This window comes from Rattus norvegicus, chromosome 2 (genome assembly GCF_036323735.1).
Source record: "Rattus norvegicus strain BN/NHsdMcwi chromosome 2, GRCr8, whole genome shotgun sequence".
NCBI classification, from domain to species: domain Eukaryota; kingdom Metazoa; phylum Chordata; class Mammalia; order Rodentia; family Muridae; genus Rattus; species Rattus norvegicus.
Window position 1 is genome coordinate 107,571,744 of NC_086020.1, and position 72,089 is coordinate 107,643,832.

Sequence of the window (72,089 nt, forward strand, 5' to 3'; positions counted from 1 at the left end):
AGAATAAACTCTCTTTAACTTTGAAATAGAATTTAATTTTTCTTTGATATTAATAATTTGTCCCCTTTAGATAGAGGGCATTTTCAAGAGAAGTTCTTATCCTACTAATAGATTGTTCTGATCTGTATTATTAATTTCCTATTATTAGGTGTGATTAACTCTTTGGAACCAATGGATCATACCTTTTCTGATTGTGATGTACTGCCTATCAAGATATGGTATATTCTTGGTTATAATTAATTGGCTAAAGATAAATTAGAAATTGTATAACTTACAAGTAATGGCACAAGGGGGAGAGCGAGAGAGAGAGAGAGAGAGAGAGAGAGAGAGAGAGAGAGAGAGAGAGAGAGAGAAACAGAGAGACAGACAGAGAGAAAAAGGAAGAGAGGATTATAATGGGTTACATCATGAAGTACCGATTCTCCACAGAACAAAGATGGAAATGAGTGAATAACTGTTCTTCATTTGTATTTGGTGCTGCTATCTGTAACTTATTTATGTTTCTGGTCAAAGGTTAGGAAGTATTTCAATGAAGCTTAATTTGTCAAGGTTATATACACTTTACCATATTTTTTCTAACTACATCTTCCTGTATGGTACCACACATAAATATTTTCATTGTGTTATTCATTTATTTGCAATATTGATGTCACTGTAAAATGCAGGGCGTTTGCCCTCTTTAACCAATGTCAGACAAAGAATTAAGACTGGAAATACCAGTGTCTTCTTTGCAGAAATATGGACGGTAACTTTGATTATTATTCAGCTTTTGAGGCTGATGAGCCAGCTATAAGTCATACTGTGGAAAATTTATTGTATAGAAATCACAGCAGTGAATATTTTATCTTGCTGGAAATGTGCTGTAAAGAGGAATGCATCTTTAATCAAATACATGATGATGTTGCAGTCTCTTGGTCAGACTGTCAGATTAAAAAGTTGAGGTTAAGCAAAACTAAATGCATAGTTCTGGAGAAAAAAAATGGTTGGGTAGACTGATTTGGATAGTTCTCAAGGAAAAAGTTTGACTTTGTCTTTTATTTAAGACCATTATTTAGATCATACTTAAACACCATTTTTATTTTTTTCCTGCTGCACTTACAGGAGTGCATCATTGTGCTCAGCCTTTTCTTAAGGGGTAGGGATCTGTATTCATGTCCTCATATTTGGAGCAGCAAGGACTTTACATGTACAGAACCATTCTCCCAGTCCCCAGCCAAGAAGTAAGGAACTCTTAAGAGCTGCTATCCGGTGTTCTAGGTGTGTACCTATCTAAATATTTGGTCACATGGAGTTCACACACCTCCTCCCCTTTACCAACCATGGACAGATCGCCCTGGAATTTTGTCCTATTTTGCTTAGGCATTGGATAAGGAAAATGAGTAATCAGTGCTCTATTTGATTTTTAATTTAACTCCCTTACAATATTGAGTGTTCGGTCCTGATGCCATTACATTTTTTTTCAGTGAAGATGCTATAGCTTTAAGTATCCCGTTTTATTATTTTAAGAAGCTAAAATTAAAAGTTTTCTGGCTAAGAGAAAGCCTCATTTATGACATGAGTCCTACAATATGATTGAAACTGAAGTGTCCTTTTCTCAACCATGTTTGGCTGCTGTTAATACCAGTCTCAATGCTTTCTTACAGCTTTTCTCCATGACTTTATTGTCCTTAGACAATATAGAAAACTATTTCTAGGGCTGGATTGGAGATTCATAACTGGATATGAGTACTCACTCTGTAAGCATGAGAATTTTAATTTGATTTTGGAGTACCTACAAAATGCTGGACATGACTACAATTTCTTCTAACTTCAACAATGGGATGTAGAGACTACAGGATCAAGTGATATCTCTTTAGTCAGGCAGTCTAGCTGAAATGATTAATTCCTTGTTCAGTGAGAAACCCTGTAGAGATAGTAAAGGCAGTAAAGACATAGATACCAAACAAAAACATACAATGTTCTCTATATGGATTTATGTGTTGGTGCATGCACCTGAACTCTCGTGTGTAAATCACACACACACACACACACTCACACACACACACACACACACACACACACACTCACACACCATGTCTGTATCTCTAATAGCCTCAGAAACTAGTTGCTTATTCTATAAGTCTTAAAGCTATTTCTCTAAGCCCTGTATTTGCTTTAACGTTATAAATAATGGAAGTGCCAAGCAATATTCAAGGAAACACTTTGATAATGGAAAGTCTCTCCATTTGTATCATACAGTACTTTAGAGTAAGGATTAGTCATGTGGTGAAACTGCTAATCATGCATTGAAATATACTTACTACTGCATTTTTTACCTCGTATTGAAGACATACCCACATACACACACACACACACACACACACACACACACACACACACACATCATGTGTGTGTGTAATGGTTACTATTGATACCAAACTTGGCAGGATTTAGAACAGTCTATGAGATAAGCTCTATGACTACCTATGAGGGATTGTTCTCACTACTTTAATGAAGATAAAAACACCTACCCTAAAGGCAGCTGGAACCATTCCTTGGGTATTAAAATGCAGCAGAAGGAGAAAATAAGCCAAGAATGAGCATTTAGTCACCCTCTTCTTCCTGATTGAATGCAAACCTTGACATTTTGCTCTCTTGACTTCCTCTCTGTGACGGAGCACACTCTGGACAGGTAAGCCAAAGAAAGCTCTTTTCTAAAAATTACTTTTGTCAGGAAAAGTCATCATAATGTAGCCAAATATATGTGAAAAACGAAAATATTATTTTACCCTTAATAACTAACTACATGTCACTAGTAGATTTCATATTGAAAGACCATAACATGTATACTTTGTAGGTAATATTGCCCTCTGGTATTGAAATAAGATCTGGCATGGGATGCATAGTTCCTTGAAAGATCCCTTGCCCTGAATAAGCCCCAATAAAATAATGTTAATGTTTTTAATTTGTTTAAAGTTAATATAAGTACATTCATTTATATGTGTTTGGATTTTTTTTTGAGCTTTTTTTTTTTTATTAACTTGAGTATTTCTTATATACATTTCAAGTGTTATTCCCTTTCCCGGTTTCCGGGCAAAATCCCCCTCCCCCCTCCCCTTCCTTATGGGTGTTCCCCTCCCAACCCTCCCCCCATTGCCGCCCTCCCCCCATAGTCTAGTTCACTGGGGGTTCAGTCTTAGCAGGACCCAGGGCTTCCCCTTCCACTGGTGCTCTTACTGTTTGGATTTTTTTAAGGTCAAGAGAAATTGGGTTCTGGAAAAGGAAATCTAGCAAATGTCTGTATGTTTGTGTATTATAAGTAATAAAATTTAAGACAAGTTTGTTGGAGAATATCTTTTACCCGTAAGATGTATTGCAAAAAATAAACAATAAAAAAACAGGTAGTATGTGATTTCAGGACCAACAGAAACTACCAAGTAGTCAGTGCACTGTTAACTTTGCTCATAGATATAGAAACGAGGAAGGCTGGATATAGGTGGTTAGGATGACACAAGCCAGACAGCACTGAGTAGTTACTGAGAACTGCCTGCCCCAGGTACTTCTGATCACCTTTAGTTTCTTACTCCCTTGTGTGGTGTTGGCCTTGCTCACACAGGACCTATTCTCCCTGCAACAGAGGACAGAGTTTTCCGTTATGCCATTTGACAATATTGGGTTCTTTTGTGTCTTCTGCTGGAATTTCATCTACCCTTGAAGATCATGACAAAGTCTTTGTACCCAGAAGAGACCTTGAGCTTTACGTCAGTACTGTGCCTGAGAAATCTCTTGCTGAAGTTAGCAAAGTAATGAAATGTGACTAGATACCAATAAGAGGGTTAAGGACAGTTTTGACGTATACTAAAATGTTCACTCAGGTTGGAATTTGAGTTTTAATGGCAGCATCATATTCTCTGACAGATAGGGTATATATGAAGGAGGCACTTGGAGATGCAGATCCATCAAGTTTCCCAAAATCTCTGAGCATTTCATCTTTAGGCCATGACAAAGTATTCTTTCTCTGTTCTCCATAAAAACATTATTTGACCCTACTTTATCCCTTTTCTCTCTTAGTGAGAGTTCTATGCTTCATTGCATGACATAACCAATATGTTTCAGTCTCCTTTTTTGAGTCCTTGTCTTCAGTTATCTAGAATTTCTGAGCATCTAATCTGCTCCTTAGAGACTACTGGTGCAATTTAGTCAAGTTTGTTGTTTGTCTAACACGGACTGCCATCTGCTCAGTTTGGGATCTTCGATTCCCACTGTTCTGTTTTACCCAAACTCCATCTGTTCTCTCACTTTAATACCTTGTGGTTGTAGAACGTGGGCATGAATTAGGTTTGTTTGGCTTTTAAGTGGCAATATCTTAAATGCAAGTGGTTTAAACCGAACACTACATTTCTTCAAAATACGCTGAACATAGAAGAGCAATAATAAGTTAGAAACAAATCTGTCACCCAATACACAGGACCTTGGGCCTAACTTCCCATTTCAGCTGGAGATAATTCTGTATTGTGGGAAACATGGTTACCACTAACTCAAAGCAGAGTTTTGAGCCACACATGTGACAATATACTAGGAAAGGCTATGATTGGCCCAAATTGGTTTTAGCTCATCCTAATATCAATTTCTTCCTTCATACTATAACTATTGGGACATTGAGTATATTCTTCTCCACATGACCACAGAGGGATCTGATACAAATTGGGACTAGACTGTAGAGCTCTCAGTTCCAACTAGTACAAGAGAGTTTGGGTAGATTAGAAAACTAGATGTTAAGAAAACAAAGTGTTTTAAAAGTAGATAATAGAAAGAAACTACAAATTATATATGACATGTAAAAGGGTCAACTGGAAGCCAGTACATGTCAAGGACTGACTATACCAAACAACCATGTAGCTCAGAGCATAACCAGGAGAATGTTCTGCCTGAGAAGGCAGAACTAGATAAGGAGAAGTTATTCTTATGGTACCAGAAGTCTCTGTGTTGTAACAACTTATTACACGGCTTCTATGTGTCTCTGTGTGTCCTGTACAAAATTCCAGTTTTGTTTGCCAGTCAACTGTTTTTATTCTTAATTCTAGAGCTGTGTACATACTTTTTGTTGTGGCGGTAGTTTGTTTGTTTTTTCTATTTCCCAAATCTCAGCTAAAGAAGCATTTTGAGAGACAAGATAAAGTGACTAAGATAAAGCTGAGGAAATTATGAAGAGAAAGAGAACCAGAAAACTTTTTGCAGTGTCTTCTACTTTCAAGGTAGATTTAGTTAAAAAAAAAAACTCTAAGGAGTTTTCTGGGTTTGAAATCTTAAATTATGCAGTGAGTGCACATTATTAAACCATAGCATAAGTAGTTTTCTCCTTAGGCAGTAAAGCATCTGAAGATCATGATGCTTATTGGGCAATGCACAGACTAATAAAGCACTAATGTACTAAATTTAAACGTAATATAGTTTTGGGTTTACTGATATCTTCATGTTTTATTATCTAAACCAATTTTTAAATTTAAACCTACTCTGATTATATTTTCCTTTTCCCCAAGTCTGTCCAGGTCATCTCCTCATTCCTGCCCATCCATCTTTATGTTTTTTTTTTCTCTAAAAACAACCCCCCAAAAACAAATAATAAGTCCCGAAAATCCAGAAAATAGATCACCTCCCCCCAAAATAACAAAACTACTAAACTGCAATCAAATAAACAAACACGCACAAACACACACACACACACACATACACACACATACACACACACACACGCACACACACACACACACACACACACACACATGCTTTTGGAGTCTGTTATTTGTTGATTAGTTACCCTTGAACATGAGGATCTGTCTGAAGTAGTTCATATTTCTAGTGCCATTTCGTTGAAGAAAATTGATTCCATATCTGTTGGAGATTTAAGAAATAATTATAAGAGGCCAGCTTTTTAAGTCAAGAGCACATGCTATTCCTAACTTTGGAGCTAGTTTAGCATATAAAATTCTTGTTGTGCGTGCATGAGGACCCAAGTTCAAGACCCCCAACAAATAGAAAAAGTGCTGTGTGATATTATATGCTTTTAATTCCAGAGCTAGGGAAGCAGGGACAGGTGAATGCCTGTGGATTGCTGACTATCTAGCCTATTTTTATTAGAAAATTTCGATTTAAAGTGGGAAACCCAGTCTCAAAAACTAAGGAGGACATCACTTTGAGGAACACAAGGATGACCTCTGCTTTTTACATGTGTCCATGTATGGGCATGCTTACATGTACATGTAACTCACAAACACACACACACACACACACACTCACACACACACACACACACACACATAGAGCGAGAGCGAGCGAGAGAGAGAGATGTTTTATTATACTAGCTTAGTGTTCTATGACTTGAGTGGAGAGAAGCAACAACCCAGTAATTTCAGTGATTGGCAGTTTGCTGATACTAATTAAGAGCATATCTGAGAGCAAATTAAATAGAGGCCCCAATTGTAGGGTCAATGGGGTAAATATCATAGTGCATTGGCTCCCTGACTCTGGTATCCAGAGCTGTAGAGTTAGTGAAAATAACTCCTCTACACACAGAAAAAGACAGTAGGATCTCCACTGTGTCTATATCAGAGCATCACATGAGCAGTGAGAAAACAAATGTAAATGGCAGGGCCCTCTGCAAGGCAATATTATCAGAATCTGTAGAGCGACATGGGTGTATAGTTATTTCAAAAACACTCCCCAGTTGATACTAATGTGGAGCTAGTGTTGAGAATCACTGACAGAGAGATGAAAAATAATCATGAATTCTGCCATTTAGCAATCAAGAATCTTGAGTTATTATTTACACCTAGGGTGTTACAATGTGACTATTGAATTTCTCAGTTACTTTAGCTGGGAAATAAAAAATAAAACTAAATGTCCCCATATATTTTTTCTTTTTTCTTTTCTTTCTTCCTTTTTCTTTTTCTTTTCCTCTGAGACTCTTCAAATATGTTCCTAGAAACTAATATATAAATAAAACTTTATGTAAGTAGGTCTTATATAATTAAATTTTATAGCGAATACTTCATGAATAAAGATAGTGTAAATATGATGTAAATAATAATGCTTTCCTACAAATCAAATATAAATTATATTCAGGATCTATTATTTTGATTTGTGTATATGTTGTATGCATATATACATACATATTCCCCCATATGTACATATGGTTTCAGGTTCATATGTGTAAATAGGGGAACCAGAATTATATCAGATACTTTTTGCAATAATTTTCTGCTTATTTTTTATGTGCTTATGTAATGTATTTATATGTATGGGAGGTACATGTGTATATGTACATGAGGTCCATGTCAGCAATCTCCTTGTTTGCTTTTTCTCTGTATTATTTGAAGCAAGGTCTCTTAATAAAGCTCAGAGCTGGTCATTGTGTCTAGGGCTGTTAGCCAGTTGCCTGGAGATCTTTGTTTTAAAGCTGAGATTACAGCTAAGTCTCCACTCACATATCACTTTGACTTGAGTTCTGGTTATCAGAACTTATGTCTTGTACAGCAAATGTTTTAAATATTGAGCCAGTTTCTCAACCTTCTATCTTACTTTTTGAGATAGGGTCATTCATTTTACCTGGAGCTCACTGATTCTACAAGATTAACTGGCAAGTAAGCTCCATGGATGCTTATGTCTCTGCCTGCCCAACATTAGAATTATAGGTGAATGCCATCCTGCCTAACTAATGTGTGATATGGATCTGAGTTCAAGATGACTCCCTATCCCAAGTTCAGGAATTAAATCTTTCAATGTGTTCCTAATAGAAATATTTTAGTACCCAACCTGTGAAAATTTCTCTGGTTGCATCTGTCACTTTAAAGAGTTTTAACCTCTGGTATTCTAGTCTTCCTCTGCCTGTGTAATTGATTCTCTTTTTTTCTTTCTTTTTGTTTAATTTTTTTTATTCACTTTACATTTGATCACAGCCCCTCTTACTCCTCATTTCCCAGCTTCATGCTTACAAATCCTTTCCCTCAATACCATCTCCACTTCTTCTCAGAAAAGTCCAGAAAGATTAGGCACATCCTCTCCCACTCAGGCCCAAATAGGCACTCCAGGTTGGGGGAAGGGGATCCAATAGTAGGGGACAGAGATAAAGACAGCCTCCGCTTCACTTGTTAGGGGACCCACATGAAGACTGGGCTGTACATTTGCTTGAAATGTGTAGGGTTCTAGGTCAAGTTCCTTCATTCTCTTTGATTGGTGTCTCAGGCTCTGTTAGTCCTTTGGTCTTAGGTTACTGGGCTGTATCTACTTTAGAATGTGGACTTATAATAATGTTGGACTGGAATACCTTACTTTCCAAAGATGAAGAGGTCTTTACATTATTTCATAGGTGTAACCAACATATCAACATTTTAAAGCACATCTTTAAAGAGATAATAGAAATATTGTATTACTATTAATATTTCTTTCTCATTCTCTCAGTTCCTCTCTCATAGTTCATTTATGACTTAATCTAACTCTACTACCCATTTTCAGGATGAAGAAATTAAAAAACCAGAGAGTTTTGCTAAGATCAATATTTGTGGGGAAAATGACCCTTTCACATGCGTCAATTAAGAGTATAGGAAACACAACATGAAAATTGATAACAGTAGCAAAATTAGAGTTTAAAGAAACAACAAAAATAATTTTAAGATTGGATGTCAGTACTACATATGGAACTATATTAAATGGTCACGGCATTAGGAAGGTTGAGAACTTGGCTTAGATAAAATGGCAAGTTCTTGTGTAAATTAATGCCAGGATGTTCTGGTTCAAATCTTGTAGTTTGTGGTAGCTACTACATGTTCAATGAACCCAATAAAGGTGTGTATGAAGCTGTGACTGTTTAATTACAAAGCTTGGTCTCATTGAGATTTCTTTTAAGGGACTTGGAAGAACTTAAAATCTGAGGAGTGTAGTAGGCTCAGGTTTAGATAGGTATATTGGGAAAAAGAATTTTCCATGTTGTTCACCCCACTCCCAACACATACACAAAAGACAGGGTAGAGTGAAGAAACAATGATCTTTCAGCATTTAGGTCAAACCCATCACATGCATAATACCTACCAGAAGTGAGGTATTAAAGGGTCTTGGTTCCTACTCTAGAGTTTTCCAGAGATACACATAATGAATATTGAGGCAAAGTGTGAGTAACATAAAATGTAGCTATGGTTTTGTAACATGTTGTTTCTGTCCTGGAAGTGGAGTCATACTCATTTAAAAGGGTATCTGCAGGTCCATGCATGAGTATTAGGGAAGTGAGAAGAGGAGCTTGAACTTATGTGCATTATCCAAACATGACCACATCAGGACCTCCCGTCCTAGGCATAAGCCAAGGGATTGCAAGTAAATTTAGAGACAATGCCAACATGAAAATGATCTTCTTACACTGGTAAGTCACTGCCAGTGGCATCACAGACCAGACTGTTTGCAAATATCAAAGGGATTATTCAAAGGGAAATGTCTAAAGGTACAGTGATTAATCAAGGTAACCTACATTATTTCTCTAGCTCAGCAAAAACAGACTTACAGAGGCAAAGGCTTGCTAGAGAAGGTCAACATTTGTGCATTTGGAAAGATTTGAAATTCAAGGATTTAATTAAGTCATTTCTTTTTCTTCCCCTTAGACATGGAGTTTCATTATGGCAGGCTTATGAGATTGTGGGATTTCTAAAACATTAAATTCATCTAATTCTTTGACTTGGAATTAATTTTCTTTCAGTGTAGAATTGCCTAACATGGTTTTGTTGCATTTGTGGTATTTGAAATAAGGACAGTAGCAGACTTTACTATTTTTAGTGATGAAATGTTACTAAATTCCTCATGACACTCTAAGACAATGATTTGAACAAGTAGGCCATATATTTACAAGAGGTTGCTTTTTGTTTTCCTTTGAAAGTTAGTCTTAAATTATTTTAACAGTTATATGCCTCTGTAATAAGTTAGTCTCCAAAGTTTAATTGTTTACAATGACGATGCCAGGTGCTTGAGGAGATATATTGTTTTCCTATATAAAAATATTAAGCAATCCCCAAAGTACATAAATTCAATTTGGTTTGACTAGTTCATTATATTTTTTCATTTAAGCACAGACAAGAGTCTTTGGAATAGTCATACCAACCCCCAAACATCTTTCTAAATTTAGGTCAGGTAATTAGTGTGGTAATTCAGAAGACACTGGTGAACACAATGGTAAATGTCCATTGGTTTGAATTTTCCTGGAGGAGAAGATGGCTTACTGTGTGTTTACTACCACTGGAATAACTGTTGAAACCAAGATTTTAACTTCCACTCATGTACTTACAAAAGCTGACATTTTCTGCTTGTATAAATATGTCATACCTGTTTCACACATTCCTGCAGAAGTGGCACTTGAGCTAAATGCTACTTGGGTTCTTGGATAAAAATCAGGTATGTGTGTAATCTGGCATCAAAATGTAACACTGTGCTAAATTATACTTCCTTAGGAGAACTGTGGAGGGTGTCTTCAGCCCTGCTCCACAAACTTGTGTTCTGCTGAACCTGCAGTTATCTAAATCTCTGTGGATCTGATTAGCTCTATGAATGTCTTTCTTCATTTATCACCCAACTTAGAGATTCATATGCAAATGAAATTAATATGAGCATACACTGGAAAATGCTATTGTTCCTAGAGGTGTTACCATGAACCCCCACAGAAACAAACTCATAAATTGTTTTTCTTTTTTCTTTACAAGAATATATCCTCCATTTACTTTTCTGAGATGGCTAAGAAAAGTCTAATATGCAATCGCCTTTTTATGATTATTTAAAATAAATTGGTTATAGTAGTAATTTTTCTTAACAAATGAACAACATACAAATTCTCTCTCTCTCTCTCTCTCTCTCTCTCTCTCTCTCTCTCTCGCTCTCTCTCTCTCTCTTAATAGCCTTCTTATATAGCAAGCATCTGAGTTTCTAATCTTATCATCTCAACCTTGGGCATTGGTCAGTTTCCAAAGTAAACATTTTTAGGGAGTAATTTAAGGTCAACAATTTGGTCTCTGCTTATGACATACCTATGTGTCTTTTTTCCCTTGAAATTTCAACATTCTTTGTATTAGCTGACCTTTCTCTGAGTGACTTAAGTGTGAATAGATGTGACCTTCATCAACTATCAGGGACTGCAGCAACCTTGCCTTCTTTCATGAACTTGACTGCATTGTGTTTCCATATTCTGCTAACTTAACATGGCTGGTTAGCAAGCACATATCTATGATTGTAAGGATGCTTCCCATTACTTATACCTTAGATTCAAAGGTGATCACTGGAGCAATACAGGGCACACATTCATTTGTTGTGGAAATATTTCTAATCCCCATTTAAAATAGAAAAATTAAACCTACAAATAAGTTTCTGGCAGATCCAGAGACAGAGTTTTTGTTAAGAGCAGGTTGAAATTTATTCAGGACAAGTGCTATAAAACCCAAGTGTATGATTTAGTTAGGGATATTCTCCAGAAACCCCATACAAAATGACCCCTGTTTCTCTCCTTTCAGTCTGAACCATCTTCAGAGGATGTATTTCCCAGGTCTCTGCTCATGATGGATCCTTGATGAGACACATAAAGAACTGATGTAGGTAGACTGATCAGACAGATGCCATCAATAAATGCCATCACAAAAATACTTGCCTGTCAAACGTTAATTTGATGTAGTATTTTCTGTCATGAGAGTGGATTAATTTTGTCCATTTTCTCCTCTTGTCGTAATTCTTGTCATGTGAATAAGAATGTATTATAAAGAAGAACACACTAGACATTATAATCCTGTGATAACTCATTTTTGTGACAAAGAATATAATGAGACCAGACAATAGTGCAAATTCATCATATTCTTTCTGTGAATTTAATATTGACTTCCTGGCTTCCCTTCATGATTTCAAAGGCATGTCACTTACGGTTTTCTACCTACCAAATGATTGAAAGGACCACCATTGAAAGGCTTGGGCTGATTACAAAGTCTTTTCCACAGGGACATAATAAACCGATTTTGATTTTCCTTCTTTTCCAGATCAAACACATACTTAAATGTATATCCTCAGTTTCATCTTGATGAATAAAGACTCCTAAACTTAGTAAAGTTACCAGAAAGTGTTATAAACTGGAATAATGGACAGAGCATTTGTCATTGGGAAAAAAGTGAATTTTCTCAATAAATTACTGTTCTAAGTCATAAAGAAAACATGGTTTCACAATAAAGAACCAGTACAAAATGATCCCTGCGGTTTGTGCTCATGGCTAGAGCTGGGCAATCACTTTAAAACTGCTTGTGACTGCTGCCAAGCCAGATGTGCCTATGAACATGACTCCCTGTGAAGAGATGGGCTTTTATTTACTCTCATTTATATTGCCTTTACCCTAGCATCTTCAGTTCCCTTTTTTTTTCCAAACGAGAACAAAGAAAGAAACAATAATCTGCAAATGACCACTCCTTTTTTTTTTTTTTATTAACTTGAGTATTTCTTATATACATTTCGAGTGTTATTCCCTTTCCCGGTTTCCAGGCAAACATCCCCCTCCCCCCTCCCCTTCCTTATGGGTGTTCCCCTCCCAACCCTCCCCCCATTGCCGCCCTCCCCCCATAGACTAGTTCACTGGGGGTTCAGTCTTAGCAGGACCCAGGGCTTCCCCTTCCACTGGTGCTCTTACTAGGATATTCATTGCTACCTATGGGGTCAGAGTCCAGGGTCAGTCCATGTATAGTCTTTAGGTAGTGGCTTAGTCCCTGGAAGCTCTGGTTGCTTGGCATTGTTGTACTTTTGGGGTCTCGAGTCCCTTCAAGCTCTTCCAGTTCTTTCTCTGATTCCTTCAATAGTGGACCTATTCTCAGTTCAGTGGTTTGCTGCTGGCATTCGCCTCTGTATTTGCTGTATTCTGGCTGTGTCTCTCAGGAGAGATCTACATCCGGCTCCTGTCGGTCTGCACTTCTTTGCTTCATCCATCTTGTCTAATTGGGTGGCTGTATATGTATGGGCCACATGTGGGGCAGGCTCTGAATGGGTGTTCCTTCAGTCTCTGTTTTAATCTTTGCCTCTCCCTTCCCTGCCAAGGGTATTCTTTTTCCTCATTTAAAGAAGGAGTAAAGCATTCACATTTTGATCATCCGTCTTGAGTTTCGTTTGTTCTAGGGATCTAGGGTAATTCAAGCATTTAGGCTAATAGCCACTTATCAATGAGTGCATACCATGTATGTCTTTCTGTGATTGGGTTAGCTCACTCAGGATGATATTTTCCAGTTCCAACCATTTGCCTACGAATTACATAAACTCGTTGTTTTTGATAGCTGAGTAATATTCCATTGTGTAGATGTACCACATTTTCTGTATCCATTCCTCTGTTGAAGGGCATCTGGGTTCTTTCCAGCTTCTGGCTATTATAAATAAGGCTGCGATGAACATAGTGGAGCACGTGTCTCTTTTATATGTTGAGGCATCTTTTGGGTATATGCCCAAGAGAGGTATAGCTGGATCCTCAGGCAGTTCAATGTCCAATTTTCTGAGGAACCTCCAGACTGATTTCCAGAATGGTTTTACCAGTCTGCAATCCCACCAACAATGGAGGAGTGTTCCTCTTTCTCCACATCCTCGCCAGCATCTGCTGTCACCTGAGTTTTTGATCTTAGCCATTCTCACTGGTGTGAGGTGAAATCTCAGGGTTGTTTTGATTTGCATTTCCCTTATGACTAAAGATGTTGAACATTTCTTTAGGTGTTTCTCAACCATTCGGCATTCCTCAGCTGTGAATTCTTTGTTTAGCTCTGAACCCCATTTTTTAATAGGGTTATTTGTTTCCCTGCGGTCTAACTTCTTGAGTTCTTTGTATATTTTGGATATAAGGCCTCTATCTGTTGTAGGATTGGTAAAGATCTTTTCCCAATCTGTTGGTTGCCGTTTTGTCCTAACCACAGTGTCCTTTGCCTTACAGAAGCTTTGCAGTTTTATGAGATCCCATTTGTCGATTCTTGATCTTAGAGCATAAGCCATTGGTATTTTGTTCAGGAAATTTTTTCCAGTGCCCATGTGTTCCAGATGCTTCCCTAGTTTTTCTTCTATTAGTTTGAGTGTGTCTGGTTTGATGTGGAGGTCCTTGATCCACTTGGACTTAAGCTTTGTACAGGGTGATAAGCATGGATCGATCTGCATTCTTCTACATGTTGCCCTCCAGTTGAACCAGCACCATTTGCTGAAAATGCTATCTTTTTTCCATTGGATGGTTTTGGCTCCTTTGTCAAAAATCAAGTGACCATAGGTGTGTGGGTTCATTTCTGGGTCTTCAATTCTATTCCATTGGTCTATCTGTCTGTCTCTGTATCAATACCATGCAGTTTTTATCACTATTGCTCTGTAATACTGCTTGAGTTCAGGGATTGTGATTCCCCCTGAAGTCCTTTTATTGTTGAGGATAGCTTTAGCTATCCTGGGTTTTTTGTTATTCCAGATGAATTTGCAAATTGTTCTTTCTAACTCTTTGAAGAATTGGATTGGTATTTTGATGGGGATTGCATTGAATCTGTAGATTGCTTTTGGTAAAATGGCCATTTTTACTATATTAATCCTGCCAATCCATGAGCATCGGAGATCTTTCCATCTTCTGAGGTCTTATTCAATTTCTTTCCTCAGTGTCTTGAAGTTCTTATTGTACAGATCTTTTACTTGCTTGGTTAAAGTCACACCGAGGTACTTTATATTATTTGGGTCTATTATGAAGGGTGTCGTTTCCCTAATTTCTTTCTCGGCTTGTTTCTCTTTTGTATAGAGGAAGGCAACTGATTTATTTGAGTTAATTTTATACCCAGCCACTTTGCTGAAGTTGTTTATCAGCTTTAGAAGTTCTCTGGTCGAACTTTTGGGATCACTTAAATATACTATCATGTCATCTGCAAATAGTGATATTTTGACCTCTTCTTTTCCGATCTGTATCCCCTTGATCTCCTTTTGTTGTCTGATTGCTCTGGCTAGAACTTCAAGAACTATATTGAATAAGTAGGGAGAGAGTGGGCAGCCTTGTCTAGTCCCTGATTTTAGTGGGATTGCTTCAAGTTTCTCTCCATTTAGTTTAATGTTAGCAACTGGTTTGCTGTATATGGCTTTTACCATGTTTAGGTATGGGCCTTGAATTCCTATTCTTTCCAGGACTTTTATCATGAAGGGGTGTTGAATTTTGTCAAATGCTTTCTCAGCATCTAATGAAATGATCATGTGGTTCTGTTCTTTCAGTTTGTTTATATAATGGATCACGTTGATGGTTTTCTGTATATTAAACCATCCCTGCATGCCTGGGGTGAAGCCTACTTGATCATGGTGGATGATTGCTTTGATGTGCTCTTGAATTCGGTTTGCCAGAATTTTATTGAGTATTTTTGCGTCGATATTCATAAGGGAAATTGGTCTGAAGTTCTCTTTCTTTGTTGTGTCTTTGTGTGGTTTAGGTATAAGAGTAATTGTGGCTTCGTAGAAGGAATTCGGTAGGGCTCCATCTGTTTCAATTTTGTGGAATAGTTTGGATAATATTGGTATGAGGTCTTCTATGAAGGTTTGATAGAATTCTGCACTAAACCCGTCTGGACCTGGGCTCTTTTTGGTTGGGAGACCTTTAATGACTGCTTCTATTTCCTTAGGAGTTATGGGGTTGTTTAACTGGTTTATCTGTTCCTGATTTAACTTCGATACCTGGTATCTGTCTAGGAAATTGTCCATTTCCTGAAGATTTTCAAATTTTGTTGAATATAGGTTTTTATAGTAAGATCTGATGATTTTTTGAATTTCCTCTGAATCTGTAGTTATGTCTCCCTTTTCATTTCTGATTTTGTTAATTTGGACGCACTCTCTGTGTCCTCTCGTTAGTCTGGCTAAGGGTTTATCTATCTTGTTGATTTTCTCAAAGAACCAACTTTTGGTTCTGTTGATTCTTTCTATGGTCCTTTTTGTTTCTACTTGGTTGATTTCAGCTCTGAGTTTGATTATTTCCTGCCTTCTACTCCTCCTGGGTGTATTTGCTTCTTTTTGTTCTAGAGCTTTTAGGTGTGCTGTCAAGCTGCTGACATATGCTCTTTCCTGTTTCTTTCTGCAGGCACTCAGCGCTATGAGTTTTCCTCTTAGCACAACTTTCATTGTGTCCCATAAGTTTGAGCATGTTGTATCTTCATTTTCATTAAATTCTAAAAAGTTTTTAATTTCTTTCTTTATTTCTTCCTTGACCAGGTTATCATTGAGTAGAGCATTGTTCAATTTCCACGTATATGTGGGCATTCTTCCCTTATTGTTATTGAAGACCAGTTTTAGGCCGTGGTGGTCTGATAGCACGCATGGGATTATTTCTACCTTTCTGTACCTGTTGAGGCCCGTTTTTTGACCAATTATATGGTCAATTTTGGAGAAAGTACCATGAGGAGCTGAGAAGAAGGTATATCCTTTTGCTTTAGGATAGAATGTTCTATAAATATCCGTTAAGTCCATTTGGCTCATGACTTCTCTTAGTCTGTCGACATCACTGTTTAATTTCTGTTTCCATGATCTGTCCATTGATGAGCGTGGGGTGTTGAAATCTCCCACTATTATTGTGTGAGGTGTAATGTGTGTTTTGAGCTTTAGTAAGGTTTCTTTTACGTATGTAGGTGCCCTTGTATTTGGGGCATAGATATTTAGGATTGAGAGTTCATCTTGGTGGATTTTTCCTTTGATGAATATGAAGTGTCCTTCCTTATCTTTTTTGATGACTTTTAGTTGGAAATTGATTTTATTTGATATTAGAATGGCTACTCCAGCTTGCTTCTTCTGACCATTTGCTTGGAAAGTTGTTTTCCAGCCTTTCACTCTGAGGTAGTGTCTGTCTTTGTCTCTGAGGTGTGTTTCCTGTAGGCAGCAGAATGCAGGGTCCTCATTGCGTATCCAGTTTGTTAATCTATGTCTTTTTATTGGGGAGTTGAGGCCATTGATATTGAGAGATATTAAGAAATAGTGATTATTGCTTCCCTTTATATTCATATTTGGATGTGAGGTTATGTTTGTGTGCTTTCATTCTCTTTGTTTTGTTGCCAAGACGATTAGTTTCTTGCTTCTTCTAGGGTATAGCTTGCCTCCTTATGTTGGGCTTTACCATTTATTATCCTTTGTAGTGCTGGATTTGTAGAAAGATATTGTGTAAATTTGGTTTTGTCATGGAATATCTTGGTTTCTCCATCAATGTTAATTGAGAGTTTTGCTGGATACATTAACCTGGGCTGGCATTTGTTTTCTCTTAGGGTCTGTATGACATCAGTCCAGGATCTTCTGGCCTTCATAGTTTCTGGCGAGAAGTCTGGTGTGATTCTGATAGGTCTCCCTTTATATATTACTTGACCTTTTTCCCTTACTGCTTTTAATATTCTTTCTTTATTTTGTTCGTTTGGTGTTTTGACAATTATGTGATGGGAGGTGTTTCTTTTCTGGTCCAATCTATTTGGAGTTCTGTAGGCTTCTTGTATGTCTATGGGTATCTCTTTTTTTAGGTTAGGGAAGTTTTCTTCTATGATTTTGTTGAAGATATTTACTGGTCCTTTGAGCTGGGAGTCTTCACTCTCTTCTATACCTATTATCCTTAGGTTTGATCTTCTCATTGAGTCCTGGATTTCCTGTATGTTTTGGACCAGTAGCTTTTTCCGCTTTACATTATCTTTGACAGTTGAGTCAATGATTTCTATGGAATCTTCTGCTCCTGAGATTCTCTCTTCCATCTCTTGTATTCTGTTGGTGAAGCTTGTATCTACAGCTCCTTGTCTCTTCTTTTGGTTTTCTATATCCAGGGTTGTTTCCATGTGTTCTTTCTTGATTGCTTCTATTTCCATTTTTAATTCCTTCAACTGTTTGATTGTGTTTTCCTGGAATTCTTTCAGGGATTTTTGTGTCTCCTCTCTATGAGCTTCTACTTGTTTATTTATGTTTTCCTGGAATTCTTTCAGGGATTTTTGCGATTCTTTCAGGCATTTTTGCGATTCCTCTCTGTAGGCTTCTACTTGTTCTCTAAGGGAGTTCTTCATGTCTTTCTTGAAGTCCTCCAGCATCATGATCAAATATGATTTTGAAACTAGATCTTGCTTTTCTGGTGTGTTTGGATATTCCGTGTTTGCTTTGGTGGGAGAATTGGGCTCCGATGATGCCATGTAGTCTTGGTTTCTGTTGCTTGTGTTCCTGCGCTTGCCTCTCGCCATCAGATTATCTCTAGTGTTACTTTGTTCTGCTATTTCTGACAGTGGCTAGACTGTCCTATAAGCCTGTGTGTCAGGAGTGCTGTAGACCTGTTTTCCTCTCTTTCAGTCAGTTATGGGGACAGAGTGTTCTGCTTTCGGGTATGTAGTTTTTCCTCTCTACAGGTCTTCAGCTGTTCCTGTGGGCCTGTGTCTTGAGTTCACCAGGCAGCTTTCTTGCAGCAGAAAATTTGGTCTTACCTGTGGTCCTGAGGCTCAAGTTCGCTGTGGGGTGCTGCCCAGGGGCTCTCTGCAGCGGCAGCAACCAGGAAGACCTGTGCTGCCCCTTCCGGGAGCTTCAGTGCACCAGGGTTCCAGATGGTCTTTGGCTTTTTCCTCTGGCGTCCGAGATGTGTGTGCAGAGAGCAGTCTCTTCTGGTTTCCCAGGCTTGTCTGCCTCTCTGAAGGTTTAGCTCTCCCTCCCACGGGATTTGGGTGCAGAGAACTGTTTATCCGGTCTTTTTCTTTCAGGTTCTGGCGGTGTCTCAGGCAGGGGTCCTGCCGCTCCTGGGCCCTCCCCCACGGGAGCCCAGAGGCCTTATACAGTTTCCTCTTGGGCCAGGGATGTGGGCAGGGGTGAGCAGTGTTGGTGGTCTCTTCCGCTCTGTAGCCTCAGGAGTGCCCACCTGACCAGGCGGTTGGGTCTCTCTCTCACTGGGTCTGGGAGCAGAGAGCTGCTGCGGGCCGGGATCCGCGGGTGTGGAACTTCCGGTAAACACAGAACGTGCCTGGTACTAGAGAAATTCTGCTTCCGTGTGTCCCAAGCTCACCAGGCAGCTTTCTTGCAGCAGAAAATTTGGTCTTACCTGTGGTCCCGAGGCTCAGGTTCGCTCGTGGGGTGCTGCCCAGGGGCTCTCTGCAGCGGCAGCAACCAGGAAGCATGACCACTCCTTCTTAAAAAAATTACAATCTCATGCAAATTGGATATAAGAAGCAAACTCTATTGCTAATATTGGAGCTGGAATAGATAAAGGTTGTCTAAATAACATCTTTGTAAAAATGTCTATAGTTACTATGTCTACTGGATTTGAGAAAATGCCTAAATATAAGGCCACACAGAGTACAGTGTGGCAGAAACAATTGCTAGCTTCTGAGTCTGTCAACCTCTTCTATGTTATTTTGGGTCTATATTTCATATATATATATATATATATATATATATATGAAAATTTAAAGATACAGCTATAGGTGCTGCATGCCCATGATTATACCAGCAATATGATACCCAGAAAACAGCATTTCATAGTGCTCCTCCACATCTTCCAGCTCTTTCTGCCTTCATCATCTGTTTTGTGATGAACATTTTGTGTTGTTCCTTGAGCCTTACATGGAGCTGGATTAGATTAAATGTTTAGAGCTGAAAATCCCACAGTTGCCTTTCTCAGGAGTTTAAGAAATTAAAGGTCCTGAATGAACTGCTGTCCACTGCACCAAGCTATTTAGAAGGCAGTTTGTTTTTGTACCCATTTACCTTAACATCAGTAGTAAGCCTGTTCTACTCCAGCCTGTGGAATCTCAGTCATATCATTTTGTTCATATTTATACTAGAAGGAATGCATTTCTTTCTGTGAAGAGGGCTTCAAATCCAATCAGAAAGTTAATGATTAATAAGGATCTGGTCACTATAACAACAGTAGGATCTTTTTGCCTGATATGTAAGAATTGTAGTATCCATAGTCATCTGCTGGGTAAGTCCATTGATTTTTTTTCTCCTTTATTGGCCTTCAAAGCACCTTTGGACCCTATGAATGTTACAGGGTGGTAGAAACTTCTAGATCAGCTAAAACATGATTTCTCTTTGAAGTGTATCCCAAGTGTTTGACCATCAGCAATTGGGGCCTACCATATAGCTCTTGTGGATAAGCAAGCAAGCAGTAGCCTCCATTGTTTTAGGGCTCTCTAGTTACTCCCTGGTCAATCCTCACATGAAGATTACCCACACATGATCCTAGAATTCTTTCCCCCACAACAGAAGAATGGATACAGAAAATGTGGTTCATATACACAATGGAATACTACTCAGCTCTTAAGAATGAGGGCATCCTGAGTTTTTCAGGCAAATAGAAGAAACCAGAAAATATCATCTTGAGTGCGGTAACTCAGATCCAAAAGGACATCCATGGTATATACTCACTAGTAAATGCATATTAACCAAAACTAGTACAGAATACCAAGGATACAATCCACAGAACTCAAAAGGGTTAACAAGCCAGAGGGCCCAAGTGAGGACACCTCAATCCCACTTTGGAGGAAGAAGAACGCAAATCACAGAAGTGGGGAGGCAGGGTCCTGGGTGGGAAAGCGGACAGGGAGGGGAGGAAGGGAACATAATCAGGTATTGGGTGTGGAAAAAGGACTGAAGCCCTGAGTGCGAGCAGAAAGAATGGAAACAGGCAATCTCAGGAGGTAGGAGGTAGGGGGACCCTCCATAATGTACCAGAGACTGGAGAGGAGAGCGACTCTCAGGACTCAAGGGGAGGGACCTTAGATGAAATGCCCTATACTGGAGAGATGAAACTTGTAAGGTCAACATCCAGTAGAATGACAGGGCATCAAGGAAAGGGATGAAGTTTCCATTTCACATTAAAAAACTGGCCCCAATTGTTCCTGTCTGAAAGAACTGCTGGGACAAAAATGGAGAAGAACCTGAGAAAAAGGAGGTCCAATGACAGACCCAAAGTGGGATCCAGCTCAAGGGGAAGCCCCAAGTCCTAAGACTATTACTGAAGCTATGGAGTGTTCACAAAAAGGGGCCTATTACGACTGCCCTCTGAAAGACCCAAAAAGCAGCTGAAAGAGTCAGATGCATATATTTAAACCCAATTAATGGACAGAAGCCGGGGAACCCTGTGGCTGAAGTAGGAAAAAGGTGGAAGATCCTGAGGAAGAGGGCAACCCTGTAGAGGACAAGCAGTCGCAATTAACCTGGCCCCCCAACATCTCTTAGACATTGGACCACCAACCAGTCAGCATACACCAGCTGATATGAGGCCCCCAACACATATACAGCAAAGGACTGCCAGGTCTAGGGTTCAGTCAGAGAAGACACACCTAACCCTCAAGAGACTGGAGGTTCCAGGCAGTGGGGAGGTCTGGTGGGGTGGGGGATGGGGGGTGGGGAGTGGGAGTGGGACTTCTTTGTGGAGACAGTAGTGGTATGAGATGAGATGTTGAACAGTCAGAGGGTAGACTGGGAGGAGGATAAAATCTAGAGTGTAAAAAAAAATTAAATACAATGAAAAGAAAAACCCTCATAGCTTCTTATTATAGCATTATCCATTGATGGACAGTACTTTTATTCAAAGGTTAAATAACTAATTACACATTTAATTACCTTGTATTTGAAGTTTCTATACACCTTTTCCTATCTCCTAAGTTCCGGTTAACATTTCCTACAGCCTCCTTGCACCTGTGCTTGTTCTCTATTTAACCTTCTCAGCTCTTCTATGCTGCTCACACTTGAAAATCACACACGTTTCACTTTCTCCTGGCAAGCCCCTCTCCCACACCCTTACAGGTTCTGCTTTGCTGCCTGGCCTCCGTAAACACACGCTTCAACTTAAACACAAAGCTCTAAGTTCAGAGCTAAGATCCTCACATGAAGGAAAACTTGGCATTTGTATTCTTGAACCTGTTACCGCACTTGGTGCAATATGCTACAGTTGCAATACTGTCCTGAAAATTGGTGCAATATGCTACAGTTGCATTACTGCCTGAAAATCTAATAACTATTGCCTTGTACAAAGTTCAAGTACCAGTAGATCAAGAACCTCCACATAAAACCAGATACACTCAAACTAATAGAAGAAAAAGTGAAGAGCCTTGAACATATGGGCACTGGGGAAATTTTCCTAAAGAGAACACCAATGGCTTATGCTCTAAGATCAAGAATTGACAAATGGGATCTCATAAAATTGCAAAGGTTCTGTAAGGCAAAGGACACTGTCATTAGGACAAAATGGCAACCAACAGATTAGGAAAAGATCTTTACCAATCCTACATCTGATAGAGGGCTAATATCCAATATATACAAAGATCTAAGAAATTAGACTCCAGAGAATCAAAAATCCCTCTTTAAAAATTGGTTTCAGAGCTAAACAAAGAATTCTCATCTGAGGAATATGGAATGGCTGAAAAGTACATAAAAAAATGTTCAACATCTTTATTCATCAGGGAAATGCAAATCAAAACAACCTTTAGATTCCACCTCACACCAGTCAGAATTGCTAAGATCAGAATCTCAGGTGACAACAGATGCTGGCAGGGATGTGGAGAAAGAGGAACACTCCTCCATTGGTAGAATTGCAAACTGGTACAACCACTCTGGAAATCCATCTGGAGGTTCCTCAGAAAATTGGACACAGTATGAGGACCCAGCCATAACAACCTGGGTATATACCCAAAAGATGGTCCAACATATAACAAGGACACATGCTCCACTATGTTTATAGCAGCCTTATTTATAATAGCCAGAAGCTTGGAAGATCCCAGACACAACAGAGAAATGGGTACAGAAAATACAGTACATTTACACAATGGAGTACTGCGCAGCTATCAAAAAACAATGACTTCATGAAATTCATAAGCAAATGAATGGAACTAGAAAATATCATCCTGAGTGAGGTAACTCAATCACAAAAAAAAAAAAAATCACACACGGTATGCACTCACTTGTAATTGGATATTAGCCCAAAATCTCAAATTACCCAAGATACAAAACACAGACTACCTGAAGCTCAAGCAGAAGGAAGACCAAAGTGTGGATGTTTCAGTCCTCCTTAAAAGGGGGAACAAAAATATTAATAGGAAGAGATACAGAGACAAAGTTTGGAGCCGAGCCTGAAGAAATGATCATTCAGAGCCTGGCCTACCTAGGGATACAGCCCATATGCAGCCACCAAACCCAGACACGGTTGCTGATGCCAAGAATTGTCTGCTCACAGGAGCCTGATATAGCTGTCTCTTGAGAGGCTCTGACAGAGCATGCAAATACAGAGGTAAATGCTAGGAGTAAACCATTGAACTGAGAATAGGGTACCCATTGGATGGGTTAGAGAAAGGATTGAAGAAGCTGAAGGGGCTTGGAACCCCATAAGAAGAACAATACTAACCAACCAGTGCTCCCAGGGACTAAACCACTACCCAAAGCGTACACATGGACAGACCACATGGCTCCAGCTGCATAAGTAGCAGAGGATGGCTTTGTTGAGTACTAATTGGAGGAGAAGCCCTTGATCCTGTCAAGGCTGGATCCCCTAGTGTAGGGGAATGTCAGGGAAGAGAGGCATAAAGGATTGGGTAGTTGGTGAGAGCAAATACCGTCATAGCAGAGGCGGAAGCGGGATGTGGTAGGGGAACTATCCACAGGAAATCGGGAAAGTGGATAACATTTGAAATGTAAATTTAAAAAAAGAAATGTAAATAAAATATATCTAGTAAAAAATCAATATCTTTAGTTTCATTTAGTCTCAGCTTCATACATGTATAAAACTAATTATTTTACAACAATAAATTTATTTTATGGAATTTCCTCTGAATTAGATACATTTTACAAAAAAAATTCAAAATTTTGGCTTGTTTTTTGACAAGAACCTGTAATACAGATGTAAACCTTATGGTTGATTTTTGTATTAGATATTTTCCTTTTTTACATTTTAAATGTTATCCCCTTTCTGCAGCCCCTCATGAAAATCCCCTATCCCATCTCACCTACCCCTGCTTCTATAAGGGTGCTCTTCTACCTACTCACTCACTCCCCTCCTGCCATCTCCTCTGGCTTTCCCCTACTCTGGGGCATCAAGCCTTCATAGGACCAAGGGCCTCTCCTCCCACTGATGCTTCAGAAGGCCCATCCTCTACTACATAGGAGGCTGGAGCTATGGGTCCCTCCATGTGTGATCTTTGGTTGGTGGTTTAGTCTCCGGGAGTGTTGTTGTTTGCCTAATTACAATCACCTGCAGTAAATGTACACAGTAGTATTCTTTTCTTCTAAGAACCTTGGATTCTATTTTGATGTTGATATTGGAAAATCTCCAAGCTCCTGTGACTTGGAACACAAAGACTTCTTTGGCTGAGACTAGAGAGTGTCCCTCTCTCTAGACCCTTGGATGTTCAACATCTACCTGAGAAAAAATGTCCAATGTGCTATGATTATTCCCACATATTCCTCACAGAAACCAGTTAAATGCCCACAGAGCCTTGGGAGGCAGTTCTCTGCTGGTCAGCAGGTGGGGTACTTTGTCAAACACCCAGTACAGGCTCTACACTGTAATTTTGTTTTTGATTACTGTATTTGCCTAGGAAAAGCTTTAAGGTCTAGTCATTGTTCACACTGGTATGCTTAATTAAGTGCTCAGAGATTTACAGACTGAATTTTACACAGTGTCCTTTAGATCACCTGTAGAGATTTGAGTAATACACTATTCATTAGTTCTTCTAAAACTTTAAGCTTTAATATCTCAAATAAAGATAGAGAAAGCTTATCTTTTATTAAATCACTCAATTTCAAGTAGGTAAGGTGACAAGCTTGTATTACCCTTTTAAGAATGTTTTGATTTATTTCCTGGAAGTGCAGTGTGTGTGTGTGTGTGTGTGTGTGTGTGTGTGTGTGTGTGTGTGTGTGTGTGTAATGTTCATGGGCATAAATAAGTAAATACTGTTTTATGTGCACTTGCATAGTCCAGGAAGGTAGAAGGGGGATAGTGAGTGTGATACTAGCTGTCAAACTGCAAATGAACCCAAGCAAATGGCAAAACAGGTGTCTGCCCAGTAGGAAGCATGCCCAGGTGCTCAGCCTAAAAGCCCAAATTGGGTCAGATGAGGTTCAGAGGGCAAAATTGCTGGACAGATCCATGCTGGTAACTTGGAATCAGTCAGAGGCCAAGCTGGGATGATGGCTGTAGACATTTAATGACCTGAAAGAATTACTACTGGGTGAAACAGAGGAAGTGTGGCAAGCATGTGCAAGAAAAAGTGGGCATACAGCAGTAAGGGCCTTGTGCAAATTTCAAGGTGTCAAGCAGGAAAGTGTGCATTGTATAGCATATAATTATATCTCTGGTGCTTCAGTGTTATTGGGATGGTGAAAGGACAGATATTAATGAACAGACCTGGCATTCTCAAACGAATGAGAAAGAGGTCTGCTGGCATTTGCTGCCTTTGAAGTCATGCAGAATTGTCAGTATAACTCCCTAAATACAAACTCTCAGGTTGTGTATTTAGCCTGAGATTCTTACAACCAGCCATAATTGATTCCAGTACTGAAGGGAATCTGTTATCTCCAAATACATAATTAGTTCCTAATAGTTTCTGTCTAATATTTGTTAATAAAATTATTCTTTTCTTACTGCAATTCTTTGGTCCAATATCTTAAAGGTGTTAACTGTGATTATTTTTCTCTATGAAATTAACATAACCAGTGCCAGTCTGAATTTAGAATATTTTTTGTGGAATTTGGGTATAAACTCATATTGATTTGGTAATACAAATAGTTTTACTTTTCCCTATTGGGAAGGGATATGGAAATTTTTATGTAATTGTCTTATCTTTTAAATGTGTTTAATTATTGTTATTGCTGGTAGAAATTATTGCTGTGTTTATTGTTGGCTTTATAGTAAAACTGAGGGCTCAGTAACTCTTTTAGACTGGGTCTAACTAGGTTGATTAGGCTGTGCTTGAACTTGTGAACTCCAGTGATGCTCTGGCTCATCCTACTGTTGTGGTTTAGAGGTAAAGTGCTCCCTTTGCTCCCAAAAGCTCATGTTTTTGAACAGTTGGCTCCCAGGTAGTGACCCTATTTGGAAAAGTTGTAGGACCTTTCAGACATGCAGCCTTGCAGTTTGAAGTGGGCCACTGGAAACAGACCTTGACTTTAACTAGTTCAGCCCTATGGTGTCTTTTCACTCTCTGATTCCCAACTGCAAATACAAGGAGACTGGTAGGTTTTTGTTGCCATGAGGGCTGGCATTCCCTTGAAAGTAAGTCAAAATAAACACTCCCTCGAGTTCCTGGTAGGTATTTTGTGACTTAATTTTTCATATTAAATAAAATAGCTCCCAGATAAATATCTGTGCCTCAAGGTATGCCTAGCTAAGAGATTTATGAATTCTGATCTCAACCAAAACTCTCACTTGAAAGAGATAGATGAATGTCCACACTTAAGTTCTAGATTGTAGTGATAGTTAACCTGCTCTGTCTTCCCCATGGCTGCACATGTGCCCCTGCCTAAGAGCTCTCTGAATTTGAGAATGAAAGACACACACACACACATACACACACACACACACACACACACACACACACACACACACACACACCACACGCCAGTTGATTTTTTTAAATTTTTTATATGCTTCGGCTAGCTCAAAGGCTGTGCCCTTTTATTTCTTCCTGTGGCTGCACTGCTCTCCTGTATTCCAGAGTTTAACATCCTTTAAAATCCATATTTCATCAGCAGACCCAGCCAGGGAAGTGGTCACTAGAGCCACTTTCCCAAATTCTTACATGGCTGGTCTGTCCTATGCCCCTCTCATGATCATTCTGCCTCTTCCTCCCTTCTCTCTCTCAAGCCATGGAATCCTAAAAGTCCTGCTTCTGTCTGTCCTTCCTAGCCATTGGCTGCTGACGTCTTTATTGACCAGTTGGAGGCAATCTGAAGCAGGGTACCTCAGCATCTTATGTGCATACACTTGTGTAAGCTGTTTTGGGGACCAAAATTAGCATTATAACACAAGCAGCATTAGGTCAAACACACTTCACTTGTTCGTATCAGTGGCTTCAGTAGATTTTACTCCTAATACATGGCAAAATCTTTGTTTCTTAAATGGGAATAACACATACTTTGCTTGGGACAGAGGAGGTAAAGGGTGTTGCATAGAATTAAATGCAATGGGTGTTTCTCTGTACTCATCTTACAGCTTGAACACTTACCAGTGTTATGACTGGTCCAAGTTATTTCACCTGTGAAAATGAAATAATGTCTGCACTTATCTCCCAGTATTGGAGTGAAGATAAAGTATTTTAATATATTTTATGTACTTAGAGGAATACAAGGTCTATGGTAGTATTCCAGAAGTGTTTATTATACTTCATAGAATTTTTATTATAATTGTTGTATTAAATTGTCATTCATATTATCCAGAAAGGAAAAAGAAAATAAGGGAACTTCTTATCTAAAAGTATAATGGAAAAAGAGATGGAAATGTAAACTTTCATTCTGAGCAATTTTATTTCTAACTGGACAGTTAACAGAAATTTCATTTTTTTTTTACTTAGCTGTTGGGTAACATTATGACTATAGTCCAAATGTTTTCTTTACACTAAAGAGGCTTCTATCTCTTTCTTTCTTTCTCTCTCTCTTTCTTTCTTTCTTTCTTTCTTTCTTTCTTTTTCTTTCCTTCCTTCCTTCTCTCTCTCTCTCTCTCTCTCTCTCTCACACACACACACACACACATACACACACAAACTAGAAAAGGCATACTTGTACACACGTTAATTTCCTGTGCTTTATTGAAAACTGTGAGTATAATAATTAGACTGTGCTTTCATTACAAGCATAATTATGAGACAATATTGGTTGAGAATTCAAGATTAGTGCAATTAAAACAAGTTGATAATAACTAATATATTGCAATGGACTGATAAACACAAAGCAAAATTTTTTCCATTTGAAAAACACAAAAAAATCTCCTGTGAAAATAGTCTAGACTGATCCTCAGTGGTGATGCCAAGTAAGTAAGACAATCACCTAAGAACAGCAGCAACGCAAAGATGTTTCAATAGAGTCCATTGTGACATCATAATCAACATTTCCACTTACATCATTTCTTCCTGGAATTGCTCTCTATTCTTTGAAATCACACTTAATTATTCCACAAACGGAGGCTGATATGGAATTGCGAATCCCTGAATCACTGGTCTGCTTAAATTTTCGGATATTACAGTCAGTTTCTAGGTCTTTTTCTCCCCATGTTCTATTGTCTTCTGAATCACTCAGAATCCAACTCTCACAGAAAGAACACCCTGTAGAAACACCTAGAAGTTTTATAGGACACCCTACCTACACTCCCATTGACCCCTGGGTCTGAAGGCTAGTCAATGTATACCTTTTGTCACTCAACTCACCTCTAAGGGGTTGCTTTACAGATGTCTCACACCTGGATTTTTCTCAGTTACTGCATCACTATGACCCATCCTCACAATATTACAACCAGATTGTGATCTTAGGATCAAAATAATTGGGTTTTATCTTTGTAGATATTATAGCTTGTATGATGAATAGCTTAGTGATATTCTTTTGAAACATTGACCCATTTTGATCTCAGAATATCAGAGTTCAAAATTGACTTTTAAGGAAAATAAATATTGAAATGATTGGTTTTGGAGTAGCTGTTCTAGGCTGTAGGAATTTGAATGCTGGTTTTTAAACTGAGAGGTGACTCTTCTTTTGTAGCTTACAGAGTCTCAGGAGGTTAAGATAGAGGGCAAAATTGACTTAATTGATTCTTTCTATATGCTTTAAAGCAAAGGGAGGAAGAAGGATGTACAATTGATGCGAGTGCAGTGTGTAAGTAGTAAAAACCCTTGAATCAAATATGGTAGTTTACAAATTTACTGTTCATCCTAAATTATAGGTTTTTATTGAAAAATCATATATGGATATGTTTATGAACTTATAGCAAAACTCAGAAGAGATGAAGCAAGCTCTACTCTTAGAAAACCCTTAAATAGCTGTTGGGGTTTGAATATGAGATGTCCTCATAGGCTCATGTATTTGAATTCTTGATCACCAGCCGGCTTCTTTGTCTAGGAAGTTGTAAAATGTTTATGGGGCATTCTGCATGGACGAATCACTGGATGATTCTTGAGCCTGGCTGTATTTGTTCTTTGCTCTTTTCTTCCTTAGTATGGCATCAATATGACCAGCCTGCCCCTGTTCCTGTCACTATGGCTTTCTGGCCTACTGCCATGTCTTTCTACCATGATTGTCTGTGTTGATCACAGCAGACTGTATCCTTCTGACTCAGTAAGCAAAAATAAACTCTCCTTAACTTTCTTCTGTTAGGGTATTATCACAGCAACAATGATAATAACTAGTAAAATAGGTATATGGACTTTATATGTAACAGCTATTTCTTTATTGCTTCTCTGTCTGTGAAATCATTACGAATATGCATTTGTATATAAACTCTGTAGAACAGAAATACTTCAGGCCCATGACTATTTAATTGTAGTATTTTATAAGGCCATCACTACAGTTTCCATATTTAATAGGAGAGATATAAAAATTCAAGGTTCAAAACATGTTGATAGAACAGAATGATATTAAAATCATGGTGAGAAATCTTGGTGCTTATTACCCGAGGCCAGGCCTGTCACTGTATTTCTGACACATTCAGATAATACCTATTTCATTCCATTCAGTTCAATATGTTCAGCCAGCTTAGAGATGTACAGGCTTATTTTCACTATAGATGGCTCACCCCCAAAAGTTATTCTTGTTACATGATAGCTGAAGCACATTAAGAAGAACTGCCACTTCTTTGGTCTAGAATCTTCTGTTTCATTAGTCACTAGGTACTACAGATGACTGACTTCATGTTAAGTTCCATGGAGAAGCATAAGGTTTTCGTGGATAGAGGCAATAGCAGTGGGTGATGTCATCAGAAGTGATTTGGTCTTTAGCAAGAACTGTCTGAAGATCTTCCTACCAGAACACAAATGAATACTATGATTAAGAGAAGTAGCGGTAACTTTCCCCTTCCCCACCTGCTTTTCTGACTAAATGTAAAGGAACTTGAAAGTAGAAAAGATGAGAGGTGAGAGGGTAATTGTACAAATCACTGATGTAATTAAAAAGAGTATGAAGTAAATCTGTCCACAAGCTGGCTTCTGGGTACTAAAGCACAGGTTCAGAGCAGGAGCTCCTGTCTGTTTACTGTGAAGCAGAAGAAGCTGATCCCCACAGAGCACAGCCTCTCTACTTCACTGAATAGGCAAACTGCCCTTGATGAATGACAATAGCACAGAAACACAGAAGCATCAAGAAAAATGCCTTGCTAGGGAAACTAGAGATCTAGGAAATCTCTCTTCTGTCCTAATAAGCATTAACTGCTAACTTGACACAGCCTAGATTCTCTTGTGTAACACAATAATCTCAGTTGGTTCATTTTCTTCATCATGGTGGCCTGTAGTCATGCTTATGTGGGCTTGTCTTGACTGTTGTCTGATATAGGTGGGCCCATCCCACTGTAGGTGGTACTGACTGTAGGCAGGTGATCTTGAGTTGTATAAATAGCTAGATATGCTTGAACTTGTAAGTAAGCCAGAGAGTAGGCCAGGTCCTGTTACTCCACGAATCTTGCTGCGCTCCTTTGGTTGTGAGTGAGCTTTCAACTCAGAGTAATGCTGTGTGGATAAGCAAACAGTTCTTGCTTTGAGATTCTATCTTGAGTTCTTTCCCTGAAATATCTTAACGATGGACTGTGACTTGAAAGTATAAATTGCAATAAATTCTTTCTTCCCTTACCTTGAGTCATTGTTTTATTACAGCCACAGAAAGAAAAATTAGAACCCCATTCTAAGAGTCGTGTTTCTATCCAGGAGAATGTTTTACTGGCTTTCCATAGACACAGAGAATTAAAAATAGATCATGGAGACTCTTCATGGTCGAGGAAAGAATAAGAAAGGAGTGACCTACCCTCATCTGTGTTCTTGCTGTGGTTCTCTTCCACACTTCGGTATCCTGCTCTGTTTGCTCTTAGATGAAAGAGTCTCCCTTATTCACACACTGTATTTCTCCTTTCAGAGTTCTGTTTGAGGAAACTCACCTCATCCTGACTCGAGATTTCAGCACCTTCCTTCTGTTTATGTGCTCTCCTGCAACAGGAGTGTATTGTTCCAAACGATAAAGAAAAATCTCCTGTCCTTGGCAGACAGAAATAGAGGGGCTGTATTTCTTGAAGGTGGCTAAGTTAAAGACTTGTCTAGCAGCAGTGCTGATGTTTTATTTTGGGGAATAAAAGAGCATCTGATTTGAAGGGATGGAGAGGAACCAGCTTTTAGTGAAATTGGCTCCATAATAGGCACACACAGTCAAAACTCACTGAGTGACACTTGCTAGAGAGAGCTCCGTGGTAACCTAGGAAATAAGAATTTAGAGTGTCAGGCAACAGAGAAAATCAAATTATTGTCAACTTGCTATTGGAACTCTGTTTCAGAAAATATATCACACTGTCAGCAGTAGGCATTTAAAAAGCCATGGCTCTAAGCAAGTAAATTGCTTGGTTACTCCCCTCAACCATTTCTATTTTAAATCCTAACTCTAAGATGCTCCTGTTTCTGTACCTATTCTTTTATATCAAAGATCTTAATCCCTGTAGTAAGGGGTTTGTGTTCAGGATTCATAGTCAACATATATGTGAGCAAGTCAAATGTTTCTATTCCTCCAGACACCTTACAGAGGAAACTGTTTCAGTGATGTTAATTAATCTGGCTAAGATTCCACAAACGAGGCACCAGCACAATCATGGATGGAATTCAGCTTACCTATTCCATTGCATTTGACATTAAAAGGCATTGGATTAGCTCCGAGGAGCTGACTACCCTCTCTACCCTCTATTTATTTCTTTCATTTTAACATCTGGAAAATGATGTATTTAAAATGTATCATATAACTCTCTACAGCAGTCATTGGGCTGATAGTTCTGGAGTTCCTTGGTTCTGTCAGTATATGAGCCATATTCTAGAGGATTGCTGCTATCCTGAGTATGATCTACTGTGTGATTGATTGAAGTTGTGCTAAGGGCTTCCTGAACCTAATTTCACTTAACCTTCAGAACTCGTTTACAAAAATTTCATAGAGGCTAAGTTCTTTCAGAGATTCAATGTCAAATCTCATCTAATTCAGTTACAGCCTTTACCGTAGTAGCCCAGTGAGCACAATGAAGGGATGTAATTCCCCTTAAGGCAGGGACCCTTACTAATCATAACTGAATCCATCAGATAGTGTCAAACACATTACTGCTTATTCTGTGGGTGACAGGTAATATTTATAATGAATTGATCGTGGGTGAAGGGGAAGGAGGAATATCTTGGGAAGTAAAGCAATTGCTGTGGATGTAGCAGATCCCCAGTTTCTATGAAATATTAACTTAATCTATCACCTTGGGCCAGACCCTTAATGAAGTGTGGGGCTATGAGTATATGTTAAGGCCAGCACATGTGATTTGCAGTCTATGCTGGACTAGAAAAATCTTTCAAGGTTCAAATATTGTGTAATTTCTTAGAGATTTCATACAGAGTGCTCACACTGGTAGGCCCTCAAAGTAAACTGAGAACACATCCAGACACCAAACTCTTAGCACAACAGAGAATTATTACCCTGGAGAGTAAGTGGGATAGATGGCTGTCTCTGGATTAGGCAAAGGCAGATAGCAAGCAGCAGGTGTTTGTTGTAAGAGAAGGTTAAGGACAAAAAGGAAGTCTACGGTCTGTGTTAGGATGAGATGGTAGGTCCTGATTTGACAGGTTAGCCAATGTAGCCAAATAATGAACTTAGATTGCTGGACCTTAGTGTTTTGATAAGTGGACTTTGGTGTGTAGTCTCCAGAATGAGTCAGTAGACAAATAAGGGAATAGACATTGGGGGTTAGCTTTAGGGATGTAATTTAAGGGTTTAGCAAGGGGGAAGGAAGGAGAAAGGGCAAAATTGGTAATGCTTGGACCTGCTAGAGAGCCCTTCAACACCTAAATCATCACAGGTCTTAAACTAGGTCATTGAGATGCATGTTCTTAATTCTCACTGCAATTGATTAATTGTCATAGAAGAATACAGATATTTAAAGGACTGTTGCCAAGAAGTGATGGAGCTTGTTAAGTTTCAAACATGGAGACAAGCACCTGAGATGCCTAGTTTGTATAACCTGACCTCCAGGTTCTTTTAACATCCTTCAGCCCCCTACCTGTTGTAGGGTATGGCTGACATAGTCTGCCCTCTATCCTGAAATCTCCAGCCCAAGGTCAGGTCTGCCCTTTCCCCAAAGGCTCCTCTCTGTAATTTGCAGGCATTTTGGTTACCTGCCCTTTTGTATCTTTGACTTCCTGGCTGCTGCACTGGTTTCCCCATCTCTCCCCCTCTCCCTTCTTTGCTTCTCCCCACATGTCTTAGCTCAGTCTAGATGTGCCCACTCTTTGACTTCACCCAGATATCTCTGACTCTGGCTATGACCTCCCAATATGCATAATAAACTTTCTCTTCCATCATAGGTAGGACAAGTCATGTCCTTTCCTTTCCTTTTTATTTCATTTCTTTCATTCAGAGATGGCAGTTTTTTTTCTCTTTTTTTTTCTGACACTGGCTTTAAAATATGTTCTTTTTAAAGGGAAGCAGCACTGTCACCATCATCTTGACAACTGGTTCCTTTCTCCATTCATGACTTTTTTCTCAGGATGTTTTTTTCCAGAAATCTCTTGGAATTATATAACATTTTAAAAGATTAAAACTCAGAAATTTGGAGTGGAGATAAAACTGAGTTGGTAAAGTACTTACTGTGCACACATGAGGACGTTCATCCAAACCCTCAGGATAGATGTAAAAAATTGAGCATGCTGGTGCAGGTCTGTTACCCTAGCAATGGTCGAGGAGGGGATGGTGGAGAAAGAAGATCTCTGTAGCTCATTATCCACTCAGTCTAACCAATGGGGAACTCAGGATCAGTGAGTGGCCTTGCTTCAAAAACTAGAGTAAGATTGAAGAAGATAGCCACGTTGAGCTCTGATCTACAAACACACACATGCACGCGCACACACATATTCCAGGTACTCCATAATGTAAGTGAAATGGATTTCCTACTTGCCTGACATGTGCCTGGCATTTCTAGTAATTCTGGCACCTTAACTCTATCATGGTGAAAATTCTTCTCAGCTGTCACTGTATATAATCTGTTCTGCTCAGATGATTCTTGAGATACCATAAACAGAGGGTTTGATAGAACAGAGGTAAGTGATCCCAGTTCTAGTTGTTTCTCATCCAAAATTTTATTAAAGTCGAATATTGTTATGCATTTAGAAAACACAGAAAAATGAGCAAAAGAAATACAGGGAGTGTGGAATCTTTCACATTTTCATGGAAAGTGATTTGGTTTTAATTACCTAATTTTAAACAGTGCTTTCTATGTACTGAGTACCAGAATTGGCTCTATGTGCAACAAAAAGACATTACACCCATAAATTTATATAATATGGCATCATAATATATACATATTTTGGCTTATTTTTGCCTTATTCTAAAAATATATTTAAAAATTTCTCAGCATATTCATTTTAGCATTCAGTCCTCACAATAGCTCTATGAAGTATGTCACTGACCCAACATTATAGTGACTACTTTTGTGACAGAAAGAAGGTAAGCCTTACAGGAAGAACTCTGACTCAAGTCTTCTGGTTATGAAGGTGATTGTCTAAGTACATGGTTCAGTGGTAAAATACCTTGTGATGAAATAATAACAAATTGACCTGAAAGCCAAATCCAGGAACTGATGTAAAAATATACTTATGGAGGTATGTGCCTGTAAAGCTACTTCTGGAGAGAGAGCAAGAGAGGGAGAGAGGGAGAGAGGGAGAGATGGAGAGAGCGAGAGAAAGAACGAGAGAGAGAGCGAGAGCGAGAGCGAGAGCGAGAGCGAGAGCGAGAGAGAGAGAGAGAGAGAGAGAGAGAGAGAGACTCAATAGCCAGAACTCCAGTTATAGTGATAGAACTAGAGAGGGACAAAGGAAACCACCCAACATTAACTTATAGCATATATATTTTTTTCATGTGCATACGTATACATCATGCACATCCTAGCATTCTCCTTCGGTACACATGACAAGACCTTCCAGTGAGTGATATTGAGTTAATACTGTATGTGTCACTTTTATTTCCTCCAATGAAGTGAGATGAGAGCCATATTCAAACTTTACTATTATATGGCTTGACTGAGCGTAGAGCAATTCTACTACTTCTTTTTTTAATAAGTCCCCGAGGGGGTGGACCATTGCTGGAGGTACTGCAATACCAGCTCGATGTGTGGAGTGGACAGAGCAAGCTCCTATTCCAACTCCTACTTACAAAAATCCATTTAATATATCTTCCTCAGATACAGTATGCAGTAGATATTAAATTGATTAGAAGGATACTATACTTGATCTTAGCCCAAAGTCTGAGAAGCGATGTCTAGTTCATTTTTTTATATGACTGTGGCTCATCCTAGAACATGAAGCTTCTAGCCTCTGTACAATATAATCTTTTCTGCAAGCCTGGACCTTGAAGTGCCACTAACCTAGGACTAAAGTGTTTGAGCCCCTGGGACTGACTACTGAAAAAGCTCAGCCTTTCTATCTCCTTCTGGACTACAGATGGCTGGTTCAACTCAGGAATTCTGGATCAATCTCCTTTTAAAGTTGACTGATTCAAACTGGCTTCTCTCAGCTTTCAACTGAATTGTTCTGCTGGGAAAAACTGCCTCTGAACTCCATGAACTGAACTGCACTGACTATGCTGACTCTTTGAAATGAACTGAAAGGAATCAACACAGCTTTGTGAACACAACTAAGCTGCATTGGACTGAACCGCACAAAATTCAACAAATCTACCCACCTCCCTGCACTACTTTTAAATCACCTCTCTTCCCTGTTTGTCCTTGTGATAGTTGCATATATCTTGTCTCTAATTCATCCTGTCAGATCTTTCTCTGATTCATCACTTTGTCTGCCACTTTTAGAAGTTATTATTTGGTATTAAAGGTGTATAGTTAAGAGTATACCTATATTCCAGCTAGGGAGATTAAAGGTGTGTAATTCTAGCTGGATAGCACAGATCTAGACCTTTCAATGTGATCCCTTGCCATCTTGCTGGATTAAAATTCCTCTATAAAATACTGTAGAAATTCAGAAAGAGGAAGATGCTTCATGCCATGGCTGATGGATAGAGTTACAGAAAAAAGGATGTTAGGAGGGTACATTCCAAATAGGCACAGGAGAGCATCTGGTAGAAATATCAATAAGATACTTTCAGGGTGGTATTTAGGAAATATGAAAGAAGTAAAGATTGGTGCCAAGCATGGTTCTAAGGTGTGTTAGAGAGACATGAGACCCAAGTGTGGCAAACAATCAGTACTGTTTTATCAATCTGTGACATTCACTGTGTCTGGGAACTCTCTGAGGATCAAAGTACTCTCCTGGTTTGCATCTGCTTCTCCTGAGCTGAGGAAAATGAGTTTCTTGTTCTAAAGGTCATTTTAAATCTTCAGGGTGCTTTCATTGAGTTTTGAAATTTGAATATATTACCATCAGGAACATTTAGTACATCAATTTTTTGTCCTGTAAATTTATAACTTAATAATATTTTGCTTTTTCTCCTATCCTAATTATGTTAAGTGAATTTATCTGACGACTTCAGCCAGACAGTAACTTCTAGAAAGCGGAGCCTCTGTCTTTTTTATTTGTATCTATGGAGCCTACATTCCAAATGTACTGTCAAAGAAAGATAAAATGTATTTAGGATCAGAGATTCAAGCACAGCAGTACTGTAAATCAGGCTGAAGGTACAGCACAGACACACATACTAAGAACAGGATAAATAGTCTCTAAAGGCATTAATGTAGAAAGATAGCAATGTAACACAATTCTTATCATCACAAGAAGTACATTGTTCTCATCTGATCTGTACTTCTTTCCACAATCACCCCCAAAGATTGGTTTTTACTTTCCCAAATTTATATTGTTTTAACAAGTTACAAGAAAATATTGTGTGAGGAATCAGGTAATCCTTAGGTTCTCGGTGCCTCTGCCATTAATGGCTAAATCATGAACTAGAGATCTGGGGAGATGGCTCAGTTTGTAAAGAATTGAAAGATCTGAGTTCATATTTAGGGCATATATTAAAATAGATATGTTGAAATATGGCCCCTGAATGATCATGTATAAAGAGAATGTTGAAAGCCTATGAGAAAACTTTTGCAACCTCTGTTCCTCCATAACAAAGATTTGTTCTTGGAATGTCTTTTTGTGGCCCTACTATGTGTAATAATAGGAGTGGGCTTTGCTTCAGATTACCCATCATTTCTTTTATCCATTATTATTCAGAATGATGTTTCTAAGCACAAGTTGTCTTCAGGACTATATACAGCCTAAACGATTGTGACCTTGCTCTTGCAGCTGTTTCCAACTTGAGTTCAAAAGAACTTTGCTTACATGACATTGCTTAATCCACAGAATGCCCTCAGAGTATAACCTATCTAGTGACCTGAATAAAATTGGCTATTTCATGAAACTCTAATCTGTCTCATTTTTAGTCTCCACTCTCCCAGGTCCATGCTACCAATCAGAGTGCAAACAGGGGTACAGTTCATGGGCTTTTAAACCAGCTCTAGAGATCAGCAAGCAGGTAAATTCCTGTCACTCATTGCCAAGTCTATATATCCACCTTGGTGATTTCCAGGTCATTGAGAGGTTCCATCTCAAAGAAAAGGTATATGAAATCACACACACACACACACACACACACACACACACACACACACATACACATGTGGGAGTCAGGGAGGGAGGAAGGGGGAGAGAGAGGAAGGGAGGAAGGGAGAGGAGAGGGAGAGGGAGAGACAGAAACCAGATAGACAGAGGCAGAGAGACAGAGAGACTTACGAACTTGCCTGTATATGTGAACACCCATACTCACACACATGATTTTTTGTTTGTAGTATTCAATTTGTTTTCTCTTACAAAACTGACTGAAATGAGGCTGTATGCTATGGTTACCTCTGATTGCTGGGATTCTGTGCTCCTTTGTCTACTCACACACAGACCCCCCTCTCTATGCTAAGTTAAATTACTTGTATTACTCCATATTATTCCTATCACATATCGGTTCATCTGAAATATCTGTTGTTACTTTCTTTTCTTTTTTTTTCTTTTATTCTCCAATCTAATATTATTTATGGATGCAGAACTACTTGAATTTTATGTAATTTCTTTTTTCTTCTATGAATTTTTTATTGGATTTTTTAAATTTACATTTCAAATGTTATTCTCTTCCCTGCTTTTTTATCCATTAAACCCCTATCCCATCCCCCCTCCCCATTCATCTGTGAGGGTGTTCCCCCACCCAACCACCCACCCCTTCCTATTTTCCCCTACACTGGGGGGGTCCAGGTTTGGCAGGACTAAGGGCTTGTCCTCCCATTGGTGCCCAACAAGGCCAGCCTTGGCTACATATGTACCTGGAGCCATGGGTCTGTCCATGTTTACTCATTGAATGGTTGTTTAGTGCCTGGGAGCTCTGGTTGGTTGGTATTGTTCTTATGGGTTTGCAAGCACCTTCAGCTCCTTCAATCCTTTCTCTAACTCATCCAATGGGGATCCCATTCTCAGTTCAACGGTTTGCTGCTAGCATTAGCCTCGGTATTTGCCATGCTGTGGCAGTGCCTCTCAGGAGACAGTTAAATCAGATTCCTGTCAGCATGCAATTCTTGGCATCAGCAATATTGTCAGGGATTGGTGGCTGTATGGATATGGGCTGGATTCCCAGCTGGGGCAGGTTCTGAATTGTCATTCCTTCAGTCTCTTCTCCAAACTTTGTCTCCATATATCCTTCCTATGAATATTTTGTTACCTTTTTATAAGAAGGAGTGAAGCATCCCCACTTTAGTTGTACTTCTGAATTTCATACGGTCTGTGGATTGTATCTTGTGTAATCCCAGCTTTTGGGCTAATATCCACTTATCAGTCAGTGCATCCCATATGTGTTTGTTGTTGTTGTTGTTGTTTTTGTTGTTGTTGTTGTTTTGTTTTGTTTTTCTTTTTTTGTGATTGGGTTGCCTCACTCAAGATGATATTTTCTAGTTCTATTCATTTGCATAGGAATTTCATGAAGTCATTGTTTCTAATATCTGAGTAGTAATCCATTGTGTAGATGTACCACATTTTCTGTATCCATTCCTCTGTTGAAGGACATCTGTGTCCTTTCTAGCTTCTGGCTATTATAAATAAAGCTACTATGAACATAGTGGACCACATGTCTTTGTTAAATGTTGGGGCATTTTTTGGGTATGTGCCCAGGAGTGCTATAGCTAGGTACTCAGGTAGTACTATGTCCAATTTCTAAAGAACCTCCAGGATGATTTCTAGAGCAATTTTACCATCTTGCAATCCTACCAACAATGGAGGAGTGTTCCTCTTTCTCCACATCCTCACCAGCATCTGCTGTCACCTGAGTTTTGATCTTAGCCATTCTCACTGGTGTAAGGTGGAATCTCAGTGTTGTTTTGATTTGCATTTCCCTGATGCCTAAGAACGTTGAACATTTCATTAGGTACTTCTCAGCCATTCCATATTCCTCAGCTGAGAATTCTTTGTTTAGCTCTGTACCCGATTTTTAATAGGGTTATTTGATTCTCTGGAGTCTAACTTCTTGAGTTCTTTGTATATATTGGATATTTTTCCTCTATCAGATGTAGGATTGGTAAAGATCTTTTTCCAATCTATTGGTTGCTGTTTTGTCCAAATGAGAGTGTACTTTGGCTTACAGAAGATTTACAGTTTTATGAGGTTCCATTTGTAGATTCTCACTCTTAGAGCATCAGCCATTGGTGTTTTCTTCAGGATATTTTCTTGAATGTCCATGTGTTCAAGGCTCCTCCTCATTTTTTCTTCTATTAGTTTGAATGTATTTTGTTTTATGTGGAGGTACTTCATCCAGTTGGACTTAAGCTTTGTACAGGGCATTTGCATTCTTCTACATGCTGACCTCTAGATGAACCAACACCATTTGTTGAAAATGCTGTCTTGTTTTCCATTGGATGATTTAGCTCTTTTGAAAAAGTTGAAATGACCATAGGTGTGTGGGTTCATATCAGGGTCTTCAATTCTATTCTATTGATCTACTGTCTGTCTGTGTACCAGTACCATACAGTTTTTTTTTAAATCACTATTGCTCTGTAATATAGCTTGAGTTCAGGGAGGATGATTCCCCCTGAAGTTCTTTTATTGATGAGGATAGTATTTGCTATTCTGTTTTCTTTTCTTTCTTCTTTTTTTTTTTGCTACTCCAAATGAATTTGCAAATTGCTCTTTCTAACTCTATGAAGAATTGAGTTGGAATTCTGATTGAAATTGCATTAAATCTGTACATTGCTTTTGGCAAGATGATCATTTTTACAATATTATTCCTGCCAATCCATGAGCCCCGTAGAGCTTTTCATCTTCTGAGATCTTCTTCAATTTCTTTCTTCAGAGACTTGAAGTTCTTGTCATAAAGATCTTTCACTTGCTTCGTTAAGTCCAACCAAGGTATTTTATATTATTTCTGACTATTGTGAAAGGTGTTATTCCCCAAATTTCTTTCTTAGCCTGTTAATTTGTTTGAGTTAATTTTATATCCAGCCATTTAGCAGAAGTTGTTTATCAGGCTTAGTAAGTCTCCTGTGGAAATTTGTTGGTCACGTAAGTATACTATCCTATCATCTGCCAATAGTGATATTTTGACTTCTTCCCTTCTAATTTGTATCCCTTTGACCTCCTTTTGTTGTTTGATTTCTCTGGCTAGGAATTCAAGTACTATATTCAATAAGTAGGGAGAGAGTGTGCAGTCTTGTCTAGTCCCTGATTTTAGTGGGATTGTTTCAAGTTTCTCAGCATTTAGTTTGATTTTAGTTTGGTTTGCTATATATTGCTTTTACTATGTTGACGTATGGGCCTTGAATTCCTAATCTTCCCAAGACATTTAATTTGAAGGGTTTTTTTTTTTTTTGTCAAATGCTTTCTCCACATCTAATGAGATGTTTATGTGGTTTTATTCCTAGAGTTTGTTTACATAGTGGATCACATTGGTTGATTTCCATGTAATGAACTATCCTGCACCCCTGGATGAAGCTTACTTGATCATGATGGATGTTTGTTTGATATATGCTTGGATTATGTTTGTCAGAATTTTATTGAGTATATTTGCATTGATATTCATAAAGGAAATTGGTCTGAAGCTTTCTTTCTTTGTTGACTCTTTGGACTATTTGCTTGAAAGATTGTATTCCATCCTTTTACTCTGAGGTAGTGTCTGTGTTTGTCTCTGCAGTGTGTTTCCTGTATTCAGCCAAATACTGGGTCCTCTTTTCGTATCCAGTTTGTCAGTCTATGTCTTTTTATTTGCAAATTGAGTCCATTGATGTTAAGAGATATTAAGGAACAGCGATTGTTGTTTCCTGTTATTTTTGTTGTTAGAGGTGGAATTATGTTTGTGTGTATCTCTTCCTTTGAGTTTGTTGAAATAAGATTACTTTCTTGCTTTTTCTAGAGTGTAGTTTCCCTCCTTGTATTGGAAATTCCCATCTATTATCCTTTGAAGGGCTGGATTTGTGGAAAGATATTGTGTAAATTTGGTTTTGTCATGGAATATCTTAATTTCTCCATCTATGTTAAGTGAGAATTTTGCTGAATATAGGAGCCTGGCCTGGGATTTATGCTCTCGTAGGGTCTCTTAGGGTCTGCATGACTTCTGGCCATGATCTTGTGACTTTCATAGTCTCTGGTGAGAAGTCTGGTGTAATTCTGTTATGTCTGTCTTTACATGATACTTGACCTTTTTCCCTTAATACTTTTAATATTCTTTTTTATTTTGTGTTTTTGGTGTTTTGACTATTATGTGATGAGAGGAATTTCTTTTTTGGTCCAATCTATTTGGACTTCTGTAGGCTTCTTGTATGTTCAGGGATATCCCTTTCTTTAGGTTGGGGGAGTTTTCTTCTATAATTTTGTTGAAGATATTTACCTTTTTTTTTATGTTGGAAATCTTTGCTCTCTTTTATACCTATTATCCTTAGGTTGGTCTTCTCATTGTATCCTGGATTTCCTGGATGTTTTGGATTAGGAACTTTTTTGCATTTCACATTTTCTCTCAAGGTTTAATCAATATTTTCCATGATATCTTCTGCCCCTGAGATTCTCTCTTCTATATCTTGTATCCTGTTGGCAATGCTTGCATCTATGATTCCTGTTCTCTTTCCTAAGTTTTCTATCTTCAGGGTTGTTTTCATTTGTGATTTGTTTATTGTTGTATTTCCATTTTTACATCCTGGATGTTTTCTTCAATTCCTTCACCTGTTTGGTTGTGTTTTCCTATAATTCTTAAAGGGATTTTTGTGTTTCCTCTTTAAGTTCTTTTACTTTTTTACTTGTGTTGCTCTATATTTCTTTACAGGAATTATTTATGTCCCTCTTAAAGTCCTCTATTATCATCAACGATGTGATTTTAAATCCAAATCTTGCTTTTCAGATGTGTTTGGATATCCAGTATTTCATTTGGGGGGAGAACTGGAATCTAATGATGCCAAGTAACCTTGGTTTCTGTTGCTTAGGTTCCTCTGCTTGCCTCTCTCCATCTGGTTGCCTCTGGTGTTAGCTGGTCTTGGTGTCTCAGACAGTGGCTTGACCCTCCTGTAAACCTGTGTGTCAGCACTCCTGGAAACGGGCTTTCTCCCAGCAGTATCTGGGTTCAGAGAGTTGTGGGAATGGGTCAGCTCACTGTGTAGGCAGAAACAGGAAGTGTCCTGTCCCAGATTGCTCCTAATTTCCTGTGTCCTAAGAGGTCTGGATATGTTTCTTGGAACAGTAGTGTTGGTCTTACCTATGCTCTTATGTGTGTCAGAGCTCCTGGAGAATGGCTTTCAGCTCTGTGTGTAGGCAGAGACAGGATGCATACCTGTTGTTCCTTGTGGAAAAACTTTCCCCTAATGAATAAAGATTACAAGGGTCCAATCACTGGGTGACAAATTCTTAGAAGTCACATAAAAAACTGTGTGTGGACTCACAGGGCAGCATGGGAGAAGGAGAGACAGAAGGGCAAGGATAATTGAGGCTTGCTAGCAGCCAGCCTTGCACCAGGTGCAGTGAGAGGCCAACTAAGGAAATATGATGGAGATATGATGGACAGTGACTACAGGAATCTGCTCGCCCATGGATGTACATTCACATGCTCACTTTCTCCCTTCTTCTGCTCACAAACACATGCACACAAATCTACATAAAATGAAATACTTACTTTGAATCCTTTGAGAGGGATACATATACTCCAGCCTAGCTTCCAGCTTCCTATATTCTTAGTGATGTCCTTCACTTTTTAATCCTCCTGTCTCCATCCCATTCAGTGCTCGGGTCATAGGTCTGCAGTACAATGCCAGGTTTATTAGGTATTAGCCCATAGCCTCATACTGATACACAAGCAGTCCACAAGCTGAGTTATAGCCCCAGCTTAGTGTAAAGGATATTATCAATTGTATCTTTTGCCTCAGTTTTAAGCAATGACTGCTGGATCATAAAAGGAAATAATTATTTGTCTAACAAAATATTGGCAGCAAGCCCCTAGCCTTTTTATCTTTCAAATATTTGTCCTTCTTTATCATCTGGGTTTTCTACTAGCTCCCGGAGAGTCTGGCTGTAAACAGCTGAAATGTTCTGATACAGGATGGTAATTGCAGTGTAAAAGCTAAATCCTCCCCTCCAGACACATACTGGACATGAATTCCTAACAGCCAGGCAATTGCAGAAAGTATATGGAGGAACCATGATTTCATATCTCCTCCATGAACAAATTGGCTTACCACACAGTCAGTATGAATCTTTGCCTCTCAGCCAATTACCAAGACAACAGAAAATTGCAAATCCGCTTAGCCAGGGAATTTAGTCATGCTGTGCAGACTTGGTAATAAACTTTATTTATTTCCCACGGTCATGAAAAGTAAACACATTACATTTGAAATTCACACAGAAAGTTATAACAGACATTTTTCAATTTTTTTTCTGATGGCACCATTACTGTATTAAAAACTTCAATTCTATTGCTTAAAATATATAGAATTTATTTTTTGATTTTACATTTTTTTGGTATCTATTAGTTTGGAGATAAACATTTTTGCCCCAAAATTTCAGGTGATGGATGACAGAAAGAATGATTTAGTCATTAATTAAGTTGAAGGTAAAACTGGAACTTCTAGTTTGGTAACTTCAAAGGTGTTCCAGTATAATTTCAAACTTAATTTTGATTTTAAAAAGTTTTAAAATGAGCTAGTGATTGAGGCTTGTTTGCTGTAGATGGACAATAATATTTCTGCTTGCATATTGTTCTGCATAGTACTTTATTTTATAAAGAAATCTCAAATATTGAAAACCTTTTATACTTAATAATTACACAGGTTCTTTTCTTTTCTTTTTTAAATGGGACTATGGGTTATCATAGTAAGAAAATAAAGTCACAATTTCTGTCATAAACAAGTTATCAAATGCTTTGTGGTTTCTACTAAGTCATAAAAAATATAGTAATTGGACTATGTTTTAGTATGTGGTAAAGGATCCTGTGACTTCTAATATGGATCAGATTTAATAACATTCTGTTTATTCATTATAGCACAAAATTGCTACTAATCACTTTATACCAAGTTAGCTTTGTTATTAAGTAGTGATATTATTTATAAAATTTTTATTTACTGAAATCCTTCAGTTTTTTTTCACAAAATGTAGCTTTATTTTTTTTTTTATTAACTTGAGTATTTCTTATATACATTTCGAGTGTTATTCCCTTTCCTGGTTTCCGGGCAAACATCCCCCTCCCCCCTCCCCTTCTTTATGGGTGTTCCCCTCCCCACCCTCCCCCCATTGCCGCCCTCCCCCCAACAGTCTAGTTCACTGGGGGTTCAGTCTTAGCAGGACCCAGGGCTTCCCCTTCCACTGGTGCTCTTACTAGGATATTCATTGCAATCCTTCAGTTTTTAACTCAAGAGATAACAGGTGCATTTTAGTGTATGCTATCCTGCTTTTAAATAATTTTTCTATCTGACAAATAGACTTAACCCAATTACAGAAATGGAATTACCAAATCACACCTAACATCTGCTATTCAGCTGTTGCTTAATCACAAATAATTATATTTGGGATCTTAGTAGATGAACAGATAATTTTTATAATTGAATAAAAGAAGCTTAGATCACTTTTTGGATTTGAGGAACTTTTTTAAAAACTTTATGGATCAGAATAAAATTACAAAGATTGATTAATACAATGTAAATCAACTATTGAGTATAAAAGTAAGTGGGAACTTTCATTCACAAAGGATATATGAAATAGGAGTGCTGGATATGCTTTAATTTCTGGTATATCTCTGGGTCCTAATGGAAGTCTATTTAAGGATAGTGATGGCTGATTAAATTTCTGCTCATAATGCTTCACCTGCACTTTTCTTTTAACATTTATTAACAGTTTGTTCAGTATTTATGTATTAGCTTTTTTCTCTCTCACTGAATTTTAGGACCTTCCACCTAGGGCTAAAGACTGAATGTTCTTTTTGTCTTTCATTGCTCCTTTAATTATTACTGTCCAATGGATTGCCATTAAATAAATAGACCTTCTTTTAGTGGAAGAAAAAAAATCAAGAGACCTATGTTTGTGTGTAGAAAACAATTGAGATTCTTTGCAGAGAAGACATTTACTAGTAATGAGACAGAGACTTCAGGAATACCTGTTAGTTTCCTAATCACTATGTACTACATATCACCTTGAAAATCTGGAAGAGAAGAGCTCAGAAGAGGACAGCACATTTCCGCTTGCAAATGCTAAAAGGAAATACATTATTTAGTTACAATTATTTTTCCATCATTCATTCAGGGCAAAGTCAAGCTGCATCCATGATGTACTTGTCATGGTGAGAACGTCGACCTGCACACTGAGCAACTTCTGATCATTGCTTTGAGGAGCACAGTCTGGGAATCACACTTATGCCTGATGCACTCAGTTAAAGACTGAGCAGTTCTTTCCAGGTGTTCTGCTTGTGTTCAGATACACATTCAAAAACAGCTAATGACGTCTTTAGCTAAAACGAATAACTTGTGCAATTATTTTCATTCACATAAAGAATATCTATTATACAAAAATGCTTCCTCCAAGTGGAGACTAAACAAATTGCAATGAGGATGACATTGGGTCAATTGACTCCTTAGATTCCCATAAATAATCATGAGAAACAGAGAGGCACTTAGACTTATGCTGTAATGCTGGAATGCAGTTAGGGTTGGTCTACCTGTACAAGGCAATCAAAACAGTCCACCAGGCTGTTCACAGATGAAGTGAATACAATATGATTAAACTAACCTCAAGATAACAGTTATTCCTGCCAAAAAGTCTCTTCTTCTCCCTAAAGTTGTTTGCCTCTTAAGAATTTTGTCTTCAGAGCTAAACAAAGAATTCACAGCTGAGGAATGCCGAATGGCTGAGAAGCACCTAAAGAAATGTTCAACAACTTTAGTCATAAAGGAAATGCAAATAAAAAAACCCCTGAGATTCCACCTCACACCAGCCAGACTGGCTAAGATCAAAAATTCCGGCAACAGCAGATTATGGCAAGGATTCGGAGAAAGAGGAACATTCCTCCATTGTTGGTGGGATTGCAGACTGGTACAACCATTCTGGAAATCAGTTTGGAGGTTCCTCAGAAAATTGGACATTGCACTGTTTGGGGACCCAGCTATACCTCTCTTGGGGATATACCCAAAAGATGCCCCAACATATAACAAAGACACATGCTCCACTATGTTCATAGCAGCCTTATTTATAATAGCCAGAAGCTGGAAAGAACCCAGATGTCCTTCAACAGAAGAAAGGATACAGAAAATGTGGTACATCTACACAATGGAATACTACTCACCTATCAAAAACAATGACTTTATGAAATTCATAGGCAAATAGAAGGAACTGGAAAATATCATCCTGTGTGAGGTAACCCAATCACAGAAAAACACACATGGTATGCACTCACTGATAAGTGGATATTAGCCCAAATGCTCGAATTACCCAAGATGCATAGAACACAGGAAACTCAAGAAGGATGACCAATGCAAATGCTTCACTCCTTCTTTAAAAAGGGAACAAGAATACCCTTAGGAGGGGATAGGGAGGTAAGTTTAAAACAGAGACTGAAGAAACGGCCATTCAGAGCCTGCTCCACAGGCCCATACATATACAGCCACCAAACTAGATAAGATGGATGAAGCAAAGAAGTGCAGGCTGACAGGAACCGGATGTAGATCTCTCCTGAGAGACACAGCCAGAGTATGGCAAATACATGGGCGAATTCTGGTAGCAAACCACTGAACTGAGAACGAGACCCCTGTTGAAGGAATCAGGGAACGGACTGAAAGAGCTGAAGTTGCTTGAAAGCCCATATGAACAACAATGCCAACCAACCAGAGGTTCCAGGGGCTAAGCCACTACCCATGGACTGACCCTGGGCTCCAAATTCATAGATAGCAATGAATAGCATAGTAGCGGCACCAGTGGAAGGGGAAGCCCTTGGCCCTGCTGGACCCCCAGTGAACGTGATTGTTGAGGGTAGGGCAGTAATGGGGGGAGGATGGGGAGGGGAACACCCACTTGAGGGGAGGCTTTAGGGGGATGTTGGCTCGGAAACCAGGAAAGGGAATAACATTTGACATGTAAATAAGAAATACCCAGTTTAATAAAGATGGAGAAAAATAAAAGTACTTGAGTGAAGTAGGAAGATGGAGTGCTACATGTAAATTCTCAAATGCTTATACTTTAAAAAAATCTGATTATTGAATGGATTAAGAAAATATTGACTATTGTATGTATTTCCTGGATTTTTAAAATACTGTTACAATTTTCATATTAAAAATAATACTTGCTAGTTTGGTACTTGATACAAAAAAAACCCAAAAAACAAAAAACAAAAACGAATTTTGTTTTATTCATTAGCCTGATCTTAGAAAGCACAAATGAGGACATCGTTCATTACCTTTAAAGTTTTGTGTAAATTTAGTCATATTTTTATATTTTACATTCTGACTTTTAGGATTTAAGTATGCATAAATAGACTCTTAGGGAATATCCAGATTCATGATTTTTACAGATTGAACTTTTGTTCTTTTATTTTTGCTTGTTTCGGCTTTTTATTTTGTTTTATTAGAATTTTTGCCATGTCAAATGAACTATCAAAACAAAGACCAAGAGAACAACACACATTTTATGGAATGTAGCTGAGATAGTGCTGTTGGTAGTATGAGGAAAATTGTGTCACTGTACCAAACTGTTGCTTCATAGCGCTGTGTTGTGACATCTCAATTCTGAATTATGACAACAAAATAATCATTGAGCTATAATAATGTTCCGTTATACCACCACTATGCTGAGTTGTAACAAACGCTTCACTGCATAATCTAAAATGAATATTATAATATTTTATTGTGATAAACAGTATTCTTTTATGACATCATACGATTGCATTTTGATATTATAGTTCTTCACCATGACAACATAATGTTATCATTCCATTCATGTGTTACAAAGCTCAGTTGGTAAGTCAGAAACTGCACTGTATTATTAGAATGCCCCCTTTTGTCATGATATGGCCCTTTGCACCATCACAATAGTCTATTGTGTTACTACATTACAAAATTATGACATCATACCAATATTTTATATCATAATGCCAAAATGTTACATGATAATGACCCCAGTTTGACATCAAAATGCTTCATTTTAACATTACAATGCTACATTATGCCACCCCACCAAAATGACTTATGACATTACTGTGCTTTAACAGGTTGTGAAAATGTTGTATTGTAATAACACATTGGATTACTGTGAGCTCACATTGCTCCATTGTGACATCACAACACCCACAACATTGTCATATCACAGTACTCTACAGTCATAAGTCCATTGTGCCATCATGTTCCTGCGCCATTCCATCGCTGTGCTTGGATGCTACATAATAATTCTCTATTGTAACCTTGAAATACTTCAGTTGTGACATATCAGTCTCCTTTTGATGTCTAAAATGTCTCAGTGTTGGGTACCTGAGCCTAGTTTGTCTATGAACATTGACTGCTTTCTTTAATTGGGAGGTTGTGCCACTAGTTAAGTTTTAAAACAATGTAGAAAATATTCTGAAAATACCTAATATACTTAGTTCTGTTTCTGAAGCCATAAGAATGTTTTGACAATTTTTATCACTGCAATTTTAGTCTATTTGTAGTCTTGCAGTCAAGGTAGTTGGTGGAGCTTTTACAATGCAAAGGATCCACATTTTAAAAAGCAGCAGAAATTAAATGAGTTCTGCAGTATATGTGTTGGAGGCCTCATCTCAACTGGTGTATACTGCTTGGTTGGTTATCCTGTACCTAAGAGATCTCGGGGGTCCAGGTAAATTGAGACTGCTGGTCCTCCTTCAGGGTTGCCCTCCTCCTTAGTTTCCTCCAATTTCCCCCCTAATTCAATCAGAGGGGTCAGCAGCTTCTGTTCATTGACTGGGTGCACATATTTGCATCTGACTCTTTCAACTGCTTTTTGGATCTTTTGGAGAACAGTCACAGTAGGTCCCTTTTTGGGAACTACCCATAGCTTTAGTAATGGTGTCAGGTCTTGGGGCCTCCCCTTAAGCTGTAACCCACTTTGGACCTGTCATTTGACCTTTTCATTAGGCTCTTCTCCATTTCCATCCCTACATTTCTTTCAGACAGGAAGAATTATGGATCAGAGCTTTGGCTGTGGAATAGCAACCCGATCCCTCACTTGATGCCCTGTCATTCTGATGGAGGTGGATTCAATTTGTTCCCTCTCCCCACTCTAGGGCCTTTCATCTAGGGTTCCCCCCCTTGAGTACTGAGAGGCTCTCAATTCCCAGGTCTCTGGTACATTCTAGAGGGTCCTCCCAACCTCCTTCCTCACGAGGTCTCTTACATCTAACCCTCAAGTGACTGGGGACCCCAGGAAGTTTAGAGGTCTGGTAGGGTGTGTGGGATGAAGACATCCTTGTGGAGGTGGGAGGGTGCAGGGGTGGGGAGGAGATATGGGATGTGGAACTCTTGGGGATGGACTGGGAGGGGAATAAAAAGAAAGAAAGAAAGAAAGAAAGAAAGAAAGAAAGAAAGAAAGAAAGAAAGAAAGAAAGAAAGAAATTAAATAACGTTAATGCTGAGCACAGTATAGACACCACATATTGTGTTGAATGATGGAATAAATTCATATACCACGAAGCCAAAAATCTGAATTAAAGATAGCAGGGGAGGATCTTTTGTAAGATTATAAACAAAGATGGTAGTAAGTTTTCTGTGAAAGACTCTGTCATAAACATGTAATGTAGTTACAGCTTAAAGAAATGCTTTGTTTTGGTCTAGTTTTTGGAACTATAGGCTATTCTATAGACAAAATATGGCATTCTATGGAAGTCATTTCTAGGTAAATAACACACACACACACACACACACACACTCTCACTATATATATATATATATATATATATATATATATATATATATCATGCTACATGTACTGAATCAAACTTTCTCCAAAAGTGTCTTCTTCTAATTCTCACTTTCATTTATCTGTACTCAAGATTTTATGGATTTTTGGACTACTGCAGTAGGTAGAAACTGTACTGTAACTGTACTGTGTCTGTACTGTAACAAAATATAAAAGACAGTACAATAAATAAAGAGTTTTTTGGCTCAGGGCTCTAATTGCTGGCATGTCTAAAGCCACGGAGCTATCCCTTGACCAGTGATTCATAAGGTATCCTTTACTGTATTGAACCATTACTGAGGCTATCCATCACATGATAAGACAGAACAAGTAAACTAGATTGGTTCTGTTTCCTCCTCTTCGTACAAAGCTATGGTTGCCTTTAGGACCAAACCCTCTGACCTTTTCTAAGTCCCCTGCTTAAGGGCCCACATCCATATACCATTCACATATTTATTGATCAGGAGATTGAAATTTCAGCACATGAATATTTAAGGGTCACATTAAAAGCACAGAATATATTCCAACAACTCAAATTAGGCAAGGGATCATCAGATAACTTTATTGATTGTTCTGTCATATTTTTCCATGCCAGTAGGAAGAAAGAGATTTAGATCAACACCACTCTTTTCTTGAAGTTCTGCAAAGACACATATGGCTGCATTTGGAGAAAGTGGACCATGCCACCAGACAGAAGACTGGTAAGATTGAACAGGATCAGACCCTGGGAAATTTCAGAATTGAGAATAGTAGAAGGGCAGGAATGGAGCCATATCCCTGCCAAACCACCTGATCTGGAAGATGTAACCATGACACTCCACTAAGAGGACCATGACAATTGGTCACGTACCATAAAAACCTGGAGTTTCCCATGCTAAGTGGTATGTAGATGGGTCCTGACTGTCCAGTCAATGAGATTCCCTTTCTAAGCATTCCTTCTTTTTTTTTTTTTTTAAACATTTTTTTTTATTAACTTGAGTATTTCTTATATACATTTCAAGTGTTATTCCCTTTCCCGGTTTCCGGGCAAAATCCCCCTCCCCCCTCCCCTTCCTTATGGGTGTTCCCCTCCCAACCCTCCCCCCATTGCCGCCCTCCCCCCATAGTCTAGTTCACTGGGGGTTCAGTCTTAGCAGGACCCAGGGCTTCCCCTTCCACTGGTGCTCTTACTAGGATATTCATTGCTACCTATGGGGTCAGAGTCCAGGGTCAGTCCATATATAGTCTTTAGGTAGTGGCTTAGTCCCTGGAAGCTCTGGTTGCTTGACATTGTTGTACTTTTGGGGTCTCGAGCCCCTTCAAGCTCTTCCAGTTCTTTCTCTGATTCCTTCAACGGGGGTCCTATTCTCAGTTCAGTGGTTTGCTGCTGGCATTCGCCTCTGTATTTGCTGTATTCTGGCTGTGTCTCTCAGGAGCGATCTACATCCGGCTCCTGTCGGTCTGCACTTCTTTTCTTCATCCATCTTGTCCAATTGGGTGGCTGTATATGTATGGGCCACCTGTGGGGCAGGCTCTGAATGGGTGTTCCTTAAGTCTCTGTTTTAATCTTTGCCTCTCCCTTCCCAGCCAAGGGTATTCTTTTTCCTCATTTAAAGAAGGAGTGAAGCATTCACATTTTGATCATCCGTCTTGAGTTTCATTTGTTCTAGGGATCTAGGGTAATTCAAGCATTTGGGCTAATAGCCACTTATCAATGAGTGCATACCATGTATGTCTTTCTGTGATTGGGTTAGCTCACTCAGGATGATATTTTCCAGTTCCAACCATTTGCCTACGAATTTGATAGACTCGTTGTTTTTGATAGCTGAGTAATATTCCACTGTGTAGATGTACCACATTTTCTGTATCCATTCCTCTGTTGAAGGGCATCTCGGTTCTTTCCATTTTCTGGCTATTATAAATAAGGCTGCGATGAACATAGTGGAGCACGTGTCTCTTTTATATGTTGAGGCATCTTTTGGGTATATGCCCAAGAGAGGTATGGCTGGATCCTCAGGCAGTTCAATGTCCAATTTTCTGAGGCATTCCTTCTTGCAAAAGGCAATCCTGGTCAGGTGAGGAAGTGGCTCTTCCAGTTACAAGGTCAGCAACTTCCTTTGGGAAATCAGCCTCTCTGAGTGCTTCCGTGTAGTACTTTCTGAGTAACTCTTCATGGTGCTGTGAGAGGAGCTCAGAACGCCCGACATGGGATTCGAGAACTACAAATTATGAGGAAACTGTGTTGTTAAGAAATTACTTCTCGAGCAGCTCTCTGCTCCCAGACCCTGTGGGAAAGACACCTCACCGCCTGATCAGGTGGGCACTCCTGAGGCGGCAGAGCGGAAGAGACCACCAACACTGCTCACCCCTGCCCACATCCCTGGCCCAAGAGGAAACTGTATAAGGCCTCTGGGCTCCCGTGGGGGAGGGCCCAGGAGCTGCAGGACCCCTGCCTGAGACACCTCCGGAACCTGAAGGAAACAGACCAGATAAAGAGTTCTCTGCATCCAAATCCCGTGGGAGGGAGAGCTAAACCTTCAGAGAGGCAGACAAGCCTGGGAAACCAGAAGAGACTGCTCCCTGCACACACATCTCGGATGCCAGAGGAAAAAGCCAAAGACCATCTGGAACCCTGGTGCACTGAAGCTCCCGGAAGGGGCGGCACAGGTCTTCCTGGTTGCTGCCGCCGCAGAGAGCCCTTGCGCAGTACCCCGCGAGCAAACTTGAGCCTCGGGACCACAGGTAAGACCAACTTGTCTGCTGCAAGAAAGCTGCCTGGTGAACTCAAGACACAGGCCCACAGGAACAGCTGAAGACCTGTAGAGAGGAAAAACTACACGCAAGAAAGCAGAACACTCTGTCCCCATAACTGACTGAAAGAGAGGAAAACAGGTCTACAGCACTCGTGACACACAGGCTTAAAGGACAGTCTAGCCACTGTCAGAAATAGCAGAACAAAGTAACACTAGAGATAATCTGATGGCGAGAGGCAAGCGCAGGAACCCAAGCAACAGAAACCAAGACTACATGCCATCATCGGAGCCCAATTCTCCCACCAAAACAAACATGGAATATCCAAACACACCAGAAAAGCAAGATCTAGTTTCAAAATCATATCTGATCATGATGCTGGAGGACTTCAAGAAAGACATGAACACTCTTAGGGAAACACAGGAAAACATTAATAAACAAGTAGAAGCCTACAGAGAGGAATCGCAAAAATCCCTGAAAGAATTCCAGGAAAACACAATCAAACAGTTGAAGGAATTAAAAATGGAAATAGAAGCAATCAAGAAAGAACACATGGAAACAACCCTGGATATAGAAAACCAAAAGAAGAGACAAGGAGCTGTAGATACAACCCTCACCAACAGAATTCAAGAGATGGAAGAGAGAATCTCAGGAGCAGAAGATTCCATAGAAATCATTGACTCAACTGTCAAAGATAATGTAAAGCGGAAAAAGCTACTGGTCCAAAACATACAGGAAATCCAGGACTCAATGAGGAGATCAAACCTAAGGATAATAGGTATAGAAGAGAGTGAAGACTCCCAGCTCAAAGGACCAGTAAATATCTTCAACAAAATCATAGAAGAAAACTTCCCTAACCTAAAAAAAGAGATACCCATAGGCATACAAGATGCCTACAGAACTCCAAATAGATTGGACCAGAAAAGAAACACCTCCCATCACATAATAGTCAAAACACCAAATGCACAAAATAAAGAAAGAATATTAAAAGCAGTAAGGGAAAAAGGTCAAGTAACATATAAAGGCAGACCTATCAGAATCACACCAGACTTCTCGACAGAAACTATGAAGGCCAGATGATCCTGGACTGATGTCATACAGACCCTAAGAGAACACAAATGCCAGCCCAGGTTACTGTATCCTGCAAAACTGTCAATTAACATAGATGGAGAAACCAAGATATTCCATGACAAAACCAAATTTACACAATATCTTTCCACAAATCCAGCACTACAAAGGATAATAAATGGTAAAGCCCAACATAAGGAGGCAAGCTATACCCTAGAAGAAGCAAGAAACTAATCGCCTTGGCAACAAAACAAAGAGAATGAAAGCACACAAACATAACCTCATATCCAAATATGAATATAACAGGAAGCAATAACCACTATTCCTTAATATCTCTCAACATCAATGGCCTCAACTCCCCAATAAAAAGAAATAGATTAACAAACTGGATACGCAACGAGGACCCTGCATTCTGCTGCCTATAGGAAACACACCTCAGAGACAAAGACAGACACTACCTCAGAGTGAAAGGCTGGAAAACAACTTTCCAAGCAAATGGTCAGAAGAAGCAAGCTGGAGTAGCCATTCTAATATCAAATAAAATCAATTTTCAACTAAAAGTCATCAAAAAAGATAAGGAAGGACACTACATATTCATCAAAGGAAAAATCCACCAAAATGAACTCTCAATCCTAAATATCTATGCCCCAAATACAAGGGCACCTACATATGTAAAAGAAACCTTACTAAAGCTCAAAACACACATTGGACCTCACACAATAATAGTGGGAGATTTCAACACCCCACTCTCATCAATGGACAGATCATGGAAACAGAAATTAAACAGAGACGTAGACAGACTAAGAGAAGTCATGAGCCAAATGGACCTAACGGATATTTATAGAACATTCTATCCTAAAGCAAAAAGATATACATTCTTCTCAGCTCCTCATGGTACTTTCTCCAAAATTGACCATATAATTGGTCAAAAAACGGGCCTCAACAGGTACAGAAAGATAGAAATAATCCCATGCGTGCTATCGGACCACCACGACCTAAAACTGGTCTTCAATAACAATAAGGGAAGAATGCCCACATATACGTGGAAATTGAACAATGCTCTACTCAATGATAACCTGGTCAAGGAACAAATAAAGAAAGAAATTAAAAACTTTTTAGAATTTAGTGAAAATGAAGGTACAACATACCCAAACTTATGGGACACAATGAAAGCTGTGCTAAGAGGAAAACTCATAGCGCTGAGTGCCTGCAGAAAGAAACAGGAAAGAGCATATGTCAGCAGCTTGACAGCACACCTAAAAGCTCTAGAGCAAAAAGAAGCAAATACACCCAGGAGGAGTAGAAGGCAGGAAATAATCAAATTCAGAGCTGAAATCAACCAAGTAGAAACAAAAAGTACCATAGAAAGAATCAACAGAACCAAAAGTTGGTTCTTTGAGAAAATCAACAAGATAGATAAACCCTTAGCCAGACTAACGAGAGGACACAGAGAGTGCGTCCAAATTAACAAAATCAGAAATGAAAAGGGAGACATAACAACAGATTCAGAGGAAATTCAAAAAATCATCAGATCTTACTACAAAAACCTATATTCAACAAAACTTGAAAATCTTCAGGAAGTGGACAATTTCCTAGACAGATACCAGGTACCGAAGTTAAATCAGGAACAGATAAACCAGTTAAACAACCCCATAACTCCTAAGGAAATAGAAGCAGTCATTAAAGGTCTCCCAACCAAAAAGATCCCAAGTCCAGACGGGTTTAGTGCAGAATTCTATCAAACCTTCATAGAAGACTTCATACCAATATTATCCAAACTATTCCACAAAATTGAAACAGATGGATCACTCCCGAATTCCTTCTATGAAGCCACAATTACTCTTATACCTAAACCACACAAAGACCCAACAAAGAAAGAGAAGTTCAGACCAATTTCCCTTATGAATATCGACGCAAAACTACTCAACAAAATTCTGGCAAACCGAATCCAAGAGCACATCAAAACAATCATCCACCATGATCAAGTAGGCTTCATCCCAGGCATGCAGGGATGGTTTAATATACGGAAAACCATCAACGTGATCCATTATATAAACAAACTGAAAGAAGAAAAGCACATGATCATTTCATTAGATGCTGAGAAAGCATTTGACAAAATTCAACACCCCTTCATGATAAAAGTCCTGGAAAGAATAGGAATTCAAGGCCCATACCTGAACATGGTAAAAGCCATATACAGCAAACCAGTTGCTAACATTAAACTAAATGGAGAGAAACTTGAAGCAATCCCACTAAAATCAGGGACTAGACAAGGCTGTCCACTCTCTCCCTACTTATTCAATATAGTTCTTAAAGTTCTAGCCAGAGCAATCAGACAACAAAAGGATGTCAAGGGGATATAGATCGGAAAAGAAGAAGTCAAAATATCACTATTTGCAGATGATATGATAGTAAATTTAAGTGATCCCAAAAGTTCCACCAGAGAACTACTAAAGCTGATAAACAACTTCAGCAAAGTGGCTGGGTATAAAATTAACTCAAATAAATCAGTTGCCTTCCTCTATACAAAAGAGAAACAAGCCGAGAAAGAAATTAGGGAAAGGACACCCTTCATAATAGACAAAAATAATATAAAGTACCTCGGAGTGACTTTAACAAAGCAAGTAAAAGATCGGTACAATAAGAACTTCAAGACACTGAAGAAGGAAATTGAAGAAGACCTCAGAAGATGGAAAGATCTCCCATGCTCATGGATTGGCAGGATTAATATAGTAAAAATGGCCATTTTACCAAAAGCAATCTACAGATTCAATGCAATCCCCATCAAAATACCAATCCAATTCTTCAAAGAGTTAGACAGAACAATTTGCAAATTCATCTGGAATAACAAAAAACCCAGGATAGCTAAAGCTATCCTCAACAATGAAAGGACCTCAGGGGGAATCACTATCCCTGAACTCAAGCAGTATTACAGAGCAATAGTGATAAAAACTGCATGGTATTGGTACAGAGACAGACAGATAGACCAATGGAATAGAATTGAAGACCCAGAAATGAACCCACACACCTATGGTCACTTGATTTTTGACAAAGGAGCCAAAAACATCCGATGGAAAAAAGATAGCCTTTTCAGCAAATGGTGCTGGTTCACCTGGAGGGCAACATGTAGAAGAATGCAGATCGATCCATCCTTATCACCCTGTACAAAGCTTAAGTCCAAATGGATCAAGGACCTCCACATCAAACCAGACACACTCAAACTAATAGAAGAAAAACTAGGGAAGCATCTGGAACACATGGGCACTGGAAAAAATTTCCTGAACAAAACACCAATGGCTTATGCTCTAAGAACAAGAATCGACAAATGGGATCTCATAAAACTGCAAAGCTTCTGTAAGGCAAAGGACACTGTGGTTAGGACAAAACGGCAACCAACAGATTGGGAAAAGATCTTTACCAATCCTACAACAGATAGAGGCCTTATATCCAAAATATACAAAGAACTCAAGAAGTTAGACCACAGGGAAACAAATAACCCTATTAAAAAATGGGGCTCAGAGGTAAACAAAGAATTCACAGCTGAGGAATGCCGAATGGCTGAGAAACACCTAAAGAAATGTTCAACATCTTTAGTCATAAGGGAAATGCAAATCAAAACAACCCTGAGATTTCACCTCACACCAGTGAGAATGGCTAAGATCAAAAACTCAGGGGACAACAGATGCTGGTGAGGATGTGAAGAAAGAGGAACACTCCTCCATTGTGGTGGGATTGCAAACTGGTACAACCATTCTGGAAATCAGTCTGGAGGATCCTCAGAAAATTGGACATTGAACTGCCTGAGGATCCAGCTATACCTCTCTTGGGCATATACCCAAAAGATGCCCCAACATATAAAAAAGACACGTGCTCCACTATGTTCATTGCAGCCTTATTTATAATAGCCAGAAGCTGGAAAGAACCCAGATGCCCTTCAACAGAGGAATGGATACAGAAAATGTGGTACATCTACACAATGGAATATTACTCAGCTATCAAAAACATCTTTATGAAATTCGTAGGCAAATGGCTGGAACTGGAAAATATCATCCTGAGTGAGCTAACCCAAACACAGAAAGACATACATGGTATGCACTCACTGATAAGTGGCTAGTAGCCCAAATGCTTGAATTACCCTAAATGCCTAGAACAAATGAAACTCAAGACGGATGATCAAAATGTGAATGGTTCACTCCTTCTTTAATAGGGGAACAAGAATACCCTTGGCAGGGAAGAGAGAGGCAAAGATTAAAAGAGAGACTGAAGGAACACCCATTCAGAGTCTGCCCCACATGTGGCCCATGCATATACAGCCATCCAATTAGACAAGATGGATGAAGCAAAGAAGTGCAGACCGACAGGAGCCGGATGTAGATCGCTCCTGAGAGACACAGCCAGAATACAGCAAATACAGAGGCGAATACCAGCAGCAAACCACTGAACTGAGAATAGGACCCCCGTTGAAGGAATCAGAGAAAGAACTGGAAGAGCTTGAAGGGGCTCGAGACCCCATATGTACAACAATGCCAAGCAACCAGAGCTTCCAGGGACTAAGCCACTACCTAAACACTATACATGGACTGACCCTGGACTCTGACCTCATAGGTAGCAATGAATATCCTAGTAAGAGCACCAGTGGAAGGGGAAGCCCTGGGTCCTGCTAAGACTGAACCCCCAGTGAACTAGACTGTTGGGGGGAGGGGGACAATGGGGGAGGGTGGGGAGGGGAACACCGATAAGAAAGGGGAGGGGGGAGCGGGATGTTTGCCCGGAAACTGGGAAAGGGAATAACACTCGAAATATATATAAGAAATACTCAAGTTAATAATAAAAAAGTAAAAAATAAAAAGGAGACCCTTAAAAAAAAAGGCAATCCTTACATAATCATCGTGTGTAAGATAAATGAATTCACATTTGTGAACAAATAAAACACTTTAAACAAGCAAAGACCATCTCCTTCATAAAGGACTGCATTCGAAGGAGGCCTTCATTGTCAAAACAGCCAGGTCTAAATCTCCTGGAGAAAGCCTTTTCTCATCCAGCTCCTCCATAATCTTTGCACAAACACAGAACCAAATTAGATTCTGCCCCAATCTGGGGCTCACCCTTCCCCTTCCTGCCTGGCTCATAAATGCTCTAAGGAGAAGCAAAGATCTTCTATTCCATTTTCCAGGCCAGGGGTGCCTGGTTTTGCTGGTTTTGGGAAACACAGCGACCATCCAAGATCCTGGTATTTCCTCCCAACAAAGCATGCACTGAGGATCCCTCTTACTGCCTGTGTTCTGCCTTCCCTGAGGATCCCTCTTACTGCCCGTGTTCTGCCTTCCCTGATTAGCTTCCTGTTGGTGCTCTGGTACCTCAGAAGCAAGGCATACATGCAGCCTGGAAGCGGGACAGTGTAGAGTTAATGACATTCTGGTTAGAATTTGAGATGTATCCACAGACATATCTATCACTTGAGCACCTGGTCCCTGCTGAAGATGACTTTTGGGAACACTGTGGCATATCCAGATGATAGAGCCTTGCTAGAGGAGGCAGGTCAGGCCTTGAACTTTTTTTTTCTATTCTTTTTTTTTTTCGGAGCTGGGGACCGAACCCAGGGCCTTGCGCTTGCTAGGCAAGTGCTCTACCACTGAGCTAAACCCCCAACCCCGGCCTTTTGTTCCAATTCCAATTCCATTTCAATTTTTCCTTTCTGGTTGTAGATACAATGGGACTAGTGTCTCTGGCTCTAGTCTCTGTGCTTTCCTTTTCCTGATAGACTGCATCCTCTCAAACTAGAAGCAAAAATTATCTCTTCCTCCTTTGACTTGTATCTTGTCGGGAATTTGGCTGGAAGAACAGAAAAAATAATCAATGTAAATATTCGTACAATTCATGTTATCTTGATCCATCATGTTTACCCTTTGCTCTCCTTTTAAAACTCTGAATCTTCAGTGAGTCATGCTTAAGTTTTCCTGTCTGACTTAGTAATGCTAAAGGAGGACCCTTTGGAGAAAAACGCCATGACCTCTGACTATGACCACAATGGAAATTAATGAGTCCCCAAAAGAAAAGAGGTCTGGAGAGTATAATAAAGTTGTGCTCCAGCTACCTTCTTTAGTGATCTTCCCTCCCTCTACTCAGCATAAATAATCTGTATTTACTTACTGTCTTCTTTTATTAGGAACAACAGAACTCTCTTCAGAGCAAGAATAGAATAAGATACTCCTCCTCATGTTAAGGTTAGAATATCTCTCCATCCTGTCAGGAAATGCTTGTCTTTACTGCAAGTTAGGAAGGGAGATTTTGTGTGTGTGTGTGTGTTTGTGTGTGTGTGTTTGTGTGTGTGTGTGTGTGTGTGTGTGTGTGTGTGTCTGTCTGTCTGTCTGCATGCTTGCCTGCATGTGCCCACATTTTGAGTTGGAACAACTCAATAAATACTATAAATACAAGAAGCTGTTTCTTTGTGAGTTACAACTCATTTTTTTAAGCATCACCGAGAAATTGAGTTCAAATGGAAACTAATGGGTAACAGTAGTCTCAAAGTGGGACCAAATATATCATGGCCATTTGTGTAAAATTGACTAAAATTGCTCTTTAAAAATGAGTTGCCATTTCTCTTCTTCATCATCTTATTTGGTTTTTCAAACGTAAGCTTTAGACAGTGTACTAATGAGATCCTAGTCTGTCTAACTGCAGTTCAGATAGCATTTAGAATTTACTGGGGAAAGATACCAGGAAACTACTGATAGGTTTCTCCCACTTAGAGATAAATGCTTTTAAATAATAGTAAGATCTTCTAAGACAATAACAACTACCATTCACAGAGCAACAGTAGAAGTAACATTTATCTAATTTAGATCAATTATCATCCTTTCATACACATTCTTCAAAGCTCCAATCAACCTGAAGAGAGGAGATAGATCATGTTCTTTTACTTTCAGTTTCATCATCATATACACTGACATTATGATGGAAATGAACTGGTGGATATCACATTATCTTTGAACTACTGACTGTATTAATTGTATGCAGTCGGGAAGGACTAGGACATGAGCCAGAAATAACCAAACAATGGGTACAAACAACACCACAAATGAAATCATCTGATAGTTTTTCAATTCTCTTAATGTAACTCCTGAATTAACCTTTCTGCCTTATCAGACATCTTAAAAGCTCTACAAAATTTTGCTCAAGCATAGCTTCTTTCTCAGAATGTTTCCTATATTTTAATCATCTATCACATCTCCCTTCTGCAAATTCTGTTTTGCATCTTTGCTTTGAGAAATGTTCTTAGTAGTTAGTCAAGGCTGGCATTGAACTTTCAATGTTCCTACTTATTTTTTCCTAAATGTAATGTATACATTTTTACATGTGTGTATTTGTGTGTGTGTAGTGTGTTTGTGTGTGTGTGTGTGTGTGTGTGTGTGTGTGTGTGCATGCACAGGTCCACATGTAGAGGTCAAAGGATATTTTTAGGTGTTGGCTAATACTTAATGATTAATAAGTACAATTAAAGAAAACAACACATAAATTTTATGGTTGAGCTGAGTGGACAATAGAAAATGAAGAACTTGGAGGCCAGGCAGGTTATTCTTTGAAGGCTCTCAGCTTCACCTCCTGTGGGGCTACTTTCTCACCACTGAACTCCTTGATAATAATGCATTTGCTTTCTTAGTCCATGCAGTGAGAGTGGGTATTTTTTATGTATTTGATACAACTAGCTGATTCTTTCTTATCAGCAACACCAGATAGTCAAATACCTGGAAGCCATGATAGGACTTCAGAGACCCACTTATAATGCTCCTTGATGTACAGTGTGGTTACATGAGCATAAACCTGTTGAAGTTTGGGAATAAAGTAAATCATGAAGGCACAGAATACCCCTCATGTGCTGAGACACACATCTTGGCAAATAGTACATTGTAGAGTAGGGAGTGTTTTCTCCTGTGGTCATGTGGTGATCTGGGAGGTGCAACTGTCTGCTGCAGTCTGCAGGAGAAAGAGAGAGAGAGGGAGAGAGAGTTGAAAGTACCAAGTGTTTGTATACTTAGACAAAAATAAAAGTTTTAAATCTAAAGTAGGATTTCTACTACAGGACTATTTCTTTTGCAAATTTGGGCCATCCTAAATTGCCTACTGCCTGTAGCTTAATCATCTCATTTTACAGAGGAAGAAACTGAGCTGTGAATAGCAAGCTAACTCACCTTACATTGTGCCGGGCATTTGTTTTCCTTCTGTTGCTTGTTTTCTTGGAACAGTTGCTGTTTTTTTTTTAAGGAGATAATCCAGCATGCCTTCCAGGCCCTGAGCTGAACCACCACGTACAGAGTGACTGCTGTCAATGCAATATTCAAAACAGCTGGCTTCAATAAAATCACCACATTCAATGCTTAGTTCCAAATCTAGTCTCCATTTTCAGAATATTCCAAAGCAACCGACAACAAAATACCTCTGCTCTGGCTCGGCACAGTATTATATTTTGGCAATTTGCGAATTGACTTTTCCCAGCTTCTTTGCAGTCAGAATTTGCAGATGCTTTCTTTCCTTAGTCTTTAGGAATTGTTCTTTAAACTCTTACCATCTGGGAAATAGCAAGGCCCTATGTAAGCGTCCATCACTATTTAATTTCCATTCTGATATGGGCTTCAGAGGACCAGGAACATTTAATTCTAGGACTGAGTCCATTTTTCCTCTTGCCATGGTTCCTGTAACTTACCTTTCGTTTTACCTTTCTAAGCAATACAGCCTAAAGCACCTGACTTTGGTGGGTTGATGAGCAAAGCACTGAGAGCAATTAACATTTGAGTGAAAGCTACCTGTGGATGCCCCTATTTAACAGCTGTTAAATGAAATTACTTGTCTGCTCCAAACTCCAGGCTGGTGGTTTGTGTATACACAGGTGGGAATTAGAATGCACGCATACAAAGCAGGGATTAAATGGATTGGATAGCATAAATCAGATTGCAATTTTGAAATCTAGGCAGTAGTCCCAATGCCTGCAAAAGAAAAGCCTGCAGAGATGGATCAATATGTAATACATCAGGAATATTCAAGGATAAACCAGTGTTTAATGGTCACAAATCTATTTTCCTGGAATCGGCCGAGATCATCTCCATCATCTAAATTTCAAAGGACAAACATCAGTAGCAGGTTTCCCTGTTAGTTAATATGAATTCTCACATTTCACATTTGCCTTTCAATTGCATCTAAATTTCAAAGGACAAACATCAGTAGCAGGTTTCCCTGTTAGTTAATATGAATTCTCACATTTCACATTTGCCTTTCAATTGCATGAGCTCCTGGATGTGGATTTTCAAATAGTACCAATTTGGCTAAAACATGAATATTTTCTACACACACAGATGTAATGTCTTGGTGTTCTTCTTTATGGTTCCATGGTAGATCACAGTATATTCTTTCTTATAAGGGATCAGAGTGAGCCTAAAATTACAATGAAAGCTGGTCAAAGCTTGTGTACTGAACCAAAACAAAAACAATCGGTAATGCCTCATTGAATATAAGCAATTGAAAAATGAGTCATCACATCTCAAAATGGAGAGTGGAGATTCTTATTTGTGAAGCCTGACTATATCATTCTGAGTCATAGACATTATTGAAACACTTGATATATTTGTCCACTGATGTGTGAACACCTCAGACATTTTGAGATTTGAACTATCTGGAGATATTACCACTTAAATTGATCATATATTACTAAGATTTTAGCTTACTTTAGTTTTTTACTAATTACTGTGGTATGTTCTATCTTTTAATCTGTGCGATAATCCACAGCAATGCCGTTGACAACTCCTACTTCCTAGTAGAGTTTAAACTCTGAGACATTACATAGCCTACAAGCCATGAGGCTGGCTTACCCAGTCACCTGAAATGCAAGTCTTTGTTGTCAACTGCTTTCTTGTCCTCTTTGATTTATTCTGTTTTCATGATAGAGAAATCTTTTTCAAGAGCTAGGGAATAGGTATACAGACTCTAATAATAGTTTAGTTGCTGTATTTTGTGGTGTCACTGTCATGTCAGCTGCCTATTCAAATAGTGGCAAGAGTTTGACAAACCTGTCGGATTCAGCCTTTTGCTGTCCCAGTGGACAGTCCTGCCTCATTCAGGTCTTTAACTCTGTCTTGGTTTACATCTCTACCAATTATTTTTAATTGTAGAAACCATTTTCATGTCTTCAGCAACTGAAGGTAAACATTGTTTTGGAAAAATGTTTTTTTTTTAATTTTTCTCTTTAAATTTCAAACATTCCTGTTCCTATCTATACCATGCCAGTCAATAACCCAGGCTTCATTTCTCATGATGCACATTTTACAAATCCATGGTATTATATTCCCCATTGATATGTCTATTTACTTCTTTTTTACAATGCCTTTAAAACAATCAAATAACAATTTATTTGTGCATAGATACATATTGCTGCATTTATAATACATTTACTAATATTTAAATTTTAGATGAAAACTTTTATAGATATTTATTAATATGGAAACTTATTTTTCTCTATATTGGCATGAAAATATATAAATAAGATATGGATGGTAGAGTCTTCATTTAATTTAAGCCCTGTTTTATATACAACGGAAATGAAGAGAATAACTATATAACTAGAATATACTATGCATCAGATTGAATTTCTAGAAGGTTCCTTGCAGGGACATTAGAGTAATGTTTCCCTCATACCACGATTATTTAGAAAAGCATTTTATGTCATATTTAGCCTTTCTTTTAACCAACAGTTAATGGATAATTAATAATAAATGTAAAGGGCATTAGCTATTTATTTAAAATAAAAAAATCCCATTAAAATGTAAAGTCATAAAATTGGGTGTGAAGAAATAACACATTAAATTAAGTAATTAGCAATGTGCTGTTGTGTATTAATTTCTGCAGCAACTAACCAGGCACTGAATAATTTACTGTCTGATTAACACCACAGACTTTCTTTGGACAGAGCCTGAAAACTTGTTCTGTTGGATGTCTGCCAATGGTGTTAGCTGTCAGAAAAAGGCAAAATAAATTGATGAGATAGATTTCTGTGGTTTAACATATTTGACAAGAGAAGAAAAAGAAAACCACCCTCACTTTTAACACTTCAGGCAGGCCATCAAATTCTTGTAATAATTTCCAGAATGAATAGAGCGACCCAAATTAATTTTTAATTAAATATGAATGTGTTTTAGTGTTACATGTGCATGCAGTGACTTTGAAATACTAACACACAAGGAAGTTAATTAATGTAATTTAACACTCTTGAGAAAAGAAGAATATGTTCTCTTGGCTCCATTCTACAGAATAGGAAATCAAGGCTCAGAGATAGTCTATGCTTTTCACGTAGTGGCAAGATCAGAAATGGGTGGTAGATTTTAATTAGTCAGTCAGCTTTAGAGAGTTTATCTATTTGTTTGAAATGAAAATACTATCCAAATATTTTTGGGGAAATCAAAATGAAGAGGAACATTGAAGGCTGCTCATTGGTGGGAGGAGTAGTGGTGGCTCAGTATCCATTCCATTTCTGTTTTTGTCAGTCTCTGTAATGAGAAGACGGGATAATTTGAATGGATATTCAGATTACCACAGGAAGATATGGGGCGAGCCCAGTGCTCTTAAGGGAGCAGATTACTCAAATTACTCTGCTTCATCTCAGAGTCACACAGCTGATTGTTACACCCAACTGTGTTATGGGAAAACTCCGTTTTCTTCTCAGTAAATTATGGCTCTAAGATTAATCCTACAGTTGACTTTTGGTTGCTTTTCTGTATTCTAAGTATAGATCCATGACCTTTGTGATTAGGGGTTTGCAGTTACGACTTCTGAAAAGGTGGAAGTTGTATTTCCGTCTCTTCAATGCAAAGTGCCATTGTGTATTACCAGGTAAAGTGGGCTGAACAGTCCCAGCTTAGGAGGGTTCTGATGTTGCTTCTATATTTCTGCGTTACCATGAGTAGCAAGAAAACCAGATATATTTGTCTAAGAAAAAAAAGGAAGACATATGATATTCACTTAATCCTACCCCAATGGCTAGAGGTTAACAAAGCCCAGATCCACTGATGGCAATTAATAAAGCTGTGAGAGATGGATGCTCACAGTTGGATATCAAGTTTGGGTGATGTCTTCCTCGGTTAAAGCCAGTTTAAGGAATGGTGCAGCCATAGACAGGGTGGGTCTTTCTACCTCAATTAATCTAACCTAGAAAAATTGCCCAGACGATTTTAAATCCTGTCAAGTTGACAGTCAATATTAAGTGTCATCAAGGCCACTTAATTACTATATTGGGCACTTGGTTCAGACTGAGACTGACTTCATCCTTTCTAACTTATATTCTTTTTTGTACCATGATTTCCCCGTAGGTTTCTAATGATGTCTCCCGCCTCCTTTATTCAGGGATAGGTTCTCAGAGTTTGCTTTTAAACCATAATGCTTTTGAGGATTAATGATTAAACAATTTATTGAATGTTTCCTGTTGGAATGGTTCATTCATTAGCTGGAACTGTAAAGGTCAAAGGAACCTTTTCGTTTCTGTCCTTCCTATCCCTTGAAGCAAATACTTTTGTCAATCTTTTATTTCTGTAAGAGCCATCCAACTATTTATTGAGTACCTGACTCTATAACTTTTAAAAACTGTACCTTTTGAAAACCATGTGTTTGATTTCTATTTTAAGAATAATTTTTGTGCTTTATTTGAATATTTATTTTTACAGCTTCATATAATATATTTTGGTTATATTTCCTTTCTTTTCCCATCCAACTATTTTTAACCACTATGTTTTCTTCATTTATATATTTTCAATGAAAATTTTCTGTATTTTTGAGATATTGATATGATCTGAAATGATATTTCAAGACATATGATCATAGTTTATCCTCATTTCTCCATTTTTGTCTCCTATATCCTACTATCAAATTTTTCTCTCAAATTTACATTTTTCTTTCTATTTTGATAACCTACAAAATCTAGTTAGTGCTGCCAGTACATGTATGGCATGTACATGGGAGCATAGGAAACCTACAGGTGGCATTCTATCCTCAAAATAGAATACTTCTCCATTCTTCCTGGCTGCTATCTGTTGTCAGTTACTCTTGAGTAAAGGTTGGGGCCTGGAGACCACCTATTCCACCTATCCTAAAATTTTTGCTGCCTTAACCACAGCAACTATAAGTTGACTGTAATGTACATGTTCTTTCTGGAAGACAGATTTCCCAATACGCTTCATCTTTCTGCCTCCTCTTCCATGTGTTTGATATTCCTAGAGCCTTAGGATAGCAGGGTTAATGTGGATGTCCCACTTAGGAATGCGCATTCAGGTCCTTACTCTCAGTACTGTCAGTGGTTATCTCCCCATTGGCTGCTATCTACTGCATGAAGATGATTCTCTGACCAAGAATGAGAGCAGACCAGGTTGCTAAGCACAAGCACATGTATAGATATTTGGAAGGCAATTTGGCAACAAGGTCATTTAGCAAAATAGCAACAGCAAGTTCTGGCTTTTGACCACGATTACATTTCAAGGCAGGAAATTCCCTCTTGTAGAGCAGGTCTCTACTATGTTTTAACAGTTGTGTCACTGCTATTTCAGTAGGCATATCTTGTCTGGCATGTTGGTATTCCACCATACAAAGACCGGTGGTGGGTAAGTTGACCAATGTATTTTTCTCTCCCAGAAGTCTGCACAGCAATCTTTTCACTGTGGAAAAGAACCAGCAAGGAAGAAATTCACCAGCTAGTTTGAGATCGACCAACAGTTGAAGTACATGGTAGCTTCAGTCTTACTATGTAGGTATGGCAGGTAACAAAGGACAATGTCAATAGCCTGTATTGTTGTAGAGACCCCGGCCAATAACTCATAGAAAAATAGTCAATGCCTTTCATTTAATAACCTATGCAATCTTGGGTCAACCTTGTTCATACACCCAGTGCAATTTTATTTGACCTCCTTTCTTCTTAAAAGCTCTATTTTCAAATTAACTTCATAAGTAGTGTATTTCCCTAAGGCTTTTCCATGTATTCTTCATTTTGGTTAACTCACCAACTACTCTCTTTTTTTTCCGCTTCATCATACTCATCTCTGCTTACTTTTTTATTTTCAGTAACCTTCCCTTTTCAGTTCATATGTATTCTATTCTACTTCCATTTATTTTTTTAACTTAAATTTTGAGCTAGTAGGTTTCCATATGACTCATAGTGTGCCACTTCCTTTGAATGAAATCCCTCCTTCACCACTGAATTCTCCTCTGTGTCCATTTTCATTCCTGTGTAAGAATGTCCCAGTATTCACTTATTCACTTGCAATTTATACCTATGGGATGATACATACACACACACACACACACACACACACACACACACACACACACACACACATATGCCTTAATTTTTACCTTAATAGGTATAGCAGAGTTTGTTTAACCTTTCACCTATTGATGAACACTTGAATTGTCTCCAGATTGGGCTATTATAAGTGATGTTTTATGAGCAATGATTTATAAGTCCTTATACAAGTAGCTTTCATTTCTCATGGACAGTTAATTTAATAAACTGTTAGTAAGTTATGTGTAAGTTCTTAACAAACTATCAGATTGTTTTCTGAACAGTATGCTCCATTCTATATTCTCATTAGTAAATCCCAATTTTTGCTTTAATAAATTTTGTTATCTGCTTTCTGGTTTTAGGCGTTCAAATGGTAAGAATTTTTATTTTATTATAATTTTAATTTGCATTTGCCAAATGATTAATAATATCAAAAATACCTTATTTATTTTAAGGCATTTTAAGGCATTTAATTAAATAATTTCCCAATTTTTATTGAGTAATTTTCTTAGTATTACTTAGTTATTAATACGTTCTACTTGGATTACCTTTTATATTTTTAAAATATCTTCTTTCAGTTTGTGTAGTGTCTTTTCACCTTATTGTTCCTTTAAAAATATAAAAGTTTATTTTTTAATATATTTTGATTGAAAATACGACTTATAGGGCTGGGGATTTAGCTCAGTGGTAGAGCGCTTACCTAGGAAGCACAAGGCCCTGGGTTCGGTCCCCAGCTCCGAAAAAAAGAACCAAAAAAAAAAAAAAAAGAAAAGAAAATACGACTTATAGTGTATTAGCTTTACATCTAGTTAATCTTTGACAAAGATCATCAAGGCTATTCTTACATTCGTTTCTGAAAATTGTACAGTCAATATTTATTCATGGAAGAGATAAGGACTAACAATTATCCTTTTTTTGTAGAAATATATTAAAAGTCTTCAGTCACTTGTGAAAAATGTCATGGTAACCTTGCTGAAGGTAAATTCACTTTGAGTATAATGGTTTCTTTATGAATTCCTGATTCTCTTACAGTGACTTATAAGTCTGCTGCTATAGCACTACCACCGTGTTAATTTCTGGAACCCTATAGTAATTTTGAAATAAGGAGAATCTTCTTGTTTAATGATCTCCATTTTCTATGACAGTAATGGTAGGTATGGAATGTTTATTTGTGTTAACTCTGAGACATTAAGATATCTTTGGCCTCTGCCTAATATTTTTTCTTCTATAAGAGTCTCTTTGTGGATATCTATTAACTCTTTTTGCCTTTGCCTCATCATATTTGGAGCTCTAGACATTCAGACAATGCTTGTGAACTTTGGATTTTATTGGAAGGTACTTTTTCAGACACAGTCTCTGAGTTCTTCCTAATATTTTCCAATTAGGAAACAGAATACCTGGGCCTGAGTAGCAATCATTTTGTGTAGATGTTTGAAATGGTCATTGGAAGAAATGCAATATTACTAATGAAAAAAATCAAAAGTATAATTTAGAGACAGCAGAAATAACTAAAGGGTTTTTTAAATGTAATTAATTTAAATGTTAATGTTCATGGGCCATGTTGCAGTAGGAGGCCATGTTAATGTCCATAACCTTTACTGCCACCGAAGGCCATCATGGTGTCTGTGCTTCATGCTGCGGCTGAGGCCGAGTAGATATCCCATGATCTGTTGATTGTAAAGGGCCAGAAGCTTCTTATGCAGTGGTTTTGATGAATGTAGACTCACAGTTAAGCATGAAGGGCACAGAAGACTAACAATCCCCCCTTCCCCTTCATCCTTCCTCCTCCACAAAAAGAAATGGTCTAGACAGGAAGTCATTGAACAGAACTTGTCAAAATATGATAAGGATGTTCAAGTGTGTCTCTTCACAGTTGATGCCTTCTGGTAGGGGTGCAAGTGGGACAAGACTCTATTTTCTTTAAGTGTCTGGCACTGGGAATTTGACCATGCTTGACCATGTTGTGGTCAGTATATAGGCAACAAGATGGGGACTTGGTACTTTTTTTTTTCTTTCCTTTTTTTTTGGGGGGGAGGGGTAGGTCACCAGGGATAGGACAGGTGCCTAGGAAGGCAGTGAAGTGAATGCAATCAGAATATATTTTCTGAAACTCCCAAATAATCAATGAACATATTATGTTAGAAAAAAACGCTTTTAAATATAAAAAGGAAAAAAATGACTAATTATATACAAACCTTTGAGGACTCACTAATTCTGGCATGCTTGTTCTCTGCCACACTACATAGGTTGAAACTCAGCTTCTGCTATTTCTTAGTGACTATAGAGCAGAGTTTCTTATCTTTCTATTTCTGAGTGCCAGTGTCTGAAAGTGGGGATAACAAGAGTGTGTGTTTCTTACTGAGTTAGTTTATTACAAGAATTTAGGAAAATGTTCAACATAAGCTTTTGTGTTTGCTCAAATGCTTTGTCTTTTCCTTCCCTCTTCTTTGTGAAACCATCTGAGTTACCAGTTGAAGTGTCTTTGCTTTTTCCTCTTTGTAGCTAGAAGAAGCATCCATGTTGGGTAAGTAAATTTTAGTCTCCAGATTGTCATTCAGATTTTGTGTTGGTAAATGTTCAAAATGTTTCCACTGAATCATTTATTTGAATGAGAAAGTTGAGTGTTTTTACTCCTTGCATCTATCTATCATCTATCTACCTATCTGTCTATCTATCTGTCTATCTATCTATCTATCTATCTATCTATCTATCTATCTATCTTTTTTCCATGAATAAGTATTTTAAGTGCCTCATAACAAAATTTAATCCCAGCCAGGCAGGGAAGGTATGCTGATGGAAGAGGAAGCACCTGATGACATTGCATCCCCTGCCTCCAACCAGAGAACTATGAATATTTGTGTTCAGCTTTCTTTCTTTTTATTATTCACATTGGGGTCCCAGCCCATGAAACAGTACCATTCACAGTCAGGATAGGTCTTCAGTTAATTTACCTGCTCTATGTAATCACTCTCAGGAATACCCAGAGGCTTTTCTCTAAGGTGACTCTAGATTCTGTCAAGTTGATAGTATTAACCATCACCACTGCTGACAGTTCTGGTAACTCAGCTGATATTCCAACTATCCTTTCTTTTTTTTTTCTATTCTCTTTTTCGGAGCTGGGGATCGAACCCAGGGTCTTGCGCTTGCTAGGCAAGCGCTCTACCACTGAGCCAAATCCCCAACCCCAAACTATCCTTTCTTAAGAGCCTTCTGCTACTGTGTACACTAGACCTTCAAGAATATGTCAGAAACACTTTTTATCTTTAAATAAAAATGGCTCAGATTTTCCTACTAAACATTATTATCTTGAATCATACATTTGAGTATTTTAAATTTATGTTTACTTTTGCTCAAGTATACCCAATCACTCTTCAGCCATGGTTCTCAATAAAGGGAATTTTTTTTTCTCTTCA

The 72,089-nt window shown here is 38.6% G+C and overlaps 1 non-coding gene across 1 annotated transcript; it reads right to left on the reverse strand.

The window, feature by feature from the left end:
* Positions 1 to 35,256: 35,256 nt before the first annotated feature.
* LOC120101398 (U2 spliceosomal RNA) lies at positions 35,257 to 35,446 on the reverse strand. The gene has a single exon (XR_005501742.1). It is a non-coding gene; the product is annotated as a U2 spliceosomal RNA (small nuclear RNA).
* Positions 35,447 to 72,089: the final 36,643 nt, after the last annotated feature.